The 68,053-nt window shown below is 37.9% G+C and overlaps 2 protein-coding genes across 3 annotated transcripts; both read left to right on the top strand.

Moving 5' to 3' along the window:
• The first annotated feature begins 30,637 nt into the window (after nucleotides 1-30,637).
• On the top strand, nucleotides 30,638-67,750 carry LOC6575625 (polypeptide N-acetylgalactosaminyltransferase 2). 2 transcript variants are annotated; one of them, XM_044008647.1, is made up of 7 exons: nucleotides 30,638-30,995; nucleotides 37,980-38,205; nucleotides 64,195-64,664; nucleotides 65,320-65,486; nucleotides 65,731-66,418; nucleotides 66,497-66,669; nucleotides 66,895-67,750. In XM_044008647.1, the coding sequence occupies exons 2-7, from the start codon at nucleotides 38,119-38,121 to the stop codon at nucleotides 67,194-67,196; spliced, it is 1,887 nt and encodes a 628-aa protein (XP_043864582.1). In that variant the 5' UTR covers nucleotides 30,638-30,995; nucleotides 37,980-38,118; the 3' UTR covers nucleotides 67,197-67,750. The 2 variants fall into 2 exon arrangements, with proteins under 2 accessions (XP_043864582.1, XP_015020230.2); XM_015164744.3 differs by lacking the exon at nucleotides 30,638-30,995 and adding an exon at nucleotides 35,829-36,046.
• On the top strand, nucleotides 54,824-55,598 carry LOC26528039. The gene has a single exon (XM_015164745.3). The coding sequence runs from the start codon at nucleotides 54,995-54,997 to the stop codon at nucleotides 55,400-55,402; it is 408 nt and encodes a 135-aa protein (XP_015020231.2). The 5' UTR covers nucleotides 54,824-54,994; the 3' UTR covers nucleotides 55,403-55,598.
• Nucleotides 67,751-68,053: the final 303 nt, after the last annotated feature.

Genomic DNA, 68,053 nt, shown 5'->3' with positions numbered 1-68,053 from the left:
TCATAAATTAATCCAATTATCAATTATCGAGCCAGCGACTCGTGGCACCAGCTCCAATTTAAATTGTCTCTGTGCAAATAAATTTTGGATCAGCTCTTCTGACGCTATCATATCTTTTAAAGTTATCTTTTAATAATGATTTGTGAAATGTATAACCCAAGCATATATAGAAAATAATGTTGGGGTGTAATCGACTAATCAATACACGCTCATATCGAACACTTTGATAAGAGCTAAAGCTCTTTGGCTTTTTTCTGATATGAAATTTAAAGCCAATATACCCTTCTTATAATATAAGAAATGGTATATTAGAGCTTATATACAGATAATATGTGCTAATGTGCTCTAATAATAACTTTTAGGGCTAAGAGTACTTGGACAGAGATTTTACCTCTCGTAAATTATAAATATAACATGACAAATTCATCAATGAATTGTTATCAACAATAGTTTTTCTTCAACATTTTGTATGGTATTTTAATTCCTAATCAGTTTAAAATAAAACTTGAGTATTTTGATAGCGAAAACAAAGAAGTTGACATGTGTTAAGGGCCACCATAGGTTTTTTTTATATAAGTACCTATATACGCTTTATTCTATTTTTATGTAAGGTAAAATTTACATTAGGGATCGACATATATTTAATTTAAAAATTATTATTATTATATATTGCATTTATTGTTATCAAGTGATATTATAATCTATTTTCAGTTTTTGTTTGCTCTTTAATTCTATTTATTGTCTATCTGTCTATAGTGTATCTTTGTTCTCTACCAAGAACAATTGCCAAATTTATAGCAGAATAATTTGATTGATTTTCATAATTTTGCCCTTGCAGTCGCAATCGGATAGAGGAAGGCTACAGAGGGAGGCGAAGTACCTGGCCGCTGTAGTGACTATTCATGCATATCGCATGCCTATTTGCAGGTGCCGTGGGCGGCCGATGGATGCACAGAGTGCGCGTATCTACGAATTGCGCCTGAGCTGCTGCGATTTTTGTGCTGTCTGTGGCGCCGTGTGTGGATGTGCATGTGCCACATGGAGATTGGCATTAAGCATGCCGAAAACCGCAAAACTGCGAGCAACAACAATGCGAATTCATTGAGCAGCGAGCGACGAGGACACTGTCAACGCTTGAAAGCCATGGCTATGCGGCAGAACAGATAAACCTATGGAAACCAAAAGGGAAAGAGAGAAAGAGACCGGGGGAGTGGGCGAGAGACAGAGAGAGAGAGAGAGTAGATAAGACCGAATGTAAATGCGGTTCATTGAAATTATGTGAGGCAACGTAGGAAAAAGTGGAAATACGTTCGATAGCAAATTGCAAAGCATACAGAAAATTGCAATTGTAGAAAAAGCTAAGGTGCGGGAGAGGTAAGCGGTGTGGGAGAAGGGAAGAGCGAAGAGGGAAGAGGGAGGCAGACAGCTACGAGTAGTCAGCTTGCAGATACCCTGTAAACAGGCTGAATATAGTTGGATATAATGTACTCTAGAGTATGTAAAGCGAGGAGATGAGATTCAGTAATCGACTGGAAGATACCCTGTTAATGATTAAAGAGTATGCTACATATACTATATTGATGAAGAACTGTGACAAATTGGTTTAAGGAAACGAAATATTTTTCTGAGAGTTTCTATATCAAAGTTTATACCTACAGTTCTCAGAGAGAGCTCTTTAGAGATCAAAGTAAAGATATTTTATTTCGATATTTGGCATAATTTAACTATTTAAGAAATGCTTAACTTTTTTCTGTATACCCTCTGCCACAGCCCATTTTCACTGGGTATCTATAAACGGTCAGGTAGTGCAACTATTTAGGCTGCTGCAAATGCGAGTTTGATAGAGATGGAGTTAGATATTGAGGCTCGTTCGTAAATTGCTTGCGGTTGCAGCTCCCACTTGGCTCGCACTCTGGCCAGCTTGGGCTGACACGCCTCGTATTTCCATCAGCTCGTCGCAGTTGGCTTAATTGGCTGCCGACGCTGTTAAGCCAATACCGAATTGTTAAATGAGCATTGCACAAATAGCAAAAAGAAAAACAAAGAAACACTCAAACCACAATCAGGCGAGGGAAAATAATTGCAAGTGTTTAGCAGACGATCCGTTGCCAAAATCGTTTAGCACTGAAACTCGTGACTTATCATAAATCTTGAAGCCAATGTCTGAGGCAAGAGACCCCCCTCCCTCCCCTACCCTACCAATACCCTACCCGAGTCGAGTGCTAACTCTGCCACTGGCAATGCGGCAGCAGGCGGTGCTGGCAACGTGTCAGGTTTATGTTAATGGCCAGAGTCAAAAAGCCACTTGGCTTCGCTGTGTGAGCGGGACAGAGAGAGAGAGAGAGCGGGAGAGAGGGAGAGGGAGGCAGCACAGCTTTAAGCCAGACGACCATTTGCAGGCAATTATAAATTAATATCGTTTATCGATTCCTTATTTATAAACCATTTAGCTCTGCTTCCCTCGAGCACGTGCAGCGTTTTGGATCGATTAAAAATGCATGCCCATCAGAGGTTTTGTTTGCTAAAAATAAAAGCCGACTCAGTCCAAAGGTCAACTACCAACGGCTATGCATAGAGCCAACAGCTGTCGGAATGGACTTTTCGGCTCGAATGTTCTTTTACTAACTGAATTGAGGGACATGTGACCTGAGACCCTGATACGCGTATATATTTGGATTATAAATAGGGTCTATTAATCGAGGCTATGAATAATATATAGAACTGAACGAAAGAGAAGCAGCTAAAAAGGCTGACACGTAGAAATTGACTAAGATAGAGACAGAGAGCAGCAAGTAGGGAGTGAGAGAGTTAGATATAGCAAAGCAGACTGAGAGAGAAAGCGATACATATTAATGAGAAATCTACTGCGAAGGAGGGAGCTAATGTGAAGGACATTATTGCGTATTGTACTTGCTGAGATATATGTACATATATAATCACTTATTACCTACTACCACATTATGAAAATCTGAATATGTGCTTGCTGACTTGGATTTATGATAATCGCATAGAAGGGTCGTTAAATGAGCAAGTGTCTTCGCTTGCAGTTGAAGTGGATTTTGTAGTCGAGATTTCACTACACAACTTAGATATAATGTGTGCAGACATACACACATACCCGTATATGCATACGTGTGTATTCATGCCTCAACTCACAGACTCACTTGAGGCTGCAGCAGGAACTTTGACAGAAATCGCATTTCATATGAATTTGATATTAGTTTGCATGAAACTAGCTCTAAGAATTGCCATGCTGATAAAACGTGTTAAGAACTTTGTTAACTGCGACTATTTCACTAGAATTTTCCTTTGGAAATGTCTCGATGCAAAAGCGAGATCATATTCAAATCAAAATTTATTTCGAATTTATTTGTCCACTTTGCAGTTGAGCTAAGTGAAAATATTTGTTGCATGCGCAAAAATTGGCCTCAGGCGCTGCCAGAGTTGCCATTTGTCTGCCATGTCGCCTGGAATCGCAGCAGCAGCAGCAACTCTACCAGCAATTTATTATGAATGCACAGATTTTAGTTTGGCCCAAAGTTTTTGCACAACTATTTTGCACACTTCCTTGGCTTTCAGAAAGGGAACTGAATGAGGGTATGATGGACGAGCGAGAAGAAGGCGTGGCAGACAGCACAAGGCATATGAATGCCTGAGTAGAAAGACCGCTTGAGTTGATCTAGCTCTAGCCATCCGTCTATCTAGGGCTCTGGGTATTCCCTAGTCGAGCACTCCCTCTCCCGCTGCGCGACGAGCGAAATCAAAGTGCAGCAGAATAAATTTGCTTACGAGTATTTTTTCATATATGCACAATATGTTATATATATAATATATATATATATCTATATATATCTATTTATAGCAGTGGATACATTTATAACTTGGCTGCTTGGCTTTTATTTTGCTGCCTGTTCGCAATTGACAGGCGCAATAAATTGTAAAATATGGCCGAAAGTAACTTATGGCCAGCAACTGTAGCATACAAAATGTCTGTGTGTGTGTGTGTGTATCTGTCAGTTGCATATAAATATGAATAGCTCTAAGTCTCCCACAGCCACCGTCTACCTCCCCCCCTCCCCCCTGCTGTTCCGTTGCGTGCCAAAAATTCCTGGGGCAAATCTTTGACATTATTTGGGCGCCATTTGCAGGCTTTTAAGCCAAGTTATTATTTCTCTCTCAGCGAAACTTTTACAATTTCACAATTTTACAATTTTACCATTTTATAGCTCGCAATTTGCATGTTGCCACATTTTGGGGCATGTTGCAGGCCGAGCTGTGTGTGTTTTCTCTAAACAAGCGCAAATTGCTGTTGACTTTTTGCATGCAACAAACATCATTTGTGCAACAAATGGGCAACACGCCTCTCGCGCCACTTGCCACTTGTGGCACGTTACACACCCACACACATCTACACACACACACACACACCCGCATTTGGCTCGCCATTAAGTCATGCAAAACCAATTAGTTGGTTTCGCCTCTCTTCACATCGCACGGATTTTAATTATTCGTATCGTTTGTGCCACAAAACGTTGCAACTGCGTTCGCATTGTTTTTCACTGTTATGCCGCTCTTCCTCTCTCCATCTCTCCATCTGTCACCTGCCGCAATCCTAAGCGGCGCTTAGGAAGCACCTTCAGCATCATCATCAGCCCCAGCCTCAGCTTCAGTTGACTTTCGCAACCTTCTTTGGCAGCTCGGCTTTGGCTCAGCAACGGCTGCCGCCTATCGACCAAGTGCGAAGTGTTATGAAACCAATTAGGCAAATCGACTGACTGTTAAGTACCTGAATATTAAATAACTTTTAGAATACATGTACATACACATATGCACAACCAAAAACCAAATTGAATTCTGCAAAGCAAAGTATTACGAAGTAAAGCTAAATAAATTTCTTTGTCAAAAATATAATAATAAAAACTACATTTTATTATAAAGCTATTTTGTATTTATGGTACTTATATTGAATTATTCTTTAGGCTATTAATAATAAAATGAACTTACTAGACTACGCTTAGAACAAATCTCCATTTCGAAGAGATGTATATACAAGTATTGTTATGTTTTACACCGAATTGCCGTAAGTACAATATTATATTCCTTGTTAGTATTCTCCAAATTATTGACTTATTAAAATTCTTCATAAAATATATTTTTTGTGGTATTCCAAAAAATTATTGTATAATAAATTTCTTTATAAAATAAAAAAGGTTAATTAGCTCATATTTGGAAAATATGTAGCTGGGCTATATGTTGACAAAGTTGGAATACAATTTGTCTAGCTGAAATGTTGTTGGCACAAAAAGTCTATTAATATATATTCCATAGTCATATAGTCTATTTAAGATAAACGAAACATTGTTTTATGGAGCTGCTTTAAAAATAAAAGACTTTATGGTATATGAAATCAATCTTCAAATGGAAAACCGATGTTTTCGTACCTAATTATAAGAATAAATTACTTAGACTAAGAAGACCTATTAATAAACTTTTGTTTATCCAATCCTGGACTCCTACAGACCTACACATATGGCCAAATTAATAGGTGTGAAGTTTTTTTTTATAATGGTGATAATGGTGTATATAACTGTTATTATTTTTAGCTATTAACTTGGTCCCATACTAATTGAGACATGAGCATAATAGCCTTATTTTAATCTCACTTATTAAACTGCAACTCTCAAAATTATTTATTATTTTCTCTGCACAACTTCGCAATTTCTAAAACATGTATTAAAAGCAACAAATAAAATCACCTTTCAAGCTGCACATCAAACATGCTGTAACCCAAACACAACAAGTCGCAGGCAACCTCAAACAAGTTGCCTCAACACGCAATGCAACACAACACAACCGAAGCGAGTGAGACTCTTATACGTCTAGCACGAGCGCGTATAAGAGTGGCCATAGGCTAGAGTTTTGAATAAGTTTTGGCCAAATCGAATGCACTTTGAGCTGCTGCAGCCAAAGCACTGTTTTTACACAATTATTTGTTAACTATTTTACCTCTATAATATTCTATTAGACCGAAATGTGATTGGCCATAAAGCTGCAGAGCCATAAAGCTGCAGGGGCCATTAACTGTTCAAGGTTTGCTGCGCATCCAACTGACAATGAAAAGGCCTTTCAGACTTATTGAATTCGTATATGACTCTCTATCTGTCCATGTGAATACTCATATACATTAACACTCATTAAAAGTGCGTGGCATTTCAATCAACTCTGAGCTCAGATGACAAATTAAATTCATTAAAGTAATTATAGAAATACATCTATATATATCTGTATATATCTGTATATATATCTGTATATGTATATGCACTGCCAACTGCCATAATCACAGCAAACAACAGAGGAAAAATAAAGCAATTTCAAATTCATGGTGAAAATCAATTATCGCAATCCAATTTACTCTATTATAATAATAGACCATACTAGAAATATAGAAAAAAAGATATAATTTCATTTGGAAATTGCATTTGACTCTTTTATAATGAACTTAAAGTTGTTTGCCATCATTGAAAATGTTGTTTAATTAAGCATTGTATTAACTTTGATACAGTTATCATTATGCATGTATACATACATATATATGTATCTATATCTGAATTATCATATGTATTGTATATAGAGAAATAAAGGCGCAACAGCTAATCGCACATTTCACACAAATCTAAATATTTCATTCTCTACGCCTCATTTAGCCACCTAGCCCTAGCCCTTCTCTTTCTATCTAACCAACACGCGCTACCCATCTCATTCACAACCTCCCTCCCTCACTCCCCCTATCGCTCTCTGTCATTCTCATGTGTAGCCGGCAGCCAACTGTTGATATGCCCGGCTGGCCAAAAGAGTTTCGCATAATAATGCCCCGCTTTACTCGAGCGTTTCGCGGAAAGCGCTTCAACAGCAAAGAGTGGGACAGAGAGAGAGAGAGAAAGAGGGGAAAAGGCGAGCAGTCTGTATAGCACCCAGACGGCTATAACCAAGCAGCTACTAGCGGCGCTTCGACGCTTTGGCTCATGCCAAAGACTCGACAGCAAACAAACAGAAAAAGGTGAAAAGTGTGAAATACGAATGACCGAAATTCGTATGCTCTACAAATGCTCTACAAAGACTATTGATCAGCATTAACAAAATATAATAGCAATAATAATAAATGTTTTCAGTTACTCTCTCTCTCTCTCTCTCCCTCTCTCTCTCTCTCTCTCTCTCTCTCTCTCTCTCTCTCTCTCTCTCTCTCTCTTTGTTCTTGTTTAACTCTTCTCCCAGTCTCTACCTGTTTGTCCTCTCTCTCATTCGGAATCTTTTCTCATTCTTTAAGTTTCTCCTGTCTTTGTCAGACTTTCCTCTTCTCCACTTCTCTAACTTCACCATCTATCACTGTGGTCTTCCTTTCTTATACATTTGTAACTCTTTCTCTTCTCTTCATAATAACTCTATCTCTGTAACTCTGTTTCTCCTCATCCCATTTCAAGATGTCCCCTTTCTATATCCCCTGAATACACTGTTATACTTTATACCAATCGTTTATAATGCTGTCCGTTTCTCAACGTAGCATACTCTACTGCAATTCGCGCATACCCCGTATCTCTATACCCTCTCTCTTTCAGGCCACATCAAACAAACCCAAGCCCACATACTTATGCAGTCGAGCAACGGCAACGGCAACGGCCCACTCACTTTAACTCCAGTCGGGAGGGCTGCTAGGGCTACAAGCAGTAGGAGGAAGGGGTCTTACAGTAACCGTTGAGCCAGTCACCCATTTCGCCCCTCCCCCATTTCGCCTATTTCGCGTTGTGGAGCTTTACCACATTTCAATGCGCTGGTAATTACTCCATTAGCTTCGGTGCTGAGCTCTTGTTACCTGTGCCAAAGCCAGGTGAGAGCGACAGTCAATCAGCTGCTGCTGCCGCTGCCGTTGCTGCTGCTGCTGCTGCTCGGCTGATGCCCCGCAGTCAGCTGCATGCATCAATTAGCAGCAGCAACAAAAGTGTTTCAGCATTTCCACAATAAAAATTAAATTCAATATCCAAACCCCAACTGCGACCCGACTGCGAACGATTCCGAAAAGCACAATAAACTTGGCCAACAAAATGTCCAAGAGAGAGTAAATAGTCGAGGAAAAAAGCCACTCGAGTCACAATTTGTATTCTACACAGAATATTTAATGAATTCTATAGCCAAGCAGTGGCAGCTGAGGAGGGAGAAGGGGCTGAAGGGGCAGAGGAAGAGCTGATTGGAAATGGGAAAACTTGCAGACGACGATTTAGTTTTTGTCTTTTTCTCGATTTACACATTTTCCAGCTGCAGCAAAGTTTCCTCTATTGATTTTCATAGCAAATTATCAAATCGAATTTCGGGTCCAGACCGAGCTGGGCTAAACAATGTGCAAGAAATATTTTGGCTATGTTTTGAGGTTGAGGACAAAAAACACACAACAAGTTCAACTGGTCAAAGTTTAAAGAGAATTGCAGAAAGTTTAAGATGAGTTGGTTCTGTTTGCTTGTTCAATTATATAAATTTTTTATTTTGATTTGACTTTATTGAATTTTATTGTACTCCGAACCCATTGCTTGGCAATTACTCTAAATTTAGAAATTCATGTTTACATAGTCACAGACGTTAATGGTCTTCATTAATATTTAGTATATGCTCCATCAGGTCTCTTCATCATTAAATCAGCATAGCTGTTAAAGGCCAAAACTTTTGTTGTTGGCCTAAAAATTGCCTTGAACTTAAGATTGAAGATAATTATGTAAAGTATGTAGCTCAAAGTCGTCTCCTAAATGATGTTTGCTATTTCGATGGCAAATTTATTCAATTTGGCTGCATTCAAATGCAGTGCGAAGATGTCAGGTTCAAGTTCGTTAGGGTCCAATCAACTTTAAGAGAGACGTAGAAGAAGAAGAGGATTCAATTTAAAATGAACTGGTTGAAAGATTTGCTTATTGTATTCCATTTATTATTTAATATAAATGAATTTAAATAAAAGATGAATATTATATTTAAAATTAGATTTTTTCTATATAATTAAGCCGTTTTATAAAACACATTGTAATATTTGTTATAAATCTATATATTAATAATAAAAATAAGTACTTTATTTATTATGATATTAAATCCCCAAAGCACATTTGAGTGCATTGAAATTCAATTTGTTTGTCTATTAAAAAATATTTATGAAACAATTTTTTTGTTTTTTTTTTTTTTTGCAATTATTAACAGGTAAAAACAATGTTGCAGTGGAGCGTGAGGGACTGCATAATACTCGTTCGCAATAAAACAAAATGTATAGATCAATGCTTTCAGAATGCAATAAAACGAAAAACTCGAAATTGTGGGAAAGGTATAGTAGTTGGTCCACCCTCAATTGGCCGTAGATGTATTTGCCATATATTATACGTTGGACTTGGATGAATTATCTACTCAACTGGTACTCGTTACATTAATTATTATAGTCACTGTTATACAGTGTTATAGAGGATATCATACTCTACGGCTACCAAAGACTATAGCTCCATCACTTCCATTTCTTCTCATGGACATTCACTACACGCAACCAATATACCCCCTTATATTGTGGGCGAGTATTATGCTTTTTATTGGTTTTTATATTATATATTAGCAAATCTATTAAATATTTAGCACATTTGGCAATTCGCAGTGCACAAATACGCAGAAGCTGTGCAAATTATGAAATATGTTTGCCAACCATTGGGCCGGCCCAAATGCTTGTTAGCAAAATAATAAAATTATTAATGACCCAACTTACCTCAGCAGCAGCAGCAGCGGAGGTAACTTCCAGTTATTTCAGTCAAAGACTCTATTTTTAACTTACAATGAAGATATGAGTGAGAGAGAGGGAGAGAGAGATAGAGGGTAGACAACCCATTCATAGGCGTGCAAAGCTTTCGCACGTCTTATGAGCCATAATTTAGTGAAATGGCAATGCTTAAGAAATAGTCGGATATATAAATATAGATATATACATATGTATAAATATATATAGATTTATGGGTCCATTCATGCTGTTATTCACACAATTCACTTTCATTTGTTGCTCATTAAAATCATAATGAAAGAGACAGAGACAGACAGACATTATAAACTTTTGGCAATCGTCGAGCCTTGGTCATCAATCAAATTGAATTCGGCTTTAAAGAGGGTAGAGAGAGAGGGGAAGAGGCAAAGTCTCCAACTCATTATGTCGCCTGAGCGAATTTTAAGTGTTGCGAAAATTGCAATTTAATTGTTTGACAAATGCCTCAAAGCCGAACCACGCGATGACCGGCGAAAATTGAAATTGTAACACTAATTTAATTGCATCCAATTGTCGCTGATCTGGATTACGTAATCACACATCAATTTCTGCGGTTGCACTAGTCGTGTGTGGTTTATCATCAACCAACTTGAGAATTGAGGCAGCTGGCTGAGAATGAAGTGAGAGGAGACTCTTAGCATTAGCTTGATTGCCTTGATGGAGAGAGGCAGAGGGAGAGAGAATGAGAGAGAGAGAGTGGACTTAGGTGTAGTGAAAGCAAAATTGTAGTAAGATTTGAGATATACATATGAAGCGGTTAAATTGCAAAAAATTCCAATTCTTGTATATAATATATAGTACAACAATATCATAATCCATAAACAACTAGATTTCGCTGTTATATAAACAGTTTGAATAAGATATCTTGAGCAAGTATAAATGTAAGTTCTAGTAGGGAGAGCCTGCTCTCAACTCTGCCTAGTACGGCATGTCTTTTATCTGCGCCTTGGCATTATCCACTGACAATTTCAATTCAACTTTCAGAAATAATTTAAATACTTTACAGAATTTTTATCAATTCAGCTAAGAGCTATGTAATTTAACAACTTAAATTTGATAGAATGCTAAGAATCTTTAGCACCCATAGGTTTCATCTAAGGTTGCGTTCGTACATATAGACGAACAGACGACTCTGCATATCAAGCAACACGTCGTCTTTCAGGCTTCTACAATTACAAGAGACAGCTAGGAGTATTTCATGAAGTCATTCCAGTGAATAGAGGCATATTTCTTTCCATGCTCATATACATACTGCTAAGTGTATATAATAACAATATATTTATATACACACATCTCCCATCTACATCTCTGCTACATATTACACAACAAAAGTATCCTTCAGTGACATGCACTCAACTTTAATTCGACTGTGACGCCGACGCCGACGCCGACGCCTGCTTGTGGGCAGCTATGGGGCAGCCCACTCAACCACCTCTGTCGTCTAGTCCTACGCCAACATTTATAAGTATTTTTTGTTGAACTAGGCCCAGAGGACTATAAAAGCTAGAGCCAAGGTGAAATAAAAACCAGAAATGTCTTATTTGTCTTGCCTTTAACCATCCATTGTCTCTTCTTCTTCTTGCTTATCTTGTTTTCAAGTACTTATTGGATTTGACAAAGTTCAGCTTGTACTGACATGGGAGATAACAAGATATATATAAAGTTCCCCCCGGTGGAAATGTCAACGAAATTGTCAAAAATTAGCTGCGGAAGTGGGCGAAAAGCTGACGAAAATAAACTTTAGCTGAACTGCGACTGCGACTGCGAATGGGAATGTGAAGCGAAACGGATTATGAGCTGAGAGTCAACTTTGAGCGCATTTCCAATCAGGAACTGGAAAAACTTCACTACTTATGTGAGACTTAACTGATCTAAAAAAAAGTAGAGATTGATTTAAATTCGCCATATATATAAGAGAAGCTCAAGGAAGTGGTTTATGCCCTTGATAAGGCATACTTTTCGTCGAACAAATATAATTGAATTTTGAGCAACTGCAAGTTCGACAACGGAAATTTCAGGTTCGCCTCTTTTGTTCATTGAAATGTGGAGCAATCGTGATTAAAAGTTTTTATTTTGTCTCCAACTTTATTTTCAATGCTTGACAATTTCTTTTGCTCTTGTGTAAGTTTAATGAACACCTCAACCCAGAGAGAGAGAGAGAGATTGATGGGGGTGAGGGAGAGAGAATGGAAGAGAGAGAGAGAGAGAGAGAAGTCAAATTAATTGTCAAGTCAAATCAAAGCCAAATAAAATGTTAACAAAAACTCAATGTAAACGACGCAAAGATACCACGTAAATTTGCTGTTAATTGTTTAAAGAGGTTTAGTGATAAGAGATAATGTAATCATAAATTCAAGCAGTTGGCAGGGATAGAGAATACTCGAAATCTTAACTGAAGCAACTGCATTTGATTCCAACTTTTTTAGATTAAAATGCATGATTATATATTTTATATGCATCCATATGATAATGTGAGTGATAGCATGAGCAAAGAGTAAAACAATTCACTTTGAAGGTAGGCCTAGCTGATAAGATAGCAACGTCTAAGATCAACTCTATTCCATTCTAGAGCTTTATCAGTAAACCTGGGAATATCAAGCGCTTCTGAAGCTTTTTCCATATGAACAACTGTTGTCGGAGCTAATCTCGCTTCTCAAATGTTAGTCTTTAGTTTGACTCGAACAAAAGTCTAGTTAGCATTCGCTTTGCAGTTCAAATTTGATGACAGCTTTTTAGGCAGGAAGAATTTTTATTGATTATTCTTTGAGAGCTATCAGTTCACTTTGATAATATTGCTGCAAAAGTGTTGAAATTATTTTATTATGAATATATTAAGATCTTTAAAATCCACCAACTCTTAGCAATAAAGACCATAGACCCCAAGCAAAAGCTGGCTGTCTAGTTGGAACTGTATTTATGAAGCTGCCTAAAGAGCTGGACTACTTTTACTTTCAGTTACCATCTGAAGTTAATCGTTAAACTTATCCATTATATCTGTATAAATAATGTAGAATATATATTTCAGAATGCTTGAAGCTAACAGGAATTTCTTTCAGTGAGTCTTGATTTCGCGCTTTTATCGCAATTGCTTGTAGTTCTTTCACTCTTGCCACCCAAACAAGTAATTGCTATGTTTACAGGGTATGCGCACGTCAACAACAACAACAATAACAGCAACAGCAACAACAAGAACAGCAACAATAGTAAAGTAGGAAAACGGAAATTGTAACCAATGTTGTGGTTGCTTTTGTTGTGGAGTGAAGCGCAGCGGCAATTGAATGACAACAGCAACAGTTGCTGTTGTTGTTGCAATTGTTGTCGTTGCTGCTGCTGCTGCTGCTGATGTTGCTGATAATCTGGTTGTGGTTGTTGCAATTGTTGCTGCTGCTGCTGCTGTCGTTTGAATTTAATATTTAAGCTCGGCTCAGCTCAGGCCAGCGACAAGATTTAAAATATTTGCGCTTCGCAGTCGCCAAAAAAAAAAAAAAAAAAAAAAAAAAAAAACAAAAAGATTTATGCGCACACGAATATGGGATGATGTGTGGCACATGCAACACATGCCACAAACACACACACACACACACACAGAGGGGGAGGGAGAGGCGTCAGCTGCGTGATGATGCATTTGGGTGGCTGCATTCGCTGCTCAAAATCGTGTTCGACTTATGCAATGCAACGTGAGGCGACGATTCGACTCGAATCGTGCTCATCGCTTGCCTCGCTTGGCCAGTTTTTATTATTAATTTATTTATTTATTTATGTTTTCTTTTTTTTTTCAAATTGCTTTACAGATGTTTGACGACTTTTATTTTTGATTTACGGAAAAATGCGTTGGCAGTTTTTCCAGCCAGAGCCACGGCAGCTCGCGACCTTGAGACCGCGGATTGTGCAAAGCGACGCCAAAGTATGCCAAGGAATGGCAAAAACCCACAGAGCTGAGCTGAGGCAAAAAGCCACGCTAAGTGCCATGCCAGAGGCTTTACAGGCTGCACAGGTGTCGCTGCTGAGTCGCCGCAATGAACTTGAAGGGATTGCACTTGAGAGGCGAGACAAAGCCCCAAAGCTGACCCCATCATTAAAGATACTCACAATGTGTAAGCCCAGCAATTAGAAAAAGCAGCAGCGCAACTTGTTGAACAGTTTTTACTCTTCGACTGGCATTGAAAAGTCTTTGCGTTGCTTTGCTCTTGAAGCATTTGAATGATCATTGCAGTTGCATAAGAAAGGCCCATGCAATGCCAATGCATAAGTCTTTTTTCTGTTTCTTCTTTTTAAGAGTTTCCATTATGAGGTAAATCCGTTTGCAGCTAAGCGACTCTGGTTTGACTCTGCTGAGACTCTTAAATGACTGAAGAGATTTTGATATGAAAATATATGAGAGAGCGTATGCTGTTGTTGTCAAATATACTCCATAAACATGATCTACAAATATTTAAATGCAAGCATGTATATAACTTGTGTTTGTTTGCAGAACATTTAAAAATCATATGTTTCATATTAAGCTACAGAAAAATGAAGAAGAAGGCGAAGAATAGAGTTAACTAAGCTAGTTATTGATTTAATTACTCATGAAATCTTGATTCACACTTGTGTAAATATCGCAAGTGCCTTGACTGCAATCCGAAATAGTTAAGCTCCCAATAGTTGCAAAGCTGTTGCTTTAATTTATGGCAACTCTGTGGCAGATAAAACAATCTGAGCTTATCTTGTTTATGGCTGAACCGAACCTCTGACCATTGGGAATCGAGTTTAATTGCGCTGCAGCGTCTTCAATTAAAGCCAAAACAATTGACTTTGATGGCAGCAGCAGCAGCAGCAACAGCAGCAGCAACTGCAGCAGCAGCAGGAGCAGCAGCACAACAGCAGCAGCAGCAACAGCAGCAGCAGCAGCAGCAGCAGCAACAGCAGCAGGAGCAGCAGCAGGAGCAGAGAGGGAAAAGCGCATCGAAAAACTCAATTCGTAAATGATAATAATTGTTGCACGATATTTGGAAATTAATTATGCTGCCAATTTGCTGTTGTTGTTGTTGTTGCTGTTGTTGCATCCAATTGAATTAAAAGCATGGCAGACAGTGAATTGCTGCACAATGTTTGCCGCTGCTGCCGGCCGCTTTGGCCACTCCTGGTCCCGTTACGGTGCTTTGCGCCTCAATTAACGGCAGCTTGTGGCAGCTGCAGAAAGCGAAACAAAAACCGGAGACCCCAAAAACGCAGCAATTGCTGCCGTAGTGCGAAAATATTCGCCATCGTAAATTTTGTACAATTTGAACTCGAAAGTCGTTAAATGTAGCACAAATACACACACACACACACAGGACATGGCCAGCGACACGCACACACACACACACACACACACTTGACACACACATGGCGAGCGAGGAAACTGGGTCAGGCGAGGGGGGCAAATCGAAGGGGCGGAACAGTTGCAAATGCCTTCACAGCCCACCAACCAAAGTGGTGCCAGTGTTGGTTAACGCTGCGCTGGAACTCATGCGTGCATGTTAGAGGAATTTGTAAGCCATTACCAGGCAAATGCGTTTGGCCCTAATAAGTTAACTGGGAATGTTGGCCAGGCAAAAGTGTGCTTAAAGCAAATTCATATTATTCTCGTTCATTTTGTTTAATACTTTTTGGGTCCAAAAAATGATGGGTACTTACTGAGTTCCTCCTTTGGGTGCCATCGCACTTGAGTTGCCCCAAGACTGTCCGAACATTAGAGAACGTGCGTAAATGCCATTGCGAATAGCCTGTAAAGTTGGGTACGCTATGCAGGAGGTCGTTCCATTATAGCTGGAATGGGAAAGAATCTCAATAAAAATTCTAATGGTAATACAAATGCTAATGCTAATGATGAATACACTGCTATTACGATTAGTAATAATTAGCTAATGCGAATGCTAATACTAATACTAATTTTGATGCTGATTCTTATGGTAATGCTAGTACTAATGCTAGAGCTAATGCTATTGGTAATGCTAATGATAATGCTAATGATAATACAAATGACAATGCTAATGCTAATACTAATGTTAATGCTAGTACTAATGCTAATGCTAATGGTAATGATAATGTTAATTGTGATGCTAATACTAATGCTAATACTAATACTAATGCTAATAGTAATAGCTTATCTGATCTTAAATAAGGAATACTCAAAATCGGTCACACATGAATCTATTACAAATTATTTACAGGGTATCATGTAGCCAACCTGTTTCAGTCCAGACAACAGTTATGTACATTTTGTCTATGTATATGTTGTCTCTTTTTCATATTTTTGTATTTCGAGTGAAATATAGATAAATGGATGGCACTAAGATGGGAGCGAAGGAACTCTGGGGTCTGGGTCTTATGATTGCCTGTGTCTATCCCTGATATGTGCACTCAAGTGCCAGGTTGGCTTACAGTTATGTTTTCTACCACTGAGACGAAGCCCTCGAAATGATTTAACTCTGCTTACAAATTCTGCTTCAACTGCACAAATACAGCAATAAATCTCAGATGTACCACAGATACACACAAATACACACACACACACGAACAGAAACGATTGCAGAAAAAATGAATGAGGTTCAATGAAAATAGTAAAGCAGAAAAGCTTCAGTGAAAAGGGGAAAGCAAAAGGTTTTAAGGCATGGATCAACTATTTATATTGGATACCCTGTAAAAATGCAAATTAATTAGAGATTTCTTGGAATGACCATATACAAAATGAACAACAAGTGTATTTTTAATATCTTCAATAAAGAAATAAATAGAATATATATACCCTGTAAAAGATACAATCAGTTTAGAATTTCAAAACATTTAATATTGAAACTCATTTAAATAAAATACTTTTTATTTTTTATTATTGTACTACCTTGTAGGCTTAGGGTATAACTATTTGGGTTTATTTTCAGTATATTATATAAAATAATATAGAGTATTCAAAAGTAAACAAAATTGCTATCTCGTACGCAAACAAACTTTGCTGGAGCAGAATGCAAACAATTTTAGCTGTTTCTTTTCTTTTTTGTTGATATTCCTCTTATTTTTCGTATTCTTAAAAAAGAAAACAATGGCTAAATGGAGTGTCTGTGTGTGGGCTTGTGTGCGTGTTTGCGTGTGTCTCTATGTATATATGTCTAGGTCTGTCTGTTTGTGTGTGTGTGTGTGTAAGTGGATCATAGCTGTTGGCCGTTGGCGTTTTTTGCCATTTGGAAGTTGTGTATGTGAGTGTGTGTGTGGTTGCGTGTCTGTGTGTGTTTGGCTACATGTGTGTGCGTGTGTGTGTGTCTACATTAAAAACTGTTGCATTTTACCTGCGGCAAATATGCAAGTGGCAATAAATATGTGGCATGCAGCCAAGCATAAAGAAATATGTAAAAGTAGTGCACAAAAAAAGCTAAAATATCGCAAGAGATAGCAAAATATTTTTTCTGCATTAATTATGGCCGGATATTTTTTTAAGGCACTGAAAAACAATATATGTATGTAAGTAATGCGATATCAAATTGAATTAATAAATAACAAGAACTTTAACGCGGCGCGAATAAACACAGTTTCCTGTTTGCCTTTGCCCGGCAAATACTTTCAGCTTTAGAGCTAATAAAAAAATAAATAAATATAAAAATATAATATGGGAAAATGTGCTTCTTATCGCACTTTTCACAACTTGAGTGGGCGCTGCGAAAGCTCTCTTGGGCCGCCAGCCACGTCAGATGAACTAAACTTTATTTGTTTTTTAGACCAAATGCTTTTTTTTTGCACTACTTTAAGGGACTGCCCTCAGCTGGAGGAAACTTAGCTGGGTGCATAAGAGGGAAGTACTTGAATTTATACTTAAGTGTAGTGGAAAATGTTAAATAATAGAGCTAATGGAGATTGTATGTATTTCCGAGAAAGTACAGATGAAGCAAGAAAAGGATTTGGCTTATGCAATGGGAGAGTCGATTTAGATTTTTGAATATTTTCAATCTATGACAAGCCTTAAGCATTGATGATAAAGAGTTATAATGTTACCAATTTTTAATTCAGTTAATTTCTTTAGTGCAAAGTTATGCTCGAATTTATCTTAGAAACGAAAGAAACTCTTCTTATTCCCACAAACATCACATATAAAGAATGAATACCCGTCAAAAGTTGAGCTCATTTGCTGCAATGAATATACTAGATATAACGAGAATATACATTTAATAAATGAAACTACACTTTGGACTCTGCTTGAGACTGCTCGACTGACTGATGCACTGCTCCCATCAAACAAACTACTTCTGCATTTAGATGGCTCGTTATATGCTGACTCGGACTGCTGATCCCATATACCTTTAGCACTTGCTTCCAGGTAGTACAGAAATCTCAGCATTTCATTCTTATTTGGCTCGCTCTGCTCTGCCTCTCAACTTATCCAATTTATTTCAATAACTCTGAAAGCTAGCCAAAAAATGCATATTATATGAATTCAATTCAGCATTGCGCCATTCATCATCGTACGCAGCTTTGCTTTCGATATGTTTTGTCAAAGTTTTGCCTCGCCTGCTTCTCTCCTCTCTACTCTTCTCTTCGCTTTGGCATTCGCTTTGTGCGTTGGGGGAATTTTGCATTTAATCAGCTTTTGACAAGCTAAATTGAAGTTTAATTAATTTCGGTGCTGCCGAGGCAAAGGCAAATTCAAACGCAAATACGCAACGCATAACTGGCCAAAGCAAATACCCACACATACACACACATACACACACATACACAGACACACCAACACACTCTCATGTACGTGTGCTGCTGCTGGCCTCTGACCGAACAGTTTTGGCATTTAGCCCATAGCAGAAGGCGCACGCCACGCCCCCATATAAGAAAATATGTCATTTTTCTTACAGCTTAAATGAAATGAAATGAAAAAAGGCAAAAGCGAAAGAGAAAAGGTAAAAAGAAAAACAGTTCGTATAATTTATGAGCCAGCGGAACGGAAATACTGAGCGCATTCAGCATGAAATCCGAGTGCGACTGTGACGCCTCCTTCGAGAGGGAGTACGAAGCTCTTTGGGCAAAGGTAACTCTGCCAGGTGATGTATTATATATTTAACTGATTTATTGCCATATTTATGCCCAGCATTCGAAAGCTGCGACCAAAAATATACAGCATTTGGTCACACTTTAGGTGCTGCTCCAGTATTTAATGAGGGGTATTCCCGAAAACAATATTAGCTGATGATAGTGCAATGAAAAGTGGAAATATATACAAAGATATTTTATTATTGAGAAGTAAGAAGAGGTAAGAGTATTCTGGTAGGGAATTTCCGACTCGGAAATACCTTGAATTCAGAGCAATTTTCGTTCCCTTAAGAATTGTATTTGGGTTTCACAAGGGAATCGTTTTTGGAAGAGTCACAATAAACTTTTTAAATACAAAGGTAGACTCTGACGGACTAAGGAAATTTCCTGCGCTAATCACATATTTCCGACTAGCAAATACCTCGAGCTTACCACAGATTTCATATTTCTGACTTCACTAATATTTGTATAGTTCACCTAATATTTATACTCGGATATAACGTTGCAAGTAAATAACAGTCAGCTACATAGTAAAAAAAATTCATATTCTGCCTTCGCTCATATTTTCAGAGATCTCTCAACATTTATACATAGCTTTAGCATTGCAATCGTTTCTTGGAACATTGCAATATTAGGCCAGTTTTGAGCACGGCGTATACGCGATATTTTTCACGACTAGAGAGCACCTTGAACTCTATACAAAGTTGGTATTTCTGCCTTCGCACATATTTGGGTAGCTCTTTTAAGATTTCTACATAGCTCCAGCTCCAGCAGTGCAATGGTTTCTTGGAGCAGCCAACTACTAAGCAAATGTTGAACATGGCGTATACGTGACATTTGTTGCGCCAAGCAGACTTGAGTGATGCGATAGCACTTGCCCCCAGCACTGGCCACTCTGGACGGCGCACATCATTTAAATGAGTTTTGTAACATGACCCAAAGACACTCACAGAAAGAGAGAGCAAGAGAGAGGGAGAGGGAGATGGATAGATAGACAAACACGAACAGTTTCTTGGCAAATGTTGACCACAATTTGTGCATGTGGCCATGACGGAAGGCAGAGGCAGAGGAGAAAGCAGAGGCGGAGGCAGAGGGCAGGGAGCAGCAGGCAGCAACTTGGACTGCGTGCGACTCGTTTGTCCTTGAACCTTATTTGTGGGCGACGCTTAGAGCTGGCATTTTATTTGTTTGCGCTGTCTGTTTGCCACATGCGAAAGCACATGAAATTTATGCGCTGAAGCCGTTGCCAGACATCCAGAGAACCAAGAGAGCCCAGAGAACTGTGTGTTGTCACTGACACTGTCCTCGTCCATCGTCGTCCATCGTCGTCTAGCTGCGTCTGCCTTAGCCTGTTATCTGTTTGAGTTGGCTCGCATTTCAATTGTCAATCCGTGTGTGAAGAAATCCACCTGGCCAACGGACAGCTCCCATTGTTGTCCACACACTGACCACAGCTTAGACTCTCGCCTCGACTTGACTTTCTATTTGCTGTGCAAACAGCTCTTCGCAGTCTTCAGAAATCAGAAGTCAAGCACTCCCTTCTTCTTCCTCTTTTCGCAGGAGTCAAGCAGCCATATCCAATTCCAGTTTAAATCCAATTATATTGCGCAAACGCTTCCCTATTGACATCTTAAGCTCCGCTAAATTGGGTCAAACTTCAGCTGTAAGTGCCGTTAATTGCGTGCAGAACAACTGCCTAGGGGTGTGAATTCGAACCTTGATTGATTGACGAAGTCGGGGAATAGAGCTTGCGCATTTATCAAGTGGGAATATGATACGAAGATTATTTGAAGTCGAAGAGAGAAGATTGAAATGTCTTCAGTAGGATGGTCCAGGAGTGTTACTATTTGCGACAACTCAATTTGATACGATTTCCACTTGCTCTCGAATCGTCTCAAGATATATAGAAAATAATGAAAGATTCAAGAATGTCCTGACTTGGACACACCTTTCACCATGGTCTGAACGGATACTCCAATTATTTTAGGCTTACTTTGGGATTATTAATCAATTTCGTAGAGTTTTATAATTATATGATATGATGAGCTAAAGCAGAAATCTATACAAAGTATATCAGATAGAGAGAAATGCTTATACGGACGGGCATAGAATAGAATAGAATAGAATTCAGTCTGTAACAGTATTACCCAAATTATGGCATTAGCAATTCCAAAAGTCGATTAAAGTCAAGCCATCACAACAGCATTCTGAGTTAATCCAAGCTAAGCCAAGGCCTTTAGACTCACCTGCTACTCAATGATTAACGTCAGAGCTGAAACAGTTTTGGTTTCATTGCAAGTTGTTGTTGCTGCCATCAGCATCATGTGCCATACATATATAAGTACTTATACAAATACAGTATATACATATGTATGTAGCCCTCTCGCATGCATTGCCCAAGCATACTCTAATCAAGTTGGGCTGCAGCTTTTGCCTGTCGTCAAACTAACCTCATGAGAGTTGCTCTCGTAGCCCTAAGCCTCATCATGTGGTCTACCCAAATGCCACTTGGGTTGCGTTATTATAACATTTGCAATGTTTCGCTTTTAATTATTAAAGCAGCCGCCAGTCATGTGGAAGCTGCATGTTTTCTTGCCCCCAAAAAGGCCAACTACAGCTGTCTCTCTTTCGCTCTCTATCATTTTCATTCTCTATCTCTCTCACTCTCTCTATCGCTCTTTCGCATGTGTAGTCGTTGCTGTTGCTGTGCAGCTCAAAGCCTATTTAATATAATTTTACATAAATTTTCGCTAAAGCTCAAAAATCCTACAAAATTTAATGCAAAATCTCAGGCGAGTAAAAAAAAAAGAAACTGTCATGATAATAAAATCTGGATTTAGTTTAGTGGAAATTCATTTATGTTTATGTATTTCGTTTACCCTGTGAGGCAATGGCTAGAGGTATTTAAGGGATTTTCATTTGCTTAGATGATTTATGGATAAGGTAAAGCCTTCTTCCATCTCTCTCTCTCTCTCTATACTTGCTGTCACTTTCCAAGTCTGTCTCTCTCTTTCTATATAAACATACGTATGTACATTTATATATTTTTCTCTCTCTTCTCTCAATCTTTCTCTTAGCTCAAATTTTCTCTCTTTTGAATTTTCACTTTTGTCTCATTTAATAATTTAATCTCTAATCGATCTATATCTCTCTCGCTTTCACTTTGACTAATTCAGCTTTCATTCACACATTATTACAGGGCATTTTCTAGTCTAAAACTCACCCTCAATATGGCAAATTATTTACCCTGTATTAAATACGAATTTCATTTAGCATATATGATATAATTCAGCAAATTTAACAGCGAAGCACACAAATTGCACTGATATAGAGATAAAAGCAAATAAAGAGAGAGAGAGATGGAGATATGGAGAATTAAGAATTTAATTTTGGAATATCTGAAATGTCAGGTTTCCCCACATACAAACATATCTCTCTATATATATAAAATTCCTGTGTAGATGGGCTAATGAAGCTGACATGCATTGCATTTCTGGCAGGCATCGAATATATTTAAAATGATGTTTTATTAATTTAGTTGAAAAATTATCTCGTTGTCATGTTGAGCTGCCTTGACAGCTGACCCTGAGTGAGCGACAAAAAATTGGTGGTGGGATGGTCGGCGTGAGAGGGCGTGGCAGTTGTGAAACGCATTTTCATGCGGGCGAGTAAAATGGGAAAATTTGCATAGCAACTGGCCAACAGGGCAACAGGAGGACAGCGACTGCTGACAGTCTCATCAGCATCCGCATCCGCATCAGCATCATCAACAGCAGCAGCAGCAGCAACAGCAGGAGCAGAACCAGCAGCAACAGCAGGACTAGCAGGAGCCGCAGGAGCAGGACAGTTGCTGACCAGGCTTACAAGCTTGAAGGACGCACTAGAAAAATGTGGATGATGATGCAGTTTCTGGCACAGCTGAGCTTAATTATATGAACTTATTTAAATTCATAATGCTGTCAAGTGGACCACCAGAAAAACAACACAATTTAGTTAATATTTAAGGCAAATGTGCTCCAGGAGCAACCGACAGTAAATTGCATAAAACTATTTGCCTAATTGAAGTGCTTAAGCTAGGTAAAAAGTGAGTTGTTCCCATTAAAAACTAATGACAAGCAATGCAAATGTAATTATACCTTGCCATGAGGCATCTACAGAGGATTGAAATAGATTTTGATAGAGATACAGCCAGAGATTGTGATAATTGGACCCAATGGCTATAGCCAGCAGGTAAAGTTCAACAATGTGTAATGGCTGTCGTGATAGTAGATAGTAGATAATTATACGCTGCTGCTAAAAGGGAACAAGATTATATTCATTTCAATGGTAGATAGTAGTTATTATATAGTATATAGTAGATGGTAGATAGTAGATAGTAGATAGTAGATAGTAGATAGTAGATGGTAGATAGTAGATAGTAGATAGCAGATAGTAAATAGTAGATAGTAGATAGTAGATAGTAGATAGTAGATAGTAGATAGTAGATAGTAGATAGTAAATAGTAGATAGTAAATAGTAGATAGCAGATAGTAGATAGTAGATAGTAGATAGTAGATAGTAGATAGTAAATAGTAGATAGTAAATAGTAGATAGATAGTAGATAGTAGATAGTAGATAGTAGATAGTAGATAGTAGATAGTAGATAGTAGATAATAGATAGTAGATAGTAGATAGTAGATAGTAGATAGTAGATAGTAGATAGTAGATAGTAGATAGTAGATAGTAGATAGTAGAGATAGTAAATAGTAGATAGTAGATAGTAGATAGTAGATAGTAGATAGTAGATAGTAGATAGTAGATAGTAGATAGTAGATAGTAGATAGTAGATAGTAGATAGTAGATAGTAGATAGTAGATAGTAGATAGTAGATAGTAGATAGTAGATAGTAGATAGTAGATAGTAGATAGTAGATAGTAGATAGTAGATAGTAGATAGTAGATAGTAGATAGTAGATAGTAGATAGTAGATAGTAGATAGTAGATAGTAGATAGTAGATAGTAGATAGTAGATAGTAGATAGTAGATAGTAGATAGCAGATAGTAAATAGTAGATAGTAGATAGTAGATAGTAGTAATAGATAATAGATAATATATAATATATGGTAGACTAGGATTTTTTATTTCACTACTACTTTAGACAGCAGGCGGAAAATGAAATTAAAATATAATTTGCAATTTTGAAAATCTCTCAACATCCAAGTTAATTAGGTAAGAACGTCGAGCAGCTGGCTAGCCCCCATTGTGAACTACTAACTAACAATTCACAATGAGCTTTCGGCGAGAGCTAATTACTATATTAACTCCGCACAGTGCTGCAGTTCCGACTACACTCAGAAAAAAAGGGACAATAAAAATAGTGGAGGGAGCCAACAATGTTTCGTGAAATTTAATTAAATTAGCACATGGCATTTGCTAGCAACTTGTACAGTGTACACTCGCATACAGGGACAAGGACAGGGCCAGGGAAGGGGATGGGGGCAGGCACAGGGACACGCGCTTTGTGCGAAAGCTGGATAGATTCTTTTGTTTAAATTTGCAACTTGTGACAGGCTTAATTAAATTGTTTACGCAGATGCAGGACAAAGGGAAGCACAATATGTTGTGCGGCAGAACTTTGGAAGCTGATTAACGAACATACAGGGTATATGAAACGACAAAGTACTCTTCTTGTTGCTGTTGCTGTTGCTGTAGCAGTGGACCAGGCAAATGGCATTCGCTTAACCTCTCGACCCATGCTCAAGTTTGCAGCACAATTAAACAAGGGCCGCACTTCTGAGAAGCGCATAGAAGGGCGTTGTTAAACTACCTATAAATCTAGCCGGCAACAGCTACGTGACTTGTCATAAATCAATTCCCGCTCGTTCCTAAATTATAATGTGCAATATTCTGCACTTTGGCATTATGCTGCCGTATTTATAATACGCCCGGCAGCCTCCCTACCCCCTCCCCCTTACAACAGCACAACGGACACGATAACGAGCACTCAGCCATAAAGGAGCTGCTACCTTCTGCTCCTGCGACTACGGCTCCGGCTCACCTCCTCCTGCATGTCCAGCTGCTGCTCGCCTCTTCTAGTCCGTATCGAATCGCTGCCTCATTTGTTGCCAATGAGGCAACAATAGATCGCGTCAAAGTTTGCCAAGTGCCGGGCAGCGTCTCATAATGACGACAAATTGCATTTCAAATACTATTTGAATAAATGTGCAGAGAAAGGAAAGCGAACTCAAGGAAGGAAAAACCCAACATCAATTATGATTATCGGGATATCGAGAGCTAGACAGATGTTCAATGATGAATTATTGAGAGCTGATTTATGGTGAATATTCTTTTTAATAAAATTGGCTTGCAAAAGGAAAACAAGGAAATGCATAAAGAAAATGAATAAATGTACTTTCCGGAATTGAGTTATAAGACAAAAGTTGCCAACATTGTTATGGCTAGTTAGTAAATGTTAAGAGTCAGTTTAATACGTTTAAATATTTGTACTTTATTTATTTTTTTTTTTTTTTTTATAATTATATACATTTTATAGTTTTGATATACTACATTTTTATATATTTATAAATTTTTTTTTATTTATTATTTATTTTGTAATTTTTTTTTTTTTTTTTTTTTTAAGTTTTATCTTTTTTATTTAATATCTCTCGTATTTTATTTGTTTTTATATTTTTTTTATATATTCCATATCTTGCATTATTATAAAGTTTTTCAAAAACTTCGGTCGTTCACATTTTGCAGTCTTGTCTCAACTATTTATCCAAAAGAAATAATGAAAAAAAAAAAGAAAACTTTGTTTTTGTTTTTTGCTGTGCTTTCAATGAGATTAACAATCAGCAAAGTCCTCTTCAATTCAACTCGAAACTTAATGCAATACAAATTGTCATAAGAAAAGAGTAAACAGTTGCGCATGCTCGACGAGGAATACCTTCTATTTTCAATCTATAAAAACTTTAAGTAAAGTAATATTTATAATAATGTATAGTAAAATAATTAATATTAATATTTGATATTTCTTTATATTGTAAAAACCAAATATTAGTTAAATATTTCACATATTTACTATGTATTTTTATATATTAGCAAATTATATTTTTAAATATTTTCATATTCTTATTTCATCTCCAAATATTTTTGTATATTTTATCACAAGCTTCAAATAGAGAGTGCTTGTCATGCCTGTTTCTTTCGGTTGTGTACTTACAGGGTATTTAAATAATTGTCATTTAATGGTAAAGTAAGTTTTTGCCTTGTGCAAATATTACGCCTTGTTGGTAGCTCAGGTCTCACGTACGCATAATTATCTCAGTAATAATGTTCAGACCATAAATACCAATTAAGCCATTACAATGCTTTTTTTTTTTTGTTGCTTACTTTTCTGTATTTGCTTTTGATGGCGAAAAATATCGACGGAAAGTGCGAGTTTTTCGTTTCATTAATTTGCTTGCAGTGGCTAAGCGAAAGTGAGCATATTAGTTTTTATGTTAAACAATACAGTAAGCGATTTTAATTAAAGAATGTCATTAATAAACAAGTAAGAAAGCTCTAGTCGAGACTGCTCGACTACGAGATCCCCTGAACCCTTGGAGCAATAGATATTTCAATACTTTTTCGCGACTTTCAGCTTACACAAGAAACACGCACACACACACACACACACGCACGTACGCACACACAGGCATACATACACACACACGCATACAGACACAAACGCATACACACACACACACACACATACACACACACATACACAAACACAATACACACACAAGCAACCACGCATAAACACGCATGGGCTGCAGTGTGCGCTTACTATGAAAACTTAATTGTTTAATAACTTTTTTTATGGACGTACGATCTTCATGAAACTTTTAGATTATGATTATAACATGAATATGCATGTAATTGCCAAAGCACAAGTCTCTAGTATTTGAAATACGCTTTTTACAAAAGTGAGGGTGAGGGGGTGAATTTAGAGGTGGGGGGTAAATTTTAACAAAAACCGAAATTGCATAAATTGCAGGGACAGGGCCAAATCAACTCAGCTCGTCACCCTGATCAAGAATATATATACTTTGTGGGGTCTGCCACGCCTCCTTCTCCCTGTTACATACATTTCAACAAAACCATTATACCCTGATTTCCCATTGAAAATGGGTTCAGGGTATAAAAAAAAAAAGAAATTCATTTGTTGGTAAAAATAATTTTAAAAAATAATAAAATATAAAAATATTATTAATACTTAATATATTGCTCTTTGTTTTATGATTTACATTTTATTATTTATTTATTATATGATTACAGCCCTAGTATATTGATATCCGCTTTTAAAGATTGTCGGAATAGATAGATTGGGAGAAACATTCAAAGATAATATCAAGATCGGCTCGAGCGAGCATTAGACAGTCGTTACGACTTCGATTTTCTTGTTTCTCTTGTTGTTTTAATTTTTCAATCTGGACAAGTGAATGACATGAAAAGACTTCAGCAAGCGGAAAATGCATTTTCAAATTTAATATTTTGATGGATGCGATTCGAGTGGCAATTGCGACATGCAACGTGCCACACGCCACACGCCACATGCCACACAATGCGGCTGCCACTGGGAGCGTGGGTGGGTGGCTAGCTGGCTGCTCGTTGCTTGCTCGGGTGCTGGGATAGTCGAGTATATCCCATGTACTAAATGCTGTTCGCAATGCATTTATCACAATTTATTAGCTCGCCGGGCGATGTCAATGAACCTGCCGCACAGCTGCAACGGCTAAGACAACAAGTAAAAGTGCTCTAGCTGAGAGCACGTGACTGAGAGATACCCTGTTCACAGCAAGCCGCAGAGTTAGCAAACTCTTGTAAAATTCTCAGATGGGTTATGGTTTTATACAACTTATCATTGAGACATATTAATGGATTTTTTTTTTTCAGCAAAATTATGGAAAGTATCTAATGTAAAGAGTACTATAAATATATTTTTAACATATTAAGTTTGTGCAGTGTAAGACAGGCAAACAGACAGCCTGACAGAATTATCAGATTAAGCAAACAGATATTATATAAGTATGTAGTTTCCTATTATATCCACAGAATTTTCTGTGACTCCAGGGTATAGATGTAGCAACGCCATGCCTCTTGGCCTCTTCTTGTTGCCAGCCAACTCCCTCTACACCCGTCCGCTCTACGTGCTACGCTCTCCGCTCACCCCCTGCATGCATATGCATGCAGCCTTTCACTTTCCGCTAAACAAACAAACAAACAAATGTCAAACATTGTTGGCTGAGTAGCTGCTCGGCAGCAGATGGGGGCCCGTAGTCACGAAAAGTGTCGTCTTTACTATTTTATATGGCATTATTAACCCGTTTTCCTAGTTTTTCATTGTGCCTTTTCAGCGCCGGCAGCACCAGCGGCACCACAGCCTTTTCAGCTTTGCCAGTTTCTCAGCGAGTCTCAACGTAATATTGCAATTATTACACGAGGAAGTCGGCGCTGAAATGGAATGGAGACGCGTTTACCTGTTGGCGCCCATCACGTACATCACAATTGCTTATAGAGCTAGGAAAATGTAGGACAACTGGGTCATATTATGTAAACGATATATATCGCCATACACAACAGTTGGGCAAGCGTGTGCGGAGTGTTATGCGATACTAATTGCAAGAAATGTGATATGCAAAGTAAACGCATCGTTGAGTTATACATGCAGAACACGTCTTTCAAAGTTAGTAATGCAAGTTGATATTTATCGATATACATCAAGAGTAAATATAGTAATTTTGATAGGGATATGCCATCAAAGAGGAACTACTTTAGTTTAGTAATAACATTCAACAGAAAGTATGAGAAGTATTTATTAATAATCGACAAATAAAATCAAAAGCATTTTTCGAAATTTATCGAACAAAAACGTTGTTAATCTAAATGCATACTAAGATGAAGTTGAATAGAATACATTTGACATAGAACACATAGACTGGTCACGCAGCGTAAAGCTTGTATGGTTAGTGGTGCTACGAAAATCAGCAGCTATCGATATTTATCGATCTCTATAGTACTATATCAGCTCAAGCTAATGTGTGCCAAATAAAGAGATCAGAGTTCCTCTAATTCTTTTCACAATTATTCTACTTAGCTTTAGCTCTGACGAAAAGCTTTTCTAATTATCCAATATGCATATACATATATATATACACTCATATTTGTATGTAAATTTTATAACTTTCAGCTAATTCTTTGGCATTTGACACACAAGACAGCCAATTAGCCAAGGCTTTGAAACTTAAGCTCATTTTTGTATAATTGAAGCGAATCTCAAGTGTCGCCTAAGCAACTCCTGCTTTGCATTCATTCGGGGAATGTAGTCTTCCAAGTATTTCTCGAAAGCCCGGGCCAGCTGAGAAATACATACATACATACACATGCATAAATTGAGAAACTCATCAACAGACCTACATAATCGTAATCTTTAAGGATATGGGCAAAGGCAAGGGCAAAGGCAGATATCCTTATCAATGCGAACAGACAAGCAAAATAAAAGCGGAATATGAGTGAGTGTGTATGTGTGTGTGTGTGTGTTAGCTTTGCTCTGTTGTGGTATTAATTTTGCTTTACCACGCCCACACACACCGCCCGCGCCGAGCAAAACAATTTTATGCAAATTCTCGAAAACAGCCTCAAAGCCAAACGCTAAGAAAAACAAAAATTAATGATGCCCAATGTATAATCCATATAAATGACATGCAAGGGAGCTGTTCCTGGAGTTAGGGGCCTATCAGGGGCGGGGGCAGAAAGGGTTAAATATTCGCCAGATATGAATGAATACGGTTTACGCCGTCTGCTCTTTGGCTGGATGGGGCTTAATGTCAACCGAGTTTTTGCTTCGTCTCGTGCCACGAAATTTTCTTTTGTCACTTGCGGTTGGTTGTGGGCGGGGGTGGGAGGAGGTGCATGGTGGCTGGGGCACACAAAGACATTGACAGCGAAATTAATTTCAATATATGAAAATGTATTTTTGATATACATATAAACATACCAAACATGTATGTATGTATATGCATATGAGCTTGAGCATGTGTTAAATTTAATAGAAATTTATGTTCATTTATTGAAATCCCACTACGGGAATTCTCTTAGGGAAAATTAATGCAAAGGCGATGATTAAGCAGAACTTTTGTGAGGCAGATGTTCAGGTTGGTTGGATAGACGAAATCGGCTGGTAGGCATAGATAATTTATAATTATTAAATATTAATATTGAGATCTACTCAAGCAATTAAAATGTAGAATATCATGATTTCGAATATAGAATATATATTTCTTATAGTTGAAATTTTAATTTAATATCTATTGAGTATGAATATAACTCGTAGCTATAAATATTAAATTGAATCATATTAGTTTATATTGTAAAATACAAATTAAAAAATTCCACTTGTTGTGGGCACAGCTAACGGTTCGCTTGCTTAACGGAATTCGTCAATTCAAATAATCGCAGAGCAAAGTTTTGCGCATGCGCAAAGCTCTCTCCCAGGAGAGCGTTTGGGTTAAACAGGCAAAGCTACCCTCAGTGCATGCATATTTAACAAGAGAGAGAACGAGAGAGAGAGAGAGAGAGAGAGAGAGAGTGTGTGTGCGAAATTGATGATGAGGAAGCAAAAAGGGTAGCAAAACACGGAAATGCGCGACCACCAGAAGAAATGTTACTTCACACACAGCGAGAAACACGGAATGAGGCAAAAAATGAAAGACATAAGAATAACAAGCCGAAAACAGAGACAGAAACAACAACAACAGTAACAACGGCAATAACAGAAACAGCAATATGAAATGCCGTTTGGCAGTTGCTGCGAGCGTTTGTTGAACTAAACAAACGCAACGAAACGCGTCGCGTTCTAAAAATAAAAATAAAAATAACAAAAATAACAGAAATCAAATTAATTGTTAAATAATAATAACAAATACAAATAGTTGTTAAGGAAAAGCTACTATTTTTGCTACAATAAACACCAAAAGTGCATTTAAATCGAAAATACGAGAAGAGCAAATTAGAATTAAAGCAAAGCAGAGCAGAGCAAACGAAGCAATAAAAGTTCAAGTTTAAACAAATTAAAAAAAGTGTAACTTAAAGTGTTCAAATTGTAATTTTTCATACAAAATGTAAGCAATAAAGTGAAATCAATTGTGCCTGTGTGTGTGTGTGTGTGTGCGAGTGCGTGTCTTTGTGTGTGAGTGTAAAAATCGAAGGCAGACAAACAAAAGTCGCGCCTGCAATTCGCGTGCCAAGAGCAACAAAAACAAAAACGAAAAAAAAATTAAATTTCTGCTGCAGCAGCTGACAGTTTTGGTATGATAGAGCCTAGCGGAGCAAGAGAGATGGCTACAGAGAGAAGGAGTGTGGGTGGGAGTGGGACAAGCCAAGCAAGGCTGGGCACACTTTGAATGTAACCACACGCACAGTTGATGACAGTTGCTTTGCTCAGCCAAAAGCCACCCTCAAGTAAGCAAGAGAGAGAGAGAGAGAGAGAGAGAAAGAGGGCAGAGCATGTGAGCGTGCATAGCATGTGAGAGCGAGTGAGCATTAAGCATTAAGACCGGCAAATGCAATTTTACTCTCTGAGAACACTGAAACTTGAATAATAATACAGAGAACACTGTGCAAAAAAAGGGCTAAGCTTTATGTGGGAAAGCAGAATGAAATTGTATTAAATAATAATAATCATTTGAATCACCGTAAAAAGTGAATTAAACTCTATGAAAATGTGTAAAAATATAATTAAATAAACTATTTAAAATATTTTAAAATTAATTATAATAATCAAATTTTATAAATATATTTTTGATAAGTTTTTAAATAAATACTTAAATAAAGTCATAAAATTTGAAATAGACTGTCTGTCTTGTTTTATCTGTATAGACCATGATACTGCATGATCAGTTTGTTCTTCCTCTTTGCTCAAGCATAATAACTGAAAGGTAACATTAAAAGGAAAATATTAGCTTTATATAATTAATACAATAATTATATGTAGCTAATATGTGATCTGTCAGCCAAAGTAGAAATGAATTTCCTATTTCTTAGGCACAAAAAAGGTGTACATTTTATTATTAACAATAATGTACTATTTATTATTAGTTATTATCAATTGCATCATTCGAAGAGACTTGAAAACTTATTTTTAAGCTATGACTTCCTAGCTTCTCTCCGCTCGCATAACTTACGATTACCTAAGTATGCTTCAGGTGTATGGGTGCTAAGTACCACAAATACCATATCAAACACCTACACACACACACTCACACACACACAGATAATCACATATAAAGGGTGACAACACTTAACGCCACTTTATCAGCTTTGCCCACGCTCACTTGTCATCAAGACATTAGGCGAACGCACACAACTTAACCGTTACATGCCCAAACACACACACATACATACACACCCACGTAAACCCTTTCGCACTTCACCTCAACTGTTTGAGTCGCTTAGCTGCAGCCGCAACGCTAATAAATTGCAACAAATTCTGAATGGCGAAACCAAAGCAGTTAGTTAACTGCCACGCCCCCAGCTAGCTACTGCCTTTGGCCCAATGTAAAGTGTCTACTGCAATTCTGTATTAATTTTTCACTTTATATATATATGCATATCTTTTGCTTTCAACATTTCCCAAATCCATTTACACTTTTGATTTCCGCAGATTTGGCTAGCGAGAGGCGGGCTAGGAGGGAGGCGTGGATATGGCCTAGGGGTTGCATATGTGTATGTGTGCGTGTGTGTGGCAAAAAAGAAAAAGCCAGCTAGCTGGTAATGAGCGGATGTTGTGGGAGGGGGAGAGGGCAGGGACGTCTTAAGCTCGAGACGGGCAAATGTGAAGTGCGCTTGGATAGATACGCAGCAGCAAAGTTTACGGCTAGGTGAACACACACACAGAGATAGCGAGATAGAGAGAGAGAGAGAGAGAGAGAGGAGGATTGGCAAATGGTGTGCAATCAAATGTGCTTTGAAGGATGCTGCCACTGCTGCAGCTGCAGCTGCAACTCATGCAACATTTAACCAACTTTTAATTATCGAACTTGGAAAGCCAAGTCGCCGCACTTGGTGGCTACCACAGTCAAGCGAGACTTGCAGCTAAATTGTTTCCAGCACAACAACAAATGCGAAATACACACACACACACATGCACACATGTATATACATATGTGTGTACCTATACATATGCATATAACATTTCATGCATATATGCATTAGTTAGTTCAACTGTCTCTGCCAGCAGCAGCTGCCTCTGCTTCTTCTTCTTCTTATGTATTCCCTCTACTGCTTCTTCTTCTTCTTTTTCCATTTTCTGCTGTTGTTATTCTTGTTGTTGGCTTTTCTTAACTTTTTTCCACAGCTCTAAATGCTCTAATTACGCCTAATGGAATGCCACTCATACAACAGTTTAGCTGCCTCTCTGCGACAGTTTCATGTGCTTTGATACCCTGTAAAGGGTAGAGACTATCTATTAGACATGTCAAGTATTCTCTTTATAAACTGTATACTAAATATCTCTACAGCTATAAGTTTGTTAGTATTTCAATTGTCTTCTCTCAACTCCTCTGTTGTCATAAGCTAGATTCAATATATTATACCTATTCTATACGCTCAGTTATAATTTCTATTTTTGCTTAAAACTTCATTCTTTATCTGTATCACATATATGTCAAGTATGAACCATATGTAAAAACATTTCTTCAGCTCCATTAGTATATATAAGACAATCTTTGCAGTCTACCAAAATATATAGGTCAATGTCCTGGAGCTCCAATCGACAGCCTAAACAACTAAGCCACTTAATCGATTCCAAATATCCTTAATAATACTTCTTAAATATTCCTTGGAACTTAACTTTAACTCTGCTTCTGTCTCTCTTATCTGCTCCTCCTTTGACATTTCATATTATCTTCATTCATTAATTTCTATCTTCTCTCGAATCGTTCCTTATCTGTCTCTCCCTGAGAAGGGTATTAAACACTCGACCTGCCATTTAAAGTTAATGCTGTGCCTGCATGTCTCCTTCCCTTCTCTTTCTCTGTCTATCTCTCTCCCCCATATATCCTCAGCCCCTCACTATCTGCATAGTCATGAGTTTTTGTTTCCTCGTTCGTTGTACGTTCGAGTTTATAAGCCAATTTATAAAAGCGAACGGTCAGCGGGCGGCAAAAATCAAGGATATATGCAGAAAACTAAAAAGGGAGAGATATATATAGAGAGAGATAGAGGTTTATAGAGCAGGTGAGGCGAGTGATGGTAGAGTCGCCCACATTTACCATAAAGTGCTTTGCTGAACTCTTAAATATGCAATTAAAAAGATCAAGCGGGCATATTGAATGAGAGCTCAATGCGAGTTGGCCAAAAGAAAAGACAGAGCGATTTACGGCCAAGACTAAAACTTTGGATTGCAGCCAGCGGAAAAGAACTTAAGCTGCTCTTGATTTTGTATTTTAACTTATGAATCATCTACATAAATTAGATATATATTAAAGGATTTTTAAATAAAATTATAATTCATTAAGTGGACACATATATATTTTTTTATAGATAAAAAAAATATTTCATTTTATGATTTATAGTTGTCTTAAATCCGTATTTAAGCCGTATTCGTTAATTCTTTTTTTTTTTTTTAAGAATTAATAATATATTTCTAGTATTCTATGACTCCGATAATTGTTCTTATTAGTCTCGGCTTCCAGTTGCTCTCTCTTCTCTTGAGCTTCGAGAATGCTTATACATTTATATAATATCTGTTAGTCGTTCTCACACTTTCAATTGCTCACTTGTTTATTCTATTTGTTGATTTGCTTAGTTTTTCCCATTTTCCTTCACTTTCCAAGTACCTTTTGCAGCAGCTGCTGCAGTTGTCCTTAAAGCGTTATGGCTCTTTTTAGCACACACACACAGCCAGACGCACACCCAGGCACACATGGACACCCTCACACGCCCTTGCACGCTCGAAGTCAGTTTATAAATAATGCAGGCATTTATCTCACCCAATTCCACTCGACTCGAGCTCGAACGCTGGCCAACACAACTAAACTGAAAAGAAGAGCTGCCCACATTGCATATCGTAGCTCTTGATGCTGCTGTTGCTGTTGTTGCTGTTGCTGTTGTTGCATGAAATTTGCATAACTACAGTTTATTCTAACAATTTGAATGAATATTTAATTAGTTTTAATTGAATATAGTATTCTCACATGAAAATTGAGAGAAAGCTCATTAAAATTAAAATGCAGCTCGCCAAAAAAAATAAAAAGAGATATGAGCGCAGGAATTAAAAAGCTTGAGTTGATTAAAAATTTTGAAGTGAACTGTCGGATGTGTAAAAAAAAATAGAATAACTAGTTGAAAAAAAATTTCAATTTAGTTAATTTGTAAAATATAGTACTATATATAGAGGGAAATAAATAGTCGAGTATGAATTTAAATTGAAATAATTTGTAAAATAAAATTACTAATAAAGAGAGAAATATGTATAGTAAAACAAAGAGAGGAACTGAATAGTTATAGTATTGCAATAAATTGAAACTTGTATTAAACAGTAATAAATTAACAGGACTCTCAGCATAGCAGAAATACATATGCATCTAAAGCCCCGGCGAAATCAAATTAACTGCCAACAATAATAAATAAACATTTGTGATTTGTTTTGTTTAGTTCGCTGTGCGCTGCTCAACATTACGCATACGCAACGTTGCAGGCTCGAAGCATTTGCCGCTGCTCGAACATGAATTCAGCCAACTTCAGGCGTTCAGCCATTTGGTTCGCATCGAACACGCTGCGAATGGCACACAACAAGTTCGCAGGCAGCCGGCGGGCGCGCTCTCACTCTTATACGCTGCAGCTGGGTTGGCCAGCGCCAGGCAGAGGCAATTGAAGACGACCGTTGCGTCGCTGGGCTCCGTCGCTGCCTCGTTGGTCTGCAGTGGCTTTTGGCACTGAAATGTACGCGACTGCGACGCTTGGCGGTCATTCGTGTGTGCGACGCTGACGCAGACGCTCGTCTCGGTCTCTGTCGCGGTCTCAGTCTAAGTCGCAGTCGCCAATGCCGACGCTGTAGTCGTAGTCGTAGTCGTAGCCGTAGTCGCAGTAGGCGAAGTTTCTAAGCTCGTGACTCGCGTGTTTTGCGGTTTTTTGTGCGGCGCGCTAATCAAGCATAATAAACGACTCAACGGTAAATGCAAGACAATTGCCAATAAACAGCAACAGTAACAACAACAACAACATTTGAAAGAAAGAAATTCACAAACATTTGACCAATTGTCGCTCATTATAGAGCACTATCTCTCTCTCTCGCTCTCTCTCGCTCTTTGTGCCCATGTGTTTATATTGTTATGATCGATCATAATTGTAACATGAAAATGTATAAAACAAATTTATAAAATTGAGTTTCAGCTTTTATCAAAATCCAATTTCAATTTACAGTTAAGCTGCGCACTTATCTTATCTCGCGGCGCGTTGCGTATGCCTAATGTGTCTCAGCCCAAAAGAAAAACAATGAAAACAATAAGATAAAGCAGATATAAGAACAGCTGTTCCTAAACAGTTTAAAAATAAAATAAATTTATAGACAACTAAATTTGTGATACATAAAATTATTCTAATTAAAAATTGTTGCCAAGCATTTGGGGCTCCATTGTAATTAACTCGCCTATGACATCACTCGAAGTGACCCACATTATTTGAAGAGCCATTTCTCAAGTGTGTGAACAAATGGGCGTTGAGGAAATTAATTAAAAATAATAACGCATGCTCTCAATTAAGGCAGCGAACTTGAATATTCGGTTTGCTTATCGAGTTCCAGGGAAATGCCAAGTGTTAATCTAAAGTTTATCAGAGTTGCGAGATAAAAGTGTTGGGGCGCGAGTGCTCGAAGCAAGTAGAAGCAGTCTAAAGTTCATATACAAAAATTGAGCCTTTAAATATATACAAAGTAGAGATTCTACTATGATCTTGGACTGTTATTGTCTATATTCTATATCTATATAAGCATATAGGTATATCACTATCATTATCATTATCAGTCAGAAAAGCTTTTGATGATATCTTCATCTAATCTATCTCGTGTAGAAACCATTAGTATACAGTCTTAAATAAATACTTGTAGCTCGAGCATAGGCAACTCTTTTCTTAAACATTTTAAGAACCCATAAAATATGAAGAATAATAAAAATTATTGCAAATAATATTTACTATGCCAAACAATAGTAATCCATTGCAAATAATAAGCCCTGGCTTAATTTGCTTATCAGCTCAAATTGCTCAAATTGAACATTAGCCAATTTCGTTAACTGGTTCTCACCAGTTCTTATGAACAATATAATAATCTCCTTTTTAACATAACAAACAGAGTAACTTTTTAATACGGAACGAAAGCACCTTTGATCCGGCTTATTCAATTTTTAATTAATATTTTACTAATTTTATTAAATGAAGAAACAAAATATATAAATATAATAAATTAAAAATTTAATAAAAACAAGAGAACATATTGAAAGATCTAACAATTGGGGTTTCTGAATTTATCATATCTCTCTCTCTCTCTCTTTCTTTCCATCTACCCATCTCTCTCGTTTTCTATCTACCCATCTCTCTTACTCGATCTCTTGTTTCTCTCCCTCTCGCTCTCTTTTTTCTCTACTTCACTCTCAATCCCTGCTATAGTTAAACTGTAAATCTAACGAAAAAGTTATAGACAGTATTGGTAGCTAGCAGATTACGGATTACTAAGCGACTGACAGATCAAGTAAAATTCCTTATCAGCAAACCGAATAGACTCACTTGCGCATTGCGGGCGAGTATGGCCGATAATTAATTGGGAGCCACAAACGGAAGCTGGCAACAGCTCGGCCACCGCAGGAACTATGGAAGTGTAGTTCAGCTAGCTAATTAATTGCATTTGAATAAATAAAAGTGCCAAAGCGGATGGCGCGGAAAGACAAACAGATGAAAAACAGATTTTCAGTTGTACAATAATTAAAATGAAAAAAATAAAGGAACAAAGAGAAATAATTGAGTACTGGAACTTGTGGCATGTGGCACGTGTTTGTGGCTCTCAATTAAATGTAATTAATCCAATCAATAATTTTTTGTTCATCCCGAAACAGTGAAAAGCAAACGAATTTGCCAAATAAGAGCAGCAACAGAAACAACAAACACGTCCGATAAATAATATAATTATTATAATAATATAAATCAGTTAAAACAGAAAAACCAGAAGCAAACGAAGAAGAAGAATCAATCAACATGCGTCGCAACATCAAATTAATTGTCTTCGTCAGCATCATCTGGATGTTCGTGATGGTTTATTATTTCCAATCCAGCACGGAGAAGGTAAGTTGACGAAAATTAGTTCATATACTTTCGACTTGACCCCTTACCCTCCCAATCCACCCTCCCCTTCATAGTGTGTAGCCTACTTCTTCTTCTTCTTCTTTAATTTCCTACCTCTTCCGGCCAATGCACGAGCATTGATCATCCAGCAATATTTCAGCTCCGTTACGTCTATGCCAGTTGCATAGTAATTACTTGCCAGCTAAAGTAGCAGCCATCGCCCCCTCTCTCTCCCACTCACTACCTCTCTCTTTCTCTCGCTTTGGTTGCCTCTTTAATGCTGACATATAATTAGCCGCACGTATAGCGGCAGGTAGCTGGTGCAGTAACGCCCCCTAACGCCCACAAAAACTGCGTATCTCTATTTGCAGCTGACTTACCACTGCCGTATACCCTGTAAATGCATAGTTTTGCTAAAATGGATATACTGAGCTGCTTTATCCATATGTGCTATGTAAAATGTACAGAAAATATGTAAAAGTTATAAAATTGCATCTGAGTTAGTTTTAGGCTTTTAAATACCCTGTATAATCTTTGTGCTACTTATGTAAATTTAAAAATCTATAGATATGCCTGAGTGAATAATAGTATTCCTATATCTGGGCTATGTACTGGGTATTAGGGCTGCTCATCATCTACTCACTCTGATCCACTTTCGAGTGGCTTTTACTTTCATTATTCGCTCACTGTCTCTTCACTTTTAATTAGAGTCTCTGGTTTTTAGTGCTGACAGTTGTGGCAGTCAGTCAAATGTGGGCGGGTGCACGTGGCGAATGCGCAATTTCCCAGCTAATTTGGGTCAGCACCGACCCTAACCCTCACTCTAAGCCCAACCCCAACTCTGGCTTAAGCACGTGTCGCACTCAAATCTGTTCTTTTATTTGCTCAAGTGCAAAGCTCGTTAACATTTACCGTTATCTTCCGCTTAATCGCAATCGTTATCGTCATCGTTATCATTTATTGCGATAACTCTTGCACTGTATGCACATATTTCCCTCTATACAAACAGATGACAGTAGATAGATAAAAAACTTTTCTTCGTGATGAATTTATGACCAAATCAAATGAGGCAAAGCCAACAAAAAAAAAAAAAAATAAATAAATAAATAAATAAATAAAAAAACTGCTATCAACTGTTGCCTTCGATTGTAAATCAGTTTCAGCACAACTTTTATTGTCATCGATTAATATTATATAACGATTCATATTTCAATGGGCCAGCGACTGAATTGCACAGATAAATCCGGCCCTCATAGAAAGGCAACACAAATAAGTTAAATTGGCCCGCAAGATTTATTTTTGCAGTTATTTATATCTATATTGTATCTAAAAAAAATTGTAACTATTTTAATTTTCGAAAATAAATATATAAATCATAAATGAAAACATATAATGATGGTAATTGAATATTTAAAATTTAATCCAAAAATAAGTAATAATAAATATACTTTCCTTTTTATTATATTTTATTATTTTAAGCATGTGTTTATTGATATTTTCTTTTCGAAATATTTTTTAATATTTCTTTAGTAATTTTAAAAGAATATTTCCAACTGGGTTTTTTATTATTTCATTTTTTTTTTTTACCATATGCCATTCTCGAAGCTAACGATGCTTTATCTAAACCTCTCAGATTACAGCACTTAGAAATTCACACTTCATAAATCAATACAAAACAAAAATAAAAAAAGTATTTTTTTTATTGGCAAATAAAATGGAAGGCAACAACAAATCAAAAGTGAAAAAAAAACGCTCAATTAAATCCGAAATGGCTTATCAAGAACAACAAGATAAATGTACAAATAAATAAAAGCGAAGGAAATTACTCTTCCTCCGCCACAACAGGAGAAAGAGAGAAAAAGAGAGAGAGAGAGAGAGAGAGAGGGAGAGAGAGAAATGGCAAACAGGAAATCCAGTTTAAAAATAATAAATAAAACTTTGAGCTTCGTTGGAATTCGGTTGCTGCGGGTCTGGCTTGAGGTCAGCCTCAAAGCTGGCCAGCATCGACTGGCTTTGTGCATTTACATATATAGGTATTTATGTATGATATACGAATACATGTATATGCATATAGTACATATAGTATATCTGCTGTAATCGGATTTATTTGACACTCTCCGTTAACCGTTTCATTATTTCCTAGCGAAGATCAAAAGTATAATTAAGAGCGTTTTATTGAATTACTCTTCACACTCATTATACATACATGTGCTGCGATATATGTGTGGGTGTGTGTGTGTGTGGGTGTATGTGTGGGCGCCCACAAAATGGCGTTCGAAAGGCTTTTTACTGTAATTTACAGTTTGATGCGCAGTTTAATAACTTTTTATGCGGAAGTGCACAAAAAGGAAAAAATGAAAGCCGTATTTGACATGCTCTGTAAATAAGCTGAGGAAGGGTATACTAGACTAGAAGTGCTCACAGGATCAAAATGTTTGTTTGTCCACTTAAAATAGATTCATTGTGTCTCTTGCTTCTTTTTGTTCTGTCTCTCCCCTACCAATTCTGCCTCTGCATTTATTTGGTTTCTTTTGATTCTGATTTCTTCTATCTCTTTCACTATACTCTTCTCTATCCATCAGTCTTCCTCTGCTCTGCCGTCTCGCTCTTACGATAGGAATAATAATCTTCTCTATCTATATCTCTTGATCTCTTCACTATAATAGAAATCTATAATGGAGAAATTCTTTCTTCTTCTTTGCACTCCATTGTATTCTACTTTTTTCGTGGATATTTTATTTTCAGAATATATATTTTTGCAGAGTATTAGCACCTTTGCATTTCGCCTTCACAAAGTTTCCAAATTTTTTTGCTGATGTTCATTCATTTGTGCACGTTTGCCACATATCAAATGCAACTATCACCCCGATTCCATTTAACTGCGATTACAGCGTGCAATTTGAAAGGTTTTTTGCGGGCTTGAAACATTCATAAATTTATAAAGCTGTGAAAGTAAAATATGTATTATTTTCCCAACACAAAAAACTAAACTGCTTTCAGTTCGTTTATATATTTTATTTTATAGTTACTTATGAGCTGATACTGTCTATTTTTCTTCTTTTTATAAATATATAAATATTTCATACCGTTTGGCTATAGTTACAAGCATATGCAACAAATATTATTAATTGCGTTTTATGGCAATTAAGTGAGGATTTATGATCATAGAGATTTTTTTGGATGTAAACACTTCATAAATATTTATAAATACTTTACAAAACGAAATATATAAATATCATTTCAAATTTGATATTTAATTACTTACAGTTCACTCACGGAGACCATTTTGAGATCTTTCAGAGTCGCCATATTCTTTTATAATGAAGAAATTTTATAGTTGATTAGCTGTTAAAAGAAAAATGAGTAACATTAAAAATTAAAAAAAATAAATAAATAAATAAAATAAATAAACAAAAGATATAAGTAATAAATAAATAATTAAATGAACAAATAAACTCATAAACAAAAATTAAATATAAAAAAAATTTTTTTTTAAATTAAAGTTAATATATAAAATATCAATTTAATCATGAAATATAATTTTCTGTTCTTATTTATATTTGCATTTTTAGCACGCAAATTTTTGTCGTTATACCATTTGTATTATTTTATCTAAAAATCCTGACATAGAGCTGTAAAATAAACAACAGAAAGAATTTTTTTGTTTTGTCCATCACTTGAAAAACATTTAAGAACATCTCAGCTAAGATTTCGCACTAATTTTAATAGATAATAATATAATTTATGAAACTATTCTAAAGATTTATTAATGAGCTTGAACAACAACAAAGCGTAGCAAAGCTTGCTCTATAAATGTAATGAAAAACAACTCAGCTTGATTTATTTGATTAAATCAATCTAAACAAGGGTTTAACGAATTCTTGTTCAGTTCAACTTAATGCCCAGAGCTAACCCGCATGTCATATCTATGTCAGATATGCGAACATGATAGCACAGCTTGGCCATTTGGAAAGCCATTTGAGAGCCTCAACATTGCCTCAAAAATGTGTTAATTAAGCCCTAATCGAATTTCGTACCGAGCAAATTGCATATTCACAGCAGGCCGTCCCGAAATGATGTAATAATTGATTTGATTAAACCAAAATAACATATTAATTATTGTGCAATCGGACGTCCAGCCATGCAAATAATAATAATAATAATTATAATCTCACATGTCGAGAGCAGAAACATCGAAACTATTTCCTGCTTGGCTCATTTCCATTTTCAAACCACATTTGGTTTTCGTCCGCTCATCAGAGATGCAAATTCTTGACAACCATTTCCCAAACTGGGTCCCATCATTGGAACCAGTTTTTTGTGTTCGAATATGCTTTTTATGCCCCTTTCCAAAAATTTCAAGTTCAAATTTAAAAAGCTTTAGAAAAACAGAAACAAAAAAGCGAAAACAAAAACTTTACGCCTCAACGATTCGATTTATGGTCCAAGCAGCATTTCAACCTAATGAAATGGGAGGAGAGGGCAGTTCCAGCAGTTCCAGCAGTTGGGCAGTTGGGCGGCTGGGAGGTGCTTCCATTGTAGAACCTCAAATAAAATATCATTTGCAAAAGTCGAGCTTGGCATTGCGTGACAGCGAACGAGTTACGCTCTGTTTGATGTCCAAATGACAATAAAAACACACACGAGCAAAGCGAATGCCGAGTGCCACAAAAGCTGCAATTGCAGCATTTCACAATTGCCAGAAGAGAAAAGTAACTCTTAAGGCTATATTAGAGACATTCAACTGGTTGATAAGCCAATTGAAGATGTTGTTCTGTGTCTATAGCTCATGTCTTTTCCATAGGGTGATGGTATAGAGCTTTAAACATTTTATGACCTCTCATGGTTTTTAGTAGAGCTGATCAGAATTCACACGGCCTATTAAATTCAATAACGCAAAATCTGATAATACCTTTGGGAAGGTTCTTGGAAGTGCTCAATGGGTGCAGCTGAGAGTAGACCTTTTTGCTTTAATGCATTCGATAATTATCTATTGTGCTTCTTTTATCTAATTCACTCACAAGCTTCATTTTTAGCTCATATATATACATATGTTGTCCATATTTCAAGTCTCTAGAAATATGAAATATATGTAGTATTTTCCGCATTGACTCTAGTAGGTGTACCAGAATATAAAACGAGGGTATTACGGAGTATATTTGAAGTCTCTAACTATCCCTCTGATTATGAAAAATAGTAAGGCGAGCAGTGCTCGATTTTAATATAATCCTTTTCGTAAACATGCAAAAAAGTCTAAATCACACCAATAAATACCTCTGTTTTATGCAAACTTTAAACACGTGTATGATGACATTGATGTTGTATTAATATATTGTGTGGATTGACATACAAAAGTGAAGAGTGTATCTGATGTGGGCTAATGACTAACTATTATATACAAATATATAGACAGAGAAGGAGAGAGAGAGACAGAGAGATTCAGCAACTGATGTGGAGAGATCAAAGCCATAAATGTGACACAAGAGATCGACAGATCGATGGTTAAACTACATAGCCAAGGCCCAAGGGACAGACCTGCGGATTACCTGTTCTTCGCTTTATCACTCGATTTTTGAGTGTTTCAAATCATTGATTAAGGAACTGTTCTTTGTTTATCTAAAGTAAATCAGAAAATAAAATTGTATTTCTACCTTAATGATCGATCACACTTAAGTTTGAAAATAGAAATTCAAATCACATTATCTTAATTGATTTCTCTCTTCTCTTAATATTCCCAAATTGATTTCAGTGTCATTAAATATCTGAGTCATTTGAAACAAACACAAATTCTTGGAGTCAAACGGAAATTTTCGGCTGATAAACAAGTTTTTGTGCATTCGAACTGGGTTCGATCAAGTGCTGGTGTTGGGTGTTGGCTATAAGAAATGCTCTCGACTCACAGTTCCAGCTGCTTTCACAGCTAATTAACATTTCTCATCGAGGCGTGCAAGCCACGCCCACCCAGCAGACGAGAGAAGGGCATTAGCTTTTTGTCGGACATTTGGCATTTGGTCGAGCTTTGATTTAGAATGAATAATTAAAGATGTTTATCGGCCAGGCCACGAGTGAGGCGACTGACTTTAGTCGTTGGCCTTTTCTCAGTTTTGGTTTCGTTTGACTGGGTCTGGTTTGGTTGTATGCCCTAACAGCGGGTACATGTGATAGATCAATAAACCTATTAAACTCTATAAATAGACTCTGTGCGTCAAGCGACCAGCCGCGTGGATCTATTAATGTACGTCTGTCCGTGGAATGTGCATAAAGTCGGACGTAGACAGTGTCGTCGCTATTGAAACTAGAGACTAGATTTAGAAACCCTGTTATTTATAGTTGAGTTCTATTGTAATTAAAATCTGATATATTCAAGCGTTGATACTAATGTCAACAAGATATGGCTGATATATCTGGGGTTTTCTACGACCCAAATCTTTAGAGCTAGGGAGCTCAAAACCTTGCTGGTACTTAAGTACTTATGCAGTGCCTCCTTGAAAGCGGGGCATAAATATGCTCCTTCTTTTCTGAACGTCTTGAAGCGTAAGTTCCATAATTTAGCATAAATGTTACCGTTGCGTCTTTTTAATTACTGGCTACTACTATTGCTACAACTGTTGCTACTACTATTGCAACTACAATTGCTACTACTATTGCTACTACTATTGCTACAACTGTTGCTACTACTATTGCAACTACAATTGCTACTACTATTGCTACTACTATTGCTACTACTATTGCTACTACTATTGCTACTACTATTGCTACAACTGTTGCTACTACTATTGCTACTACTATTGCAACTACAATTGCTACTACTATTGCTACAACTGTTGCTACTACTATTGCTACTACTATTGCTACTACTATTGCTACAACTGTTGCTACTACTATTGCTACTTAATATTGCTGATACTGTTGCTACTATTATTGCTCCACCTATTGTTACTACTATTGCCACTACTAACGCTACCAGCATTGCTACTAATATTTCTGCTACTATTTCTACTAGTATTGCTGCTACTCTACCCTAAAGGTAATCGTTATTAGAGTTTTTTTTCTTAATCAATTTCGATTACTATTGTAACTACTACTATCACTAATAAAGATATTCCTTTTAAATCGTGTGTCGCACTCCTTCTATTAGCTAGAGTATTTGGCATTCGGTAAGCCTTTGCCTTAGCTTTGTTTGTTGCTTTACTAATTTCGGACGCAAGCACCAAAAAAAGTGAAGAGCAACAAAAAACAACAACATACAACAACAACAACACACAGCAACAACTGTGTCGCGCTGAGTGTAATGACAAAATGCTGCTGGCTTAACCGGCTCTTGCTACACTTTGAAGCCGGTTTGCAGTCGCCTTCAACTTTTGCTGTTGCTGCTGCTGCTCCAGCTGGTGCTCTGTCACTCCCTCTCTCACTCTATCTCTCCCTTTCCCTTTCGCACACACTCTACAGGCACTTGAAGATGCCAGCTGTTGGCTGGCCTTTCCATTACGCAATGTAACCCAACGCATCTGCGCAAGGTCGTCGCGCGCTGCGTTTAATAATTTTTATTGAACTCGAGCTGTGTTTATGGCAATACTCACTCCCCACTCTCTCTGCCGACCTCCCTCCCTCCCTCGTCACTCTTCATCCGCTATACAACACTTTTGTGGGCATTGCAATGGCATCGTACGTTATCGCCGCTGACGCCTTTTCGGTAGTTGCGACTTTCAATTTCGTTTCGATTGTTTTCATTGTTATTTTACAACTTGTTGGGACCGCCGCCTCTTGGCAGCGTCTGTTTGAAGAGCCACAGCAATGGCAACATCAATTAAGAGAGCGATAAACGTAACAGCATGATTAGCAGATGTACTTCTTCACGGAACTAAACAGTATAAACAGACAATCGAGCTACCGTTATGCAAGCAAGAAAATATCATATTTCCCATCAGTATTTGATTTCGGAGCAGCTTTGTTCCAAGTTTGAGAACTTTAGCTCTTAAAGTTCTTGATTGTATGTATGCTTGATTTGGTATCCAAGATGTAAATGTTTTCTTATTAAAGATCTCCATAAGTAGATTTCATTATAGCTTTACCTTACCCATTTCAATTCCTTTTTATTTAATTAAGAAAACCAATATGCTCATCTCACTTTCGTGAATGTATACCAACAAATATTAGCATGCCATGAGGGTATTCCTGTTGACAGGTGAGTTCTGAAAGTTCAGAGCTACCTTACGTAAACTACGAAGTCTCTGACTCTACACACACTTCAAAAAATATTCAAGGATATTTCTCGAGAGGCAAGAGCACGAGCACTTCCTACATATCATACCTCTATACATAAGAGAGACCTATAGAAACATATATGTATGTATATATGTATACATATGCATACTGATTGCGGTCGAGTCGAAGATGGTGCGCAAGACGATCAATCACATCTTCCGCTGCAGCGAGTGCTTCACGGCCATCAGCGATGAGGGCGAGATCATCTGCAAGGAAGCCGGCTGCATCTTCATCAACAACGCCTTCAACGTGATGCTGCAGGAGACTGTGCTGGCCAGCGCTGGCCTAGAGATGCGCCCCGTGCTCTGCGCCGGCTGCCATCACCTGGTCGGCTATCAGTTCGAGAAGAACGACCTCTTTCCATCCCACTTGAATAAGATTGTCCTGTGCTGCGAGCTGGTGACCATGTGGACCGACGAGGATGTCCAGTTCAAGCCAATGCTGCCATTCGGCTTCGAGGATGTCTAGAGCACGCCCGCTACTCAGCACAGATGCCCCTCCATTTTCCCCACTTGCATTCTATGTGCACGGCAAATAAAGCACCTAATAAAATGTATCAGATTTTCCTGATAGTTCTTGGGGGTTTCATAGACTAGTAATTGAATAGTGCTTTGAGAGCAGGAGAAAATGATATTAGAAATGCATGATATCTAATGATATAGAACTACTTTTTTAACAGAGCTCCCATAATATATGTTTAGCCTAATTTATTATTATAATTTTTTTTTTATATATCTATATATCTGCATTTATGTGATTCAGAATAGATTTTCTTGTCAAAATTCTGATACATTAAGCAAAGATTTGAGCTAGAATTGATGAAGCGTTAAAGGCCTCCAATCATTCAATATCGTGCATCCCATAAGGCCCTATTCATTGTTGCTTTCCCATCATTAAAAAGCTACCAGTACGAGTCTGATGTTTTTTCTTCAAAGTCATCTCTGTTGTCACATCATCCGATGAATGAGCAAAAAATCGCAATTTTGTTGTCTCGTTGTCTGTTGAGAGGTGACGCGAAGGCAACACATGGCGAAGATGTTGTAAGCAGCTAATTTGTGAAACTTTAGATGAGATGCAACTAATTGAAAGATATAATGCTCAACTGTAACTGGAAGCCCAGACTCGTACGCCCCCTCACCAGCTCTGCCCCCCTCTACGCTTCTACACTTCTTCTTTCTGCGGCTGCTTATTGAACAGCTGTGAGAAAGGGTCGCGGGCGAAGCGCTAGCAGTGCTGGGACACCCGAAAAAAATCGGCGAAAAAAAGAAAAACAGAAGCTGCAGAAAACCATCTACACACACACACACACATTCGGCCAAGTAAGCAATGCTGGCAGCAATAAAAACAACAGCTCGCAGCTGTAAAGAGCTAAAAGGCCCAAGCGAAAAAAAGCTAAAAGAAATAAAACATTTGCAGCGAGGTAAAGTTGAATGCTCAGCTAGTAGATACTGTGTAAATAGCTAAAATATGTTTGAATAACTTGCAGATGCTTTGTAAAAAACTTTCAGCTATTTAGATTTGTGATCTCTATATGAAATGGAACCTCTACAGCTGTAAATAGATAGATGAATAGATGAATTTATACAGATAGATATAAAAGACTTTCAACATAATTATTACCTTTTTATATTAAAGAATATTCTACTATGTGATAAAAAAAAAATCTTAAATATATTGGCTGATAGGCTATCAGCTCAAGCAATCTATCCTATCTCATCACCCATAAGAACAGGGTATGCGAAAATGGGAGAAGCTGCTAGACCGGAGGTGAATGCCACTGCTTAAGTGGCTAAAATGGCCAAAAGTCACAAGCCAAGTTGTTTTCCTTGGTGTAGTTTGGGTGAAGAAGGCGTCGATGGGGGCGTGGCGAGTGCCTGACCAGCCCCCGTAGTGGGCAGCTCATTGCAGGCAATTCGTGCCCGCAAACGCAAACGAATTTGAATTTGAATTTAAATTTCAATTGTGTCTTGTGACTTTCTCAAAGCGGTTCGATTATTTCGTACTTTCACTCGAGGTTAAATTTTCGTTTTATTTTTATTTTATTTGAACGATGATCTTTAAAGCATTTAGCTGGCATTTAAATGGCCAGCACATTGAGTGGGCCAACGTGAGGGAAAGGTGAGCCACGAAACGGCCCGAAATGTCAACATGGCCAAAAACAAAGCAAGTTAACTGCCAGCCAAGGCGAGAGGGAGAGAGAGACAGAGAGCGAGAGAGAGTGATAGTGAGGGAGTGGGGAGGGGCATTTGATTGAGGAAGGCGTATTTGCAACCTTTTTAATACTCGTTCGCGAGGTGTTGGGGGTATATTGGTTTTTATACAATTTTCATCTGAGACCTATATATACATATATATATAGTTGAATACAGTTATATATTACAGCTATATCTATTATTCACTGTAACTTCTACAATCTTGGAGCTTTACGTTAATAGGTTAATAAATAATATTACTCATGCCTCTCGAGACTTCTCACATTTATCAGGTGTTCAGGCGGGCATTTAGTTAATTAATTCTCACTTATTTTGTGCGTCTTTGCTGCTCTTTTATTTGGGCCCAGTCTAACGAGCCAATGCACACAGTGCCATTAAATAATAATTATTTAACATTGCTTTTGTTTTTACAGTTCGTTTATTTGTTTGTTGTTGTTGTTGTTGTCGCTTTATGGCATCTTTTGGTCAGTCGGTGGCATTTTCCTTCTTTATTGTCGTCGGGTTTCACTTTTTTGTGTAATCGCTGCAAGTGGCTCTTAGCAATATTTTTGTTGGCCTCTCTTCAGAGGTGACTCTTTAGCTGAATGTGTGTGCGTGCGTGTGTGTGTGTGTTAACTGTTTGTTATTTTTCCTGTTTTCTGGCATAATGAACTTGAACTTTATGACGCAAAGCCACGTTAAGTGAGCGATGGCAGAGGAAATGAGAGAGATAGAGAGAGAGGAAGTGAGAGAGGGCGAGTGGCTAGGAAGGTAGCTCTGCCACCTGCAGGTGGCTGCCTCTGCGTCTTTTGAGAGCCCACAAATAGCACTTTATATTGTCTAGCTGATGACTGCTACAGTGGCCCTTGGGCAATGAGCCACAACGTGAGATGAGCTTGACTCATGCTAGTGGAGGCTTTTATAGTGCTCCACATAAATACATGCATACTTACACACTTACATACTTGAGAGCTTGTCAGACTGCAGTGCATAAAGCAGATGTAGTGGAAATAAGTGCAAGAACTGGGCTAAGCTGGCTGCCCGACGTAACTTGCGCTTCAGCTCGTCGCAGATAAGGCGGGCGTAACACATCGGGTCATTAAAATTTCACCATCCAAAATTCAGTTATAATAAATGGAATCAGCCAGGGGCTCACGTTGAAGGGTTAAGCTGAGTTGAAACAGAAAAGTTGTATTACTAGCATAGACTCGGGTTACTAACGGATATATATCGGCTATAAAGTGCATACAGTTGATCTACAGAAATACAGCTGGATACACATAGAGTCTTCGGCTAGGCTATTGTGCATCTACTAGAGGCAGAATATAACAGTGCTGACAGCTAAAATCTTCCAAAAGACCAGTAAGCAATTTCGATAATTATCGATATCGAGCAAAGATAGCTGACAGAAACTACGTATAACGAGCCATAGTGTAAGTAACTGAGCTCACACTCAGTATTGAGCATATGAGAACTCAGACCTAAGATTGACCGAAATATAGCTAGCTATCGATAACTGTTGACGCAATGAGAGATATAGCTATAAATAAAGTTGGTATTAAAATCACAAAAACTCTGCCAGAATCTAAGCAACTTGACTCCCACTAATCATTGAGTATTTGAGAGCTGAGATCCAAGACCCAAAGTTTCCATTGATAATTATCGATTGTAATGTGAAGGCAGGCAAACAACAACGCAACATACACAGCCACGCAGCTCTCTGCCCTTTAATAATTGGGCATAAATACACGTCAAATTATTTCATTGATTATCTCTCTAACTGTCTGTTTGATCTCACGCCAAAGCCTTCACGCGCATCAAATCTGTGGTCGAATACCGCCCTCAACTATTCGGCTTCATTAAAAGCAGCCGAATTTCGAAAAGCCCATTCAATTAAGTATTAAATTGTAAATACTAAATAATGTGTGAAGCAGCTCGAAATAATAAACGTTTTTTGCGGTCAAACTGCGGAGGCAGCGCGCATTGAAAACTAATTCGAATAATTAAGCTAATTACAGCGGAATGAGCTCATGAAATAAATAATGCTTTTGGTGGTCAAACATAATTTTGGATTAACTGTGGAGGAGAGTTTGGGGCGGCGTTTGTGTTTGAGAGAGCATGCGTAGCTAAGGAATACCCTGTGGCTTAATCAGCACATTGAATTGATGTATGAAAAAGTGAAAGTTTAAGAAAAGAGGAAATTAGTTAATTATGTATGTTTTTTAAATATAAATAAAATAATTTATATGGGGTGTCTAGAAGCACATAGACCCCTAGGAGCATGTGTCAGGATAGATATCAGATGATTAAAAGCTCTTACAACTGCTTTACGTTGCATTTCTATATAATTAAACAATATTATGTATCGATAATTATCGATATATTTTATTAACTAGGTTCTAAAGTGACTTTCTGGAACAATAACAGCAATACTAACAGTAACACTAACAGATGATAACATTAGAAAACAAATAACTGGCTGTCAGTCCTCCAGATTCTCAGGCTAATCACGCCTGATCAGAACGATCATGATCATACACGAGTATTGTTTCACTTCCATTCACGCACATTCATTCCGCTTACAAAGAGACACCTCCATGTGCGCTTCACAGGGTATGCAATTGCAAACAAACGCTCTAGCTAAACACATTGCGTATACGCACAGTCGGGGCGAACATGGAGAAATGTATGTATGTGTATCTATTGTGTTGATTGCGGTTCCATGTGGCTGCTGTTGACATTGATATGCTCATCAAATGGTTGGGCCAAACAAATACGAGCTATAAAGTGGACTATGGCAAGAACTGTCTAATTAGAATGCGTCATTCTCAGCTCTTGAGATACATTTGTATCTCTATCTGTGTAACAGGGTCTGTCTGTCTCTGTCTGTGTGGCGAAATTTGTCGCTTTTTTGTTGTTTAGTTGTTTAGTTGTTGCTCTGCTTGTTTGTTGTTATGGCATGCATCCATCAACTGGCCCAGTCCATGAATCCAGCTATGCATGCATGTGTATCTTTAGCTCTAGCTGTAGCTCAACGCTTGATGGATGAGCATAGGAGAGCGTCTGTCGCCCTTCGCAGCGCACAGTCAGCTCTCATCTGTGCTCATCAGTTCAGTTCAGCTCAGTTCAGTTCGGTTTGGTTTGGTTCATATTGATGCTGCAGCATCTGTGCTCCATCATTCGCATATTCTTTTATGCATGAGGCAAGCCACTCGATGCGAGTCGATGCGAGTCGACTCGACTATTGCCTGACCCCTTTTTCGACTGAATTTGAACTAATGAGCGCTTGAGCCATTAAAGACGCCAGCAAACGTCGCCTGGCCCTAATTGATAGAGCTCAAAGAGAATTCTGCTCCATAAAGTTCAAAAGGCAATAATCCATTGTCTCTTGTTTTCGCAATTTATGCAAAGCACTTTTAATATATTTTATGAACATCTTGTTGCCACTGGCAGTCGCAGCCGCATCAGCATGACTCAAAGCTAACAGCATTCGCACTCGTAGCACCCATTGTGCCACACATGCAACATCTGCTGGTGCTGCTTCTCTTTATGCAACATGCAATTTATTGCTGCCCTGTGATATATTAGCCAAGTCTTTGCTGGCCAGCCAAGAGCCAGCAGCCAAGAGTTAAGACCTAAGAGCCAAGAGTTAAGAGCTTTGTGCACCAAAACCTTCAATTAGCATATTAAATAACTCAAACTCTGCATTTGAGCTGAGCTCTGTGGCAGAGCGCAAAAGTTCTTGAGAGTTGCAGCAATTATTATTATGCGAGTTACTTAGCTCTTGACTTGGGCAAGAATTTCTGAATCTCTACAAAATCCTCAAGACTTTTAAGAGATTTTAGTTGTTTTTTTTTTTTTTTTTTTTAATATAATTTTGTAAATAAATATTGCCGTTACATATGTAAATATAATTATTTTATTTTGGGCTTGCTTATAGATAAATTGGTGAAACTGAGAAATATATAAATTTCTGTATAACCCAGTTGCTCTGAATAAATTCTCACGAAATACAATGAATTGTTGTTGCTTGATTTATGAACGCGCCAAAAAGATAAAAATTTAATTTCCAAACAGAAAATGTTGTTTATTTCTGTTAACTCATGAGCAAATTCTTGCCTCTTTTTAATTTCATTTCATTTTAGCCTTTGCTTTATTTAAATTCTTTGATACTTACATATTGCTATGTTTCAATATTTTTCAAAAATATTTCTCCATTACGCATACAATGTTTATACACTTAAATATTGTAGTAGCAATTGAGATCTAAAGATCCAAGAGAATAATAAACTTATGGGTTTGGCTTGAAGTACCCTATATATACCCTGTAGACTTTGACTTTACCCTCTTTGACTCTATTGCCATCATTGTGCCTCAGTGTTATGAATATCTTGTATTTTAAGCTCAGAGTCAGCTCGAGTGCTACATGGTCCAATTAACAAGTCCAAAACCTGAGGTACTTCAGCAAGTGCAAGACATAATAATAATTTGTTCAAAATTAAAATTAAGTTTACGTTCAGCTCAAACTTTTCGACTTAGCCGAAAGCAAACACCTCGACGTGGTTAAGCTTTGTTTTTGGCTGCTTTATGCCGTCGGCCAACACAGGAGCTTAGCTGGCTAATTGCGTTTTCGGCTGGGGCCAGGTCGAGAGTGGAAGCCGCAAGCGGGTTGCCTTTTCGCCTCAAAGCCAAAAATCGAAGGCTAAACCCGTCAGCTGCAGCTACTTGGCCAAAAATTCAGGGAAGCTAGGCAGCATTCGACACTTTTGTTTGCCACAAAGATGCCACACATCAAAACAGAGAGCGAGAGAGAGAGAGAGATAGCAATTTGCAATTGTTGCTGTGACTGCAATTTATTTTGGCATCTGTGTCTCGTCTCAGCCTCAGCCTCAGTCTCTGCCTCAGTCTCGTCTACAAATGCATTTCAAGTTGCGCAACGATGCATTGCCAAAGCAGCTGAGAGAAGAAGATGTGGTCTGGTGTCTCAGTTAGTTTATGCAGAGGTTTTTCCGTGTCTGCCTGTGAGATTTTTCAATTAACCTTACGGGCCAATTAACTGCAGCTGCTGCGATTCACTCACACACACAGGTAGCGCTAGCCTCGTCATAGATTATATTATATACACATTTATATAGATATGCATAAAACTATCTACATTATTCGATTATTTATTTGATCCACTTGATGTCTGTGTGTGCGTGTTTGAGTGTGTGGCATTAAACGCATTAAACAGTTGCATTGTTTGGTCAGAGACAATAAATTAGCCGTCATGTTTACAGTTTGCACTTTTGGCCAAACAAATTTTCCAAACGGTTTTCTCGCTGTCTGCCTATTTGTGGCTTATGCAAATTGGCCAAAAGCTCAACAGAGAGCCAAACAATTGATTGACAGCCCAATCGGATAAGCGCCTCCCCATTCACTCGACATATTTTGAAATACCCTCGACGACCTTCACAAAAGACGGCCAGAGGAGGAGGATTTAGAGACTGGTGATCTGTCGTGAAACTTGGCTTGAAACCGAGAAAGTTGACAAATCTTACAGGCCAAGAAATTAACTAACGTCATTTCATTCATATCTATCCATGCAGAAGGCCCTACCTTCTTCTTCTTCTCTATAAAGAGATTGAGTTAAATTTTGAAGAAAAATAAGATTGAAAAGATTCAAAGAGTTATTTTATTAAAGTTCTTATTCAAATATTTTCTTCAAATATGATCTTACTTCTTCTTTTAAAAATTCTTAAAAATATGAATATTGAGTAAAATATAATATACATAAAAACAAACAATATATGTTTATGCAGAGTATCTTCAAGTCTATCATCATCATCCGGCCTACACAAAATAGTATTTCGTATCATTTAACTGCCATCATCAGCATGCAAATGGCATAGTGTAAACTGTGATCTCAGTGAGCGATAGACAGAGGGAGAATCTTGAAAAGGAAATTAGCCATGTCCAAGATTGTGCATTGTTAATGTGCCATAAAAGCTACTCGGAAATTGTAGCCAAAGAGTGAAAACTGCTGCGAAAATGTTCAAACTCAAAGCTAAAGACAAATGAAACAAAAAGTAGTTTACGACTTGATTAACAAATTGACATTGGCCAGTCAACAGAGAAACTTTGGTATTATTTTATTTCATTTCTTAGCTGAGCAAGCCATGTATATATATATTGTATACATATATATCAAATTGATATAAGACAAATTTTTTAATAGAAAAAAAAAATATATATATACTGATAATAGCACAAATTTTACGATATCAGCCGAAGGCGGGGACTAAATTTTACATTCGCGACACTTCGATCTCAAGTCAATCGCAACGAGCAGCATGAACAGCAAATCGTCCGAGCATCGTAAAGATCTGATCGGTTCGAAGAGTCCAGAGCCGATCGGCGACAATATGAATAAGAAGAGCAAACGCAAAGGCGCACGCGTCTCGTTTCGCACCTTGGCTCACATTGTGGTAATGCTGCAGAAGCGCTTGGCTCACGCCAAGTCGATGGCCGAGTATATCGATGTCACCGACGATGTGGCCTATTGGCGCGCGTTGGCCTTGTCGCGCGGCGAGGAAATCGATCGCTTCATCAATGTCATCGAGCTGCAGAAGAAACGCATCGACACCTTGGAGAACGATCTGGGCACATTGGTCAATCTGGCGCAGGAGACACAAAAGATGCTGGCCAACATCAGTCCCGAGAAGCCCAGCGAGAACCCACGGCAAGATGAGGCCGTCTAGTTTACGACTCTCTATCATTCTCTCTCCGTACAGAAGGCTCGAGAACTTTTGATAGTAGTTTTTGTACCGTTAGCATTTTAATCAGAGCAACGCAAATCAGAATCACGAAATGCAGCTACGATTGATGGGGGCATTAATATTGATTCTTGATAATCTTGTTTATCAGCTAATTATATAAAAATCGTGGTCATTGTCATTGTCATTGTAGTTGTCATTGTCATTGCCTTTATCATTGTCATTGTCATTGTCATTTTCATTGCCTTTATCATTGTCATTGTCATTGTCATTGTCATTGTCATTGTCATTGTCATTGTCATTGTCATTGTCATTGTCATTGTCATTGTCATTGTCATTGTCATTGTCATTGTCATTGTCATTGTCATTGTCATTGTCATTGTCATTGTCATTGTCATTGTCATTGTCATTGTCATTGTCATTGTCATTGTCATTGTCATTGTCATTGTCATTGTCATTGTCATTGTCATTGTCATTGTCATTGTCATTGTCATTGTCATTGTCATTGTCATTGTCATTGTCATTGTCATTGTCATTGTCATTGTCATTGTCATTGTCATTGTCATTGTCATTGTCATTGTCATTGTCATTGTCATTGTCATTGTCATTGTCATTGTCATTGTCATTGTCATTGTCATTGTCATTGTCATTGTCATTGTCATTGTCATTGTCATTGTCATTGTCATTGTCATTGTCATTGTCATTGTCATTGTCATTGTCATTGTCATTGTCATTGTCATTGTCATTGTCATTGTCATTGTCATTGTCATTGTCATTGTCATTGTCATTGTCATTGTCATTGTCATTGTCATTGTCATTGTCATTGTCATTGTCATTGTCATTGTCATTGTCATTGTCATTGTCATTGTCATTGTCATTGTCATTGTCATTGTCATTGTCATTGTCATTGTCATTGTCATTGTCATTGTCATTGTCATTGTCATTGTCATTGTCATTGTCATTGTCATTGTCATTGTCATTGTCATTGTCATTGTCATTGTCATTGTCATTGTCATTGTCATTGTCATTGCCATCAGCATTAGCATTAGCATTTGCATTTGAGTTAGCATAAGCATAAGCATTGTCATATTCATTCTCTTTTTTAGACTAAGTTTCGCCTTCATCATTATTCAAATGATGAATATTCTAGCAAATACTTGAATGAAATCTTTTGCTTAAAACTTATTTTCGCCCATTTACACAGTCAGATTAATTATTACGGGACATTAGGTTACCAATGCCCTAATTGCTTCCGTTTTTATCTTATCAACTTTGTTGACCCACATTAGTAAATTCATATTTTTGTTTTCTTTTGCTGTTATTAAGCTTCATAATTTTTTTGGTTCAATTTCTTTTCTTATTTTTATTAATTAGTGAAAATTTTCGCTAGCATTTTCTTTTCATGTTTTCTCGCTGCGTTTTTAATTTGCTGCGTTTTTTTCTTGTGCTTTATTTGTTTTTTTTCTGTATCACTTTTTTGCTGCTCAATCACTGAGGCTTAACCCCAGCCGTGGTTCGTTTGGTGTTTTATTTTGTCGGTTTTCGTTCGTGTGTCTATTCTGCTTGTTTTTCTTATATTTTTTTCTGAACACTCAGCTGCTCAGTCTTCCAGCTGAATGATTTTCACATCGTGTAGTTTCGTGTGAAGCAGAGTGCATAATTTAGTAATTGGAACGTATCAAATTTATTTTCAAGCGAGATGTCTTTGTTAACGTCAAAGAGAAGAACTATTTTAGTGATCCATATTGTTAAATACTTTATCGAGAGCTCTCTCAAATGATAGCTCTGTGAACACATTCGCAACGTATGTGTGTGTGCTTCCACTAAATTCGTTGCTTTCTTTTCATACTTTCGATTTAGTGCAGAGCTGAAAAGGATTTAGCTCTGATTAAACTGCAAAATGCATTGCAAATGAGCTGAAGCCATTCACTTTAGCATGCAGAATTGAATTGTGGGCTTCGGACACACCCAACTTACCGTTCAACATGTGGCACTGTCGGCCATGCGTCATAGCCGACCAAATACAACAGCAACAACAACCACAACAACCACAGCACGTTAAGCAAACAAACAACAATAAGAAACAACAGAATTCAATTAAAAATCTATGCACGCCCAAAAACATATTGATTCGACAAAAACACGAAAATATTCTCCTCTGCAGACAGTTGCCAACACACACACGTGCATTGGGCTACATTCACTCCAAGAATAATATGGCCAAGAATAACTGTTGAATTGGAAATGAGACATGACTTGCTCACTACAAATTTAAATAGAAATTTTCAATTCGTTACGAAGCGACCAAAAATCGAAGAAATGGAAAAGAATTTGTGAAATGGGAAAACTTAAATTATAAAGTGAACAATGAAAGTACATAGTCAAACGAATAGTAATAATGATGATGAAAATAATAATAATAGTAGTAAGTCAGGTCGTAGCACTGACCGAGGTGCTCTTTCTAGTCGAAGTAGGTAGCAAATGCATTGAGCAATCAGACCTTTGCCTAAGCTTCTTTGTTTGTGCATATTTGCTCTATTATTTCTCTGTCTCTACTTTGATTTCTCCATTAATTTTGATCTGTCTTTCATTTAGTAGAAAGAAGCAGAAATGTTTTCGAAATAAATGGGCCAAATACTTCTTACAGTTTGCTATACTTTACTCTTAAAGTTATGTCTTATACTTTACTTCTTACAACTTCAATACTTTATCGTAGCTTCAACTCTTATAATAACTTTTATTGATCATGTTCTCTGTTCTTATAGATCATATGATAAACTCAAAGTATTTATAGCCTTTTACATACTCTACTGCATTTTAAAATCCTCTCTGATCTCTACTATAAATGGGCATTTCAATCATTTTCGTCAAGTACTTTACATAATCATCATGCTTGAACATTGGAAAATACTTTTGCTTTCAAGATCATGAGTATGTCTCATGTTTATTTATAGCTCTGAAGTGCTTTGGAATTGACTGCAGGGTATCTCAGCGTCGAGTAGCGCTTGACTCAAGCACTCTCACTTTTCGGTTGCGCTGCTGTCATAAAAAACCTGAAAGCCCATTCAAGTCTAAACTAATTTCAATGATTTGTTTCAAGTTTCTATAACGAAAAAAGTGAAAAAGAAAATGATGAAAAAACCATATATATGTGTAGTATATATGTCCAGACATTGAACTCAAGCATTGAACTTTATGCGAGACATACAAAAACAAAAATAAACAAAAGTGGAAAAAACACACATAACCAAAAAAAAAAAAAAAAAAAAATCCATTTGCGGCAACTTGTTGCTGGCATCGACCATATCGATGAGGCCTGTCGTTGTCATTGTTGTTGTTGTTGTTGTTGTTGCTATTGTCAATTGACTAATGACACAGTTTGGATGAGCCCCATGGAAAATTGCGCTGTTTAGGTCAGTCGAGATGTGTAAGTGTTTTTGGCTGAGAGCTCGATTGATTGATTGATGGCTTCACAAAAAAGCTGCTGCTGCAATAATATCGCCGGCGCTGCACGCCTCGAGCTGTTTGGCTTGCGTGCCAAGCCAACCAATGTTTGTGGCTAAGCCCTAAAGATCACGTTCCACTAACCGACTTAGCAGCACAAACGCTCAAGGGCCCAGCAGCAGCTGAATAGCTGCAATACCCTGTAGCTATTGTAAGGTGGGTATATTGGGGTGTTTTGTTGAAAGTGTGTAATAGAGCTGACGGGAAGCAGATGTGCTTTAGCTGTGATAGACTATAGATGATGAGCTAGATAGATATACATATATCTCTATACTACTGAAAGCCTAGATATTATATATTTATATATTCTTATATCTATATTATACTCTATTAGACTTTGTATATTTCAAATTTAGCAAGATTTCTAATTTCACGAGGTATTTCTTGGTCAGTCACCTCACCACTACAACAGTCTTAGTTGTCTCTCGCATATACATATTTATGATATATGCATGATACGTGTTACACACACCAGGAGCGGCTGGGCTCTGGGCTATTTATGGAATGCAACATGAACCTGGGCAACAATCTAGCGGCTAGTTGCGATGCAAACACGGGCATAAATTTAATTTGCATACCCTGTAATTGGCGAAACGTGTAGGCGGGGTACTATGAGACGTGAATTAGAAAAATGAAAGAGGCTCGCATTTATCAATGAGTTGAAGCTAAGGTCTTAGGGAACTATATAACATAGAGAAGCCTAGCAGAGAGAAGCTTGAAACTTGCTTAAATAGTTATTCAAATATTCATATAGTAATATCTGTTTACATGCCTTCATATCGTGTTTGGGTAAACAGTTCACAAAGAAATCTTGAAGCAGAGAGAAGCGTGCAGAAGGAACTTGATAAAATCTCCATATACCCCAAGTATTCTTTCTGGACATTTATGATATAAATCATTTCGGCTTAAATAATTTTTAACATAATTCCCACATAAGCGCAATAATATCTAAATTGCAATCACGAACAAAAACTTTGGCCCATCTACGAATCGTACGAGTCGACTAAGGACTACGCTGGCCATTTATTATATTACACACATACACACACACGCAAATGGAAACACATACATGCACACATTTGATTTATGTCTAATTAGAAGCAGTAACAAGTTAATAACCAATATCGATACCATAAACTCCCATGCGGGCAACTGCGACGCATTCGCTATTTGGCGTCGGTTCTGGGTTTTAGGCTCTGGGCTCTCGGCTTTGGGCTTTGGGCTTTGGGCTTTGGGGTTTGGCTATTTGGGGGTCCTCGATTGTTGCTGCTGTCAATTACAGCTACAAAATGCGCATAATGATCTGCAAATAAGCCGCTTACCCGGCTCAGCATACAAAGCCCGGTCGCACACACATACACACACACACACACACAGCTGTGCATCGAAAGCCAATCAATGAGTGAATCGGTCCCCAAACTCGCCCGCACAACAAACAATGCAACTAATTAAGTTACACATGGCCGAGGAGCGAGGCGAAAGCGACAAATCGAATGGCAAAATTGAAACTGTTGCCCACAGCATTTGCATAGCGTGCCAGGTGGGTGGGGTGGCTGGGAGGGGGCATCGGTAGGTGGATGGATTAGACCGAACAATAGCTATTTCATAGGCGACGATCTGCGACAGGCAATGGACCAGCTTGCAGCACTGGAACATTGCGTATACGCAATGTGCACCTTGAATTGGCATTTGACTGTCGTTAATTGGATTTTGGCATGCTCTTTCATCTATGCATATTCGATATACTCGAGATTATCGATATATAAACATATGTGTATTAATATACGATATATATGTTATATGAAAGGCGACACGAACAGTCGTTGCAAATATAATTAATCATAACTTAAAACATATTCGATAAATATTCGATGACTTTAAAATATAACAGAAAATTTGTATATATGTATGTATGAGTACACTCTACATAGATGATCTATATTCGATTTCGATATTCGAATGTCTCAGAAAACATATTGGGTTTTTCCATTTACTCGATTTGTGCCTTGCATTTTCGATATTCGGAATCAATGTAGAACTAGTCACAATGCATCAATATTCATATCCTCTATATGAGTTCTTTATTAGATATTCTAAACTATTAAATAATTTTCTTAGCTGACTCATATACATTCATATGTATATACAGTATAAAATATCGACTCTTTACTTAGAGCCCGTAATCAATATAAGCCCGATTTATATCGCTCTGCAAATCAACATCGATAGCATCACAGAGACTTATCGCATACTGTCGAGAGTATTTAATCCACGCCAACGTCAACTGTTGCTTATTCTGGTTGTCCTTGTTGCTCACAAACTCTATTGTCACATATCGCAGAGCGTCCTTCTTCTGTTTCATCTTATTCCTTTGCTTCTTTCTGTTGCCTGTCCATCATTTAGGGTATGCACAAAAGCAAAAACCAGCTCAGACTCGAGCTCGTAATTAATGATAACAGCCGAAAGCGTCGCAGCTGAATGCATCATGATATACCCCAAAGCTCAGCTGACAACAAAGGCAGCAGCAATGTCTGGTCCATGTGATGGGATAATACTCACATTCACTATGTATATATGTATGCATTTATATATAGTGCAGAGTATTACCCCATCACATATACAATATATGTATATGTGTGTAAAGTAGAGAGACAAGTGCTCAGGATTTGTGCTCTTACAGGGCAACAAATATTTACAGCCGAGCATAAATGTAGCTATCTAAGAATGATAGAGCTATTAGCATGAGAATCAAAGTGAATGGAATGGAAATAAGCAACAGAAATGTAAAGACAAGAATGTGAATAGCAGAGTAAATAGAAATGAATTAAATATGACAGACGGATGACAAGCAAAAAAGTACTGGCAATCGTGGAAAAGAAAATATCAGAATCAATTTATAATAATAAAAGAATATTTTTATTATACATATATATCAAATATACAATATGAATTTGTAGATAAATTTATAAACAATGATTGTTGTCAAATTAAAATCTTATCAAAGAAAGTCAATAATTCTTTTGATATATCTAATCCAATAAAATTATAAATAAACATATAAATCTCTAGTAACAAACTTAATATACTCCTTCAACTTAGTGAGCAAGTATAACTAGTTTTCTTTATACATATATAAATATATTATATTAATTTTCATCTGCTTTGCAAAATATAAATCTGTCTGACTGCATTAGCTAGATTCAATTGTTATCTTTGATTTGAACCAATCAACCAGAGCCATAATCGAGTTACGCCCAACAGAGTCTCTATTCTCTCTGTTCTCTATTCTCTAGTTACTCCCTTAGCTCAAATGTAAATAACAATGCAGTCACTCACACTCTCACACATTTCAGCACTAAACAACCATTTTGTATTTTATTTTTTCTCGTTTTCAATGTGCTGAAAGGGGCCTCAGCTGAGAGTCGCATAAAAAATGCGTTCGTAAATGGCGCTAAAAGGCGCACGTCTCATGTAAATCGTAAGCAAATGCTAAACCGAAAAACCTAGCCAAACGAAACGGAAGTTGAATGCAAAACGTGCCGCGTACGACGCTTAAAATTGAAATAACACGCATACGCAGCGTATCACAAATGGAGTGAATACCATACTCTGTCTCTCTCTCTCTCTCTCTCTCTCTCTTTCTGAGTGCGTGTGGACCTTTAAATGCGAGAAAAAAGCATGACAAATTGATTTAAATGTGAAAAACAATTAATAATCAAGTCAGGGGCAGAGCTCTTGATTTTCCCTCTCCCTTTCACACTCTATCTCTCCCTCTATCCCACTCTACTGACTTCCCTATCGAGTGAAAGAGCAGTCGGTCAATACTTTGGACCTTTTAATGGCCCTAACTGCACAACAAAAAGAGCTATGGAACATTAGCCAAGTGCCCAAGTTTCAGCTCAGCCTTGTGCTCCTCATCAAGCTTCAGGAACAACAACTCGAACTTTTCAAACTGTTTCCAAGTGCTCAGCAGCTGCTACCAATTTTAACCTTTTTATGCTCGCTTTCTTGTTTGATTGAGATTTTGGCTCAAGTTTCGTAAAGCCTGACACATGCGAGCTTAAGCTTAACAAACGGCCCTCTACTCTACTCTACTCATTCCCCCAAATCTTTTTAAACTCTAATGTATTTTTATTATTCAAATGGAAAATACTTGAGTACGCTTCTGAAATATGTATTTGGAACTTGGACAATTGATTGATTATAAATTGCAAATTATCGAATTGATTTTGCCATTCATAAATTCATGAGGCAAATCAGATTTGTAGATAGGTTTGACGTCAAAAATTCAGAAATATTATATGACTGTAGAAAAAAAAACCTTTAAATTTCATGGGTAAAATTGTTGTAATTATTGATGATTTATGTTTTTTTTTTTTTTTTTTTTTTAATAATCACAAAACCGATATTTATCAGCTTCTATTGCGATAGCTATTTTTAAGTCTCATTAATATTAAATTGAATACAATATCAATCAGGATAAAATAATTACGATAAACACTTGCTCTAGCTTCGTCTTACCATAACACATAAGTGAAGATATTAAAGAGCAGTATATCACTTTTATAAATGGTTTCAGCTTACAATCGATAACTATCGACATCTCTGAGTTTTCTCCATTTGTTGTTCCGCTAACTATTCACATTAAGCCAAGACATTAGAGCACACTTTTAGCGAGTTGTAACAATTTATCGCACAGCCAAAACTTATCTCAAAGGCACACATACCTATACTACGCATGTAGTATATATGTATATGTATAAGGAATAGGGTCTCTATATATATAACCATATTTTTTCCGGTTGCAACTGGGTCAGACTCTGCTACCTTTTTGCCCTGTTTTCATAGATTATGAATCTTTTGAAACAAAGCACGAAAGGGGCAACAATTGCTGCTGTTATTATTGTTGCTGTTGTGTTGTTGTTGTTGTTGTTGTTCGCTTTGAGCCATAAGTCAGCCGCTGGCTGTAAAAGTGTAAACTGAGCTGCAACATTTTCTCTGTATTTTTTTTTTTTTACTGCTGCAAGTTGTAAAACGCTCTAATCCTGCAAAGAGAAGAAGGAGGAGGAGCGAAAACAGCGGAGCACACCAACAACACCACGCCCCACCCACTACCCTCTGCACGCCCTCTCCACGCCCACATCTGTTCGTGTTGAGTTATGGCCACGTTCAGCGTTGGCGTCACCCAAGTACCGCAGATTAAGCAAATAAATTAAATGGCTCACTCACTCACTCCCTCTCTCTCTCTCTCTTTCTCTCTCCCTTGTGTCTAGATTGAGAATCGTGCACTACGCTTACGTGAGGTGGCAACAGCCATGCAACAGTACCAGGACGATATGTCGGCCGGTGCATCGACAGCTCGACAATGGGCGCCCGCCGCCGCCAACTCCGGCTTGCGTGCCGCTGCAGCTGCTGCGGGCGATGACGATCCTGGTGGCAATGTCATCTTAGTCGGCTCCGTCAAGGACTTTGAACGCAATGCGGTGCATGGGCTCAAGTTGAACGGCATCGTGGCTCTGGAGGAGACATCCCAGGGCGCCAATGCTGCCGGCCCTGTGGCCGGACGTCTCTCCGTCGGCGCAAGTGCGCGAGGAGGCGAGGTCGAATACTTTGATGAGGCGGGCTATATACGCGGCGGAGGACTGCGAAACGGCGAGGATCCCTATATAAGAAATCGCTTCAATCAAGAGGCCAGTGATGCGCTGCCCAGCAATCGAGAGATACCAGACACCAGGAATCCCATGTGAGTGATGGGAAATGTGAACGATGGAAAGAATGGGGGACACTAGAGAGGAGACTAGAGAGGTTAGAGGGACTACAGAGACTAGATGAACTGGACAGTAGAGACTAGGGAGTAGAGACTCAATGGTAGAGACTATAGACTAGAGCGACTGGAAAGACTAGGGCTCCAGAGACTACAGAGACCAGAAAGACTACAAAGAGAAAAGAACCCACAAAGAGTAGAAACACCAGAAGGACTAGAGCACTAGAGACTAAAGAGGCTAAAGAGACCAGACGAGAATAAAGAGGCTAGATAGAACAGAGAAACTGTAGAAACTATAGACACTAGAGAGAGAGAGAGAGTGAAACTATTAAGCCTGGAGGGACTTGGCAGTCCAGAGAGGCTAGAAGGACTAAAGGAAATAGAGAGTATCTACTCTATATCTATACCAGACAGTCTAGAGTAACTAAAGACTGGAAACTAGTAACTAGAGACTGGAAACTAGAGTCTAGCAACTAAATTCTAAAATCTAAAGTGACAACAATTTGCATAAATAAGTTAGACAAACATAGATATAAAGCTAAATGACTTAAATACGTCTAGTCTAGCTTATTACACAATCTAGAATATCAAATATCATGATATATTCTCATATCATTTTCCTTTTCAATTCCAGGTGTCGCACGAAAAAATATCGCGAAGATCTGCCCGAGACGAGCGTGATCATCACCTTCCACAATGAGGCTCGATCCACGCTGTTGCGCACAATTGTGAGCGTCCTGAATCGTAGTCCAGAGCATTTAATTCGTGAAATAGTACTGGTGGATGATTACAGTGATCATCGTAAGTATTCATATTATCTTTTAAATATATATAATAGAGTTGGAATTCAGACAAAGAGATGGTTATAGATTAGAAACTGATATATAATAATGCAAGCTAATAAATGAAGTCCAGCATAGCAGAAATACCTTATCCATAAGCAAATATGATGCATGCTAATCTTAATGAAGTTCTCCATTGACCTTAGCAAAAAATTGATTTGTGTATTAACCTAAATTCCATTTTTCTATCTTCCTCCTTCCAGCCGAGGACGGCATGGAGCTGGCCAAGATCGATAAGGTGCGCATCATACGCAATGATAAACGTGAGGGTCTGGTTAGATCTCGAGTTCGGGGCGCCGATGCCGCTGTTAGCAGCGTCTTGACCTTCCTCGACAGCCACGTCGAGTGCAATGAACAGTGGCTGGAGCCGCTGCTGGAGCGCGTGCGCGAGGATCCGACCCGCGTGGTCTGTCCCGTCATCGATGTAATTAGCATGGACAACTTCCAGTATATTGGCGCCTCGGCGGATCTACGTGGTGGCTTCGATTGGAATCTGATCTTCAAATGGGAATACCTCAGCCCCGCAGAGCGAGCGGCCAGACACAACGATCCGACCACGGCCATACGCACGCCCATGATAGCGGGCGGCCTGTTCGTGATCGACAAAGCCTACTTCAACAAACTGGGCAAATACGACATGAAAATGGATGTCTGGGGCGGCGAGAACTTGGAGATCTCGTTCCGGGTCTGGCAGTGTGGCGGCAGCCTAGAGATCATACCCTGCAGCCGAGTGGGTCACGTGTTCCGCAAGCGTCATCCGTACACCTTCCCTGGGGGCAGCGGCAATGTCTTTGCCAAGAACACACGACGCGCGGCCGAGGTCTGGATGGATGAATACAAACAGCATTACTACAATGCCGTACCACTGGCCAAGAATATTCCCTTTGGCAAGTAAGTAGAGAGAGAGGGAGAGATAGTGAGAGGGAGAGAATAAGTTTAAACTCTCTCCACTTTGTTGTTCTATTCCAGCATCGATGATCGTTTGGCTCTGAAGGAGAAACTGCAGTGCAAACCTTTCAAATGGTATCTGGAGCATGTTTATCCCGATCTGCAGACACCCGACCCACAGGATGTGGGACAATTTAGACAGGATGCTACCGAATGCTTAGATACAATGGGTCACATAGTAGACGGCACTGTGGGTAAGTAAAAAAGAAAAGAGTAGATGCAAAGAGCGGACTCAAGCTGACTTGAGGAGCGTTTTACAACACTATATCATTGATTATCATTATTATTTTCTAAGACAACTTATATTTCAAACGTTACCCAATAACCCAGATCCTAAGCTCTGGTATTATTATATTAAATATCCCACTCTAATGCAAAAATAACAGACTTGTCAATGTTCATCTTACAACACAAACCAGGTCTCTTCCCCTGCCACAATACGGGCGGCAATCAGGAGTGGACCTTCTCGAAGCGCGGAGAGATCAAGCACGATGAGCTCTGCTTGACGCTCGTGCAGTTCGCGCGTGGGTCACAGGTGATTCTCAAGCCGTGTGACGAGTCGGAAAATCAACGCTGGGTCATGAAGGACGGCGGCCTGATCAGGCACAGCAAGATCAATGTGTGCCTGGATACGCGGGATCACCATGAGCAGGGCATCAGTGCGCAGCGCTGCAATTCGGCCTTGGCCACGCAACGTTGGGTCTTCACCAAATACGCGTGAGAGCTGGCAGAACGAGGCGGGGCAACGGAGACGACCAACTAAATAAAACAGAACACAACCAAGTTACTGCAACTCCCTGAAAATCGACGTTCTGCTGGCAAGGAGAAAGTGGGAGGGAGTGGACGTGATATATAAGCTAAATGGATTTAAACAGGCGGAGATTGATGAAGCTGATGACGATGTTGTTGTATGTGGTTCCTATGTTTGAGCTACGGTTAACCACACACACACACACACACACACACTCACACACACACACACACACTATACACATAGATACGACAAGTACAAGAAATGGTTTGACAAGAATAAGTTTCAACTGTACGATATTTAAGTTAAAAGTTGGATGTGTATAAGTCTAGCCGCTGGGGCTAACAAAAAATTGTTAAAATACATTCCCATATGTATGTGTATGTATATGTATATGTATGTATTCATTTTCCAACACGATGCAGGCGATTCAAAGATGAAGAAGAAGCATAAGGATAAAAACACGTACTTAGACTGATTAATTTTTTGTATATTTTAAAAAAAAAAAAACAAATATTTAAAAATATATAAAAAAAAAAAAATTAAAAATAAATACATATATGTATATTTATGTATACCTTTCGGCAAGCTGCTTAAGAAAAATGGCAAAACAAACTAAACCCTAACTTAGTTTACATTACACAACACTGAATTGCAGTTTCCTTTTCAATTTCCCAAGTCAATTAACTGTTGGACATCACTAGCTAGAATCCTGAAACATAAATCGAATCAAATTCCAACCGAATACCTAAAAATTCCATTAAAACACTAAACAAAAGCTCAGAGTCTTCTATGAAATGTAGGTCAAGGCAGTCAGAGAGAGACAG

The sequence above is a fragment of the Drosophila mojavensis genome, unplaced genomic scaffold (assembly GCF_018153725.1).
Source record: "Drosophila mojavensis isolate 15081-1352.22 unplaced genomic scaffold, ASM1815372v1 contig_36, whole genome shotgun sequence".
NCBI classification, from domain to species: Eukaryota; Metazoa; Arthropoda; class Insecta; order Diptera; family Drosophilidae; genus Drosophila; species Drosophila mojavensis.
The sequence above is the reverse complement of the archived record's forward strand: the minus strand, read 5'-3'. Positions and strand labels throughout refer to the sequence as shown.

Excerpts from the sequence above, each read along its gene's own strand:
- LOC6575625 (XM_044008647.1), top strand. The coding sequence starts at position 38,119 with ATGCGTCGCAACATCAAATTAATTGTCTTCGTCAGCATCATCTGGATG. Across the intron at positions 65,487-65,730 it reads GGATGATTACAGTGATCATC|CCGAGGACGGCATGGAGCTG; the intron begins GTAAGTATTCAT and ends TCCTCCTTCCAG. Across the intron at positions 66,670-66,894 it reads CATAGTAGACGGCACTGTGG|GTCTCTTCCCCTGCCACAAT; the intron begins GTAAGTAAAAAA and ends AACACAAACCAG.
- LOC26528039 (XM_015164745.3), top strand. The coding sequence starts at position 54,995 with ATGAACAGCAAATCGTCCGAGCATCGTAAAGATCTGATCGGTTCGAAG.